The sequence below is a fragment of the Cavia porcellus genome, unplaced genomic scaffold (assembly GCF_034190915.1).
Source record: "Cavia porcellus strain 051 isolate PalLab524CR breed Dunkin Hartley unplaced genomic scaffold, mCavPor4.1 scaffold_8, whole genome shotgun sequence".
NCBI lineage: Eukaryota > Metazoa > Chordata > Mammalia > Rodentia > Caviidae > Cavia > Cavia porcellus.
The window spans coordinates 5250649-5302368 of record NW_026947491.1 but is presented as its reverse complement, the minus strand read 5'-3'; the positions used below and the strand labels follow the sequence as shown (position 1 = coordinate 5302368).

The 51720-nt window shown below is 48.8% G+C and overlaps 1 protein-coding gene across 4 annotated transcripts; it reads right to left on the bottom strand.

The window, feature by feature from the left end:
- Positions 1 to 9371: 9371 nt before the first annotated feature.
- Positions 9372 to 43437, bottom strand: LOC100716329 (TATA box-binding protein-associated factor RNA polymerase I subunit B-like). 4 transcript variants are annotated; one of them, XM_063254140.1, is made up of 15 exons: positions 43269 to 43437; positions 41545 to 41643; positions 40776 to 40863; positions 38209 to 38306; positions 37713 to 37805; positions 36808 to 36961; positions 35462 to 35618; positions 30862 to 30961; positions 18017 to 18164; positions 14976 to 15153; positions 14423 to 14469; positions 13164 to 13254; positions 10889 to 10959; positions 10013 to 10322; positions 9372 to 9778 (listed from the first exon to the last, which is right to left on the bottom strand). In XM_063254140.1, exons 1-15 carry the CDS (start codon positions 43422 to 43424, stop codon positions 9580 to 9582), a joined length of 1989 nt encoding a protein of 662 aa, XP_063110210.1. In that variant the 5' UTR covers positions 43425 to 43437; the 3' UTR covers positions 9372 to 9579. The 4 variants fall into 4 exon arrangements, with proteins under 4 accessions (XP_063110210.1, XP_013001013.2, XP_063110211.1 ...); XM_013145559.3 differs by having other exon boundaries at positions 10013 to 10235; XM_063254141.1 differs by lacking the exon at positions 37713 to 37805.
- Between the last annotated feature and the right edge of the window lie 8283 nt (positions 43438 to 51720).

Sequence of the window (51720 nt, the reverse complement as noted above, 5' to 3'; positions counted from 1 at the left end):
GCTCCCGGGGCGCGCTCCCGCGCGGTCCGTCCTAACCCATCGCCCCAACTCCAGCCTCCTCTTGCTACTCCTGATCTTTCAAACAGGACGGGAAGCCCGGCGGCGTCCTCGGCCCCGGACCGGCCGAGCGTGGCGGACGATGCCAGGGCCCCGCGAGTCCCCTTCGCCCGTGGCCGTCGCCCGGGTCGCGGCTCCCGCGGCGCGGGATGCCAGCCACGCGCGCCGGGCGACCGTGAGCTGCGGGCCCCGCCGGGCGGCGGCGGTAGCCGGCGAGGCTGCCCGGGCCCCGGGCGCGCATAGCGGCCGCACGGGCCGATCGCGGCGCCGCGCGGCCCGGCCGGCGCCTCACTCACTTGTCGTACTCCTGTGTCATCGCGCCCGCTCGCTCGCCGCTGCCGGGCCGCAGAACTGGACTTTCGGGTTGGGACAGTACACCCGACCGGGGGGAGGAGGCGGCGGCCGCGGCGCTGGCGGGTCCGGAGCGGCGGCCCCGACGGGTTGGGTTCGCTCTTCTCGCTCTGAGCCGGCTCCGCGCGGGCTGTGCGCACTGGGCGCCGGGCGCGGCCGCTCATTGGCCAGCGGTGAGTCGGTCAAGGGCGGAGTCTCGGAGGGTCGCGCCTTCTGATTGGACGGGAAGCGGGACGCGGGGGCGGGGCCCATGGGGGTCGAGAAGCGCCGGCTGGGGGTTCCACGCGCTCAGCGTAGCGGCGTTCGGGAGTGGTGCGCTTGGGACAGTGTGGCTGTAGGGACCCTCCTGACCAGTGCGGGAGCCCCGCAGCCCTGGCGCGCATCTGCCGCCCCGCGTGTGCATGCGGAGTCCCGCCGCACTCGTGAGCGCAGGAGCTGCGGGTTCGTGCACTCGCCTGGCACAGGCTCCCGTACCCATCTGGGGGTCGCGACGCCCCGACTTCCAGGCCGCCTTCATCCCCAGCCTGGGGCTAGTCCCGCTGACCTCTTGTCCTGTCACTGTCTGCTCCATTTACTGTCACCTCCCCACCCCAAGCCCGGACCCAACAGGAGAGGCGCCTGAGTGCCAGCTAGGGTCCCTGATGAGCTAAGCTGGCCAAATTGGCAGCCGCGAGGTGCGGAGAAACGACGGTTTCCGGGGAGCCTGGTGGAGTGGGGCTTTAAGCCGGGGTGAGGCCTGGGCATCTAGGCATGGCCGGTTGGGCCCAGAACAGGAGGGGGCTCGGTGGAGGGAATCGGTCCCTGAAGGCTTTGAGAGGACTTAGGGTTGCACCCTGAGAAGGGGGTGTGGTGTGAATGGGCAGCTATGGATCTCTCTTGATTTAAAATAAGCGCCCCACCCCACCCCACCTCCGCAGCCTGTCCCGCATTTGTTATTATTTGATTTTTTTTTTTTTTTTGTCTTTTTCGTTTTTATCGGTACCAGGGATCGAACTCACGACTGCCTGCTTCCAAGGCAGGCGCTTATGCCGCTGAGCTAAATCCCCAGCCCCTATTATTTGATTTTTTGATGATGGCCATTCCTTTTGGGGCGAGATGGAATCTTGGCACAAGGATAAACTTGAGGGATTTGCAGGAAAATAGATGCACTTTGAGATCCCCAGATTAAGGGAAGTAAACCAGGCTCATACGCTTCAATAGGACATGGCTTCTCTTCTATGAAAAACCCAAAGGATAAAAAGCAAAATAAAAGGTAACCGGAAGTAGAGAAATTAGGGTGATTTTTGTTTCCTTTTGTCTTTTGGATCTTTCTCAAATGAGTAAGGGATGGAAAGAATAAAGAAAGGAAAAAAAGGAAACAGCGTTTGTGACTGGAAAGAAGACCAAGAGTTGCAAGGGGTGGGAGGAGAGGGGTAGGACAGAAAAAAAGAATTATTTTTGAGTTATGCACACACCTCCTCCTCACAATGAAGGTGATCATTTTGCAAACATGGAGTTTTAAATCACAGATTTAAAAAATAAAATAATCTGGGGCTAGGGATGTAGCTCAGGGCAGAGCGCTTTATGCACAGCACAAGGTCTGGGTTTGATCCTCAGCTTTGAAAACGGATAGACATGGGGGCTGGAGGTTTAGCTCAGCGGCATAAGCACCTGCCTTGCAAGCAGGCAGTCCTGAGTTCGATCCCCGGTACCGATAAAAAGGAAAAAGACAAAAAAAAAAAAAAAAAAGGAAAAAAGAAAACGCATAGACAAAATTCACCTGGCCATTGAGCAGTCGGGACCAAACAGGTGGCCTCTGAGGTAACAGGAGCATAAGCTCCGGATGGCCCAGTGGAGGTGGTCAGGGAAGCGGGGAATCCTGGTAGATTGCTAATTCACAAGCAGTGGGATGTGGTGAAACTGCCTGTGGTGTCTGAGTGCCCAGTGGGACTCCAAGGCTTTCAGTTGAGCAGCTGGAAGCAGTGAGTCGCCCTTTGCTGGGAGGGGTGCGGGCGACTTGGGGAGAGTGGGAGGCTTTTTGATGAGAGACAGAGGAGATGGGTCCCCTAGGTGGTTAGCTGTGAGACTGGGTCTCTGGGAGAAGTCTGGGCTGGAGCTGGACTTGGGCCAGGCTCTCTCCAGGCTACAAAGGAGGGGAGAGGGGGGGACCGGCCTGGAGCCTGGCGCCGAAACAGTGGACACTGAGAAGCAGGGGAACCCGCGGTGGAGACAGGAAGCAGAGACATGGGTCAGGAGAACCCAGAAGCATGGGAGTCAAGGCCAGTGCGCAGCGATCCACTGGCCTGTGCTGGAGACCAGGCATATGAAGGTTGCCCTGTCCAAGTCAGCTCCACCTGCCCCTTGTCCCCAGCACTATTGTTCCTGTTCCCAGGTCTGGAACCCAGGTGGCAACCATAGCTCCACTTGTCCCAACCCCTCCTGTCCTTGTCCTGCAGCCCTGGAGACAACACGGGAGCCTTGCAGCCTGCTCTTTCTTCTGATGCAGTAATTTCCTGTTTCAATTATGCTTTCAAAGTGAACTAATTTAGCCAGGCCTGGTGGGGCACGTGCCTGTCATACTAGCACTGAGGGAGGCTGAGGCAGGAGGATCATAAGTTTCACCCTACCCTGAGAACTCTGTGAAATGAGTGAGACCCTGTCTCAGAATTAAAAATAAAAAAGGGCTAGGGACAAAGCTCAGCAGAATGCTCCAGGGTTCCTGCTCCAGTGCTGCATAAAATCAAAGTAAAATATAGATTCCATGTTGCTCCATATACTCCCACAAAGCCCAGATACCTCAGGGGCTCGGTGCCCCTTCTAACCTGCCTTCAGTTTTTAAACTATGACAGAGTAGTGTTGATAGTTTTTGCTCTAATTTTTGATTCAGGGTCTCACTAGACGGCCCAAGCTGGCCTCTAACTCCTGGGCTCAGGAGATCCTCCTGCCTCAGCCTTTCAGTCTCTGGGACTCTGGCACACAGTGCTGTGTCCAGGCTGGTAGTATTTTGAAAGAAGAATTTTTGAAAGTGGCTAAGTAGCTTCCTAAGGCACAGGCTCTGCAGTAGGAAGCTAACTTGAGGCCCTTCTCATGATGAAGATGACAAGGTCCTCAGGGACCTGATCAGGGCAGGTGGCAGATCAAGTCATAGTCCGGGCTCCCTCACAGGCCTCTTCAAACATCAAGACCATCTCAAGAGAGCCCCTCTCTGCAGGTCTTGGTAGAGGAAATGGTGGTAGAGGCCAGCTGGTCCCTGCAGTGCCCATGCTTGGAGACCACTGTTGTGACAGCCTGAGTCCCAGATCCTCAGGAGCATCCAGGTCCTTCTCCATCTGCCCCGATGTCTATCCCATGAGAAGCCCCAGCACCCTGTGCCCCTGTCCTAGCATCCCCTGGATGTGTTCTGAATTCCACGTCCACTCCATCCGGCTGTCCTGGTCTGTATTTCTTCAAATGTCAAGGCCACCAGGAATGCTGGTGCGCACCTGTCATCCCAGGACTTGGGCTGAGGCAGGAGACTGCTGCACATTTGTCAGCCCAGGCTACATAATGAGCAGACCTGAACTGCACAGTGAAACCATCTCAAAAACTGTAAGATGATCACAGCAGAGCAGCCACTGTCCTGACACCCAGCCTCTGTCCCACCCAGGCCACCACGGCAATTATGTCACTGCTTTTGCAGAGGGCCAAGAAAGTCCCCATTCTGGAGCAATGGAGCAGGGGAGGAAGCAGTGCAGGGCTCTGCCCTCCCCTCCATCCCTGTCACTCAGGAGAGGCACTGAGCCTCTGAGCCCCAGGCTCCTCCTCTGTGGACTTCAGGGCAATAATACTGATGACCAAGCTTGTTGTGGTGGTCACACCTGTGATACTGGCATTCTGTTTTCCTTTTTGAGACAGGGTCTCCCTCTGTAGTCCAGGCTGGCTTTGAACTCACTATGTAGTGCAAGCTGGTCTCAAACTTTCAGTGATTCTCCTGCTTCAGCCTCCTGAGTGCTAAGCAGGGGATGACAGGTGCACACCCCCCACCTGGCTCATATGTCGAATTCCTAGTGTCCTCAGTCCCACTGTGGTGAACGTGCTTGCTGGGGAAGGCTTTGCCCTGTTCTGAGCCATCCTGCCCCTGCTGGGGATCTGGCAGGTCTCATTAGCTACCTGGGCTTTGATCCAGATGCGATCCAAGCAGCCAGGGGGCCCCGGATGGATGGCAGCAGGGAGGCTGCTGACGCTGGGCGTTGCCGACTGCTGGCACCTGGAAGGACCTAGATACCTGGCGTTCCTGTCTGATGGCTTCACCGCCATCCTCAGTCATTCTAGTAAGGGCCCTGTGGTTGCAACACAGCGCCCAGGAAACCTCAGGCCTAGGTGCTCTGTCTTGAGCCTCCCTGAGCCTTGATGCTGTGACTAAAAGGGTCAGGCATAGCCACCAGACACTGCCAGCCAAGGAGCACACCTGAGACAGGCTCATTGGCCCACATCCCCCACTGAACGCAGGCCCAGGCCACTGGTGGTCAGAGGTCTCTGGTATTCAGTGGGAAGAGCTCAGCTCACTTGCTAAGCGGACCCATGTAAAGAGGGGCTGTCACATACCCAAAGGGGACATGTCATTAACCTAGATTTTTCCAGCAATTTCCTGAAGCTCACATTTCCTTTACTTGAAACTCCGGTGTGTTGTGAACCTGGGAATCCATCCCAGAGCCTTTACACTGAGCTACATCCCCAGCCCTTCTTATTTTTTATTTGGAGTCCTTACTAAGTTGCAGAGTTACCCAAGGAGCTGGAATTTGTATCCTCCTGCCTCAGCCTCCCAGAACTCTGGGAGGATCGGCTTGCCCCTCCCTGCCCAACTACTCAAATATTTCTGCACTTTTTTTTTTCTCTGTCTTTTCTCAATCATGATATGATCAATTCCACTACTTGAGATTTTGAGTTACTCCTTTGGGGATAATTAGAAAAAAGAAGACCAAGGGTTGGGAAGGGAAAAAGGGAAAAATCCAGAGAATCTGGTGATAAGCAGCGGCAGGGCGGGGGGTGGGATCTCGGTGCCCCGGGTGGTTCCCAGGAGCAGGCGGGCAGGCGTGAGCTGCATCTGCAGCATGCGACAACCTCAACCTCGGGGAGCTCCCTGGATGTTACTTACCTGGATCCCCTTTAATCCTTCCCATCAAAGCTCCTTAAAGCCTTGTAAAACCCAGGCTTACTCTGCTCTGGGGCCAGCTCAGGGTCAGAGGGCAGGAGAGGAAGGCAGAGTAGAGCTTGGAAGGTTTCGGAGGAGCCAGGGAGGCGAGTGCCACACCAACACCCTCGTTTCCTTTGCTGACTCATTTTGTGGTACTGGGGATTGAATGCCCCGGGCCTTCACACTGAACTGCAGCCCCAGTCTCTTTTTAAACTTTTTTTTTTTTTGTCTTTTTCATTTTTATCGGTACCGGGGATCCAACTCACGACTGCCTGCTTGCAAGGCAGTGTTTATGCCGCTGAGCTAAATCCCCAGCCCCCTCTTTTTAAACTTTTGAGCAGGGTCTTGCTAAATAGTGCAGGCTGGGTGCTAACCTGTGGTCCTCCTGCCTCAGTCTTGCAGAGTTCTGAGATTACAGGTATGCAAAGCTGTGCACTTGGCCAGGCTAAAACTCATTTTTACAAACGAGAGGTAGGAATGTCCCAGATGTGCGCTTTTCTGGATTTCTCAAAAGCACTCTGATCCCTTAACCACAGTCTTCTGGCCCCCAGGCCAGGGTGTGCACGTCTGTCTGCCATCCCGTGGCTCCATCCAGACGCTGGTGTCCTGAGCAGATGTCACGTCTGATGGAGGAGGGGCTCTGAAAGGAGATGTGGGTGCTGCACATAGAAAGACACAGAGGGATGTCCCAGCACCGCCTCAGGGGACGAGCTGCCATGGCTTGCCTGAGACAGGGATGGTGGTGGTGTAGGAGCCGCACTCCAATGACCTCCCAGGCCCAGCTACTGGGCCCGTAGACAACCAGGAGCCATCAGAGGACGTGCGGCCCCAGAGTGTTATTAAAGCTATTTTTGGAAAATAACTGGCTGAGGAATGATAACTGCCTGGAGAGGAGAATGGTGTTGCAATCCCGGGGAGAGAGGTGAGAGGGCTTGAGCTGGGCAGTCACTATGTGGGCGGGAGGCGCCTGCTGAAGTGTCCAGGCAAAGACTGATGAGGGGTTGGGGTGGTGGTGGTGAGGGGGTTGGAGATTTATAGATGGGGTGATCAGGAGAAGGGTGAGGTCATCAAGGGGAGAGGCAGGGAATGCAGAAAAGGTCTGCTGCAGACGAGGGGATTGGTGAGAATTTTCTCTTGTCACAAATGCTAGTGGGGGCAGCCCAGGGTACTGAGACTTCCAGTTGCTGGCACCTGAGAGAGACAGTCTCAAAGGGCAGTGCTGTGATTTGCAGATGGGCTCTGTGGCTTCCCGGTGACCCTCGATGATCATTGGCCCCTCCAGGTCTCAGCGTCCTCCGCTGTGAAATGCACTGGCCACACTGCAGGGCCACCCAGGGGATGGCGTGAGGGGGTGGAGGATGGTGCCTCAGGCCACAGGCACCAGACTGGCGCTGGGCCTGAATCCGACCTTCACACTGAGCCTATCCCTTCCCTTTTTGTGATTTTTTGGTTTTGTTTTGAGACGGGGTCTTGCTAAGTCACTCAGGCTGCGCTTCAGCTTACAACTCTCCTGACTCAGCTTCCCAGAGCACTGCGGTTATAGGCGAGCTTCCGCCTACATTTATTATTTTTATTTTTTTAATCCTTCATGTATGCATTACATTTACTATTTATTATTTGGTGGTGCTGCGGACTGAACCTGGGGTCAAGCACGTGGCAGGCAATCGCTTTGCCACCTGCTGCAAAAATGAGCCCTAGTTTTCCTTCTGTCTAAAAAGAACTTCGATTTGATTCAAGGTGCCATCCAGAAGGCAGAGCCCTGCCCTGTGAGGCCTGCGTGGCAGCACTGCTAAGGGTGAGTGCTGTGTCTTCTGGCGTCTGTCTTCCTCATCTGCAGACCTGCTGACCGCTCCTTGGGTACAGGGATCTCCCAGAAGTCTTGGGGGCGCCCTGGGTGTGGAGCTAGGCCACAGGACCTGCACAGGTGGGCTGCACCGAATGTCAAAAGTAGGCTGTGCTGAGCCGGTCGTGGTGGCTCACACCTGTAATCCCTGCACCCTGGAAGGCTGAGGCAGGAGGATCACAAATTCAAGCCCAGCCTGCGCAATTTAGCCACACACTGTGGAGAGGGGAGGGGAGGGGAGGGGAGGGGAGGGGAGGGGAGGGGGGAGGGGGGGAGGAATGGAGAGGAATGGAAAAGAAAAGGAAAGAAGGGATAGGGACCAGGAGCTAAAAGAAAAAAGGAAGAAAAAAGGAAGAAGGAAAGAAAAGAACACACTGCAGATGCAGGAGTTGAAACCACCAGCGCTCAGGTCGCCTGGGAAGTGGCAGGTGTGGTGACGTCATGGGGCAGAGCCTTGCCCGCAGCCCTTGGGTGACACAGAGCTGGCTCGATGCAGACACCCAGGGGTCGGGGGCCGAGGGGCCAGGCGATCCTGTATGGCCGTGAATCCCACTGTGGGCCCCCAGCCTGGCAGATACCTTTCGTGGAGACTTTTTTTTGGTCCCCCCACCCAAAGGAGGGCTGTCACAGGGCTAAAAGGAGGAGGGTGTTTTTCTCCTTAACCACCCCTCCCCACAGTATTGCAGCCTGAACCCAGGCCCTTTGCATTGAGCTACATCCCAGGGCTTAACCTTGTGATTTTCCTGCCTCAGCCTCCCAAGATCACAGGGCGTGTATAAAAATATACACACATTGTTCGATGGAAAGAAACAGAAATTTAGGAAGTTGCTGCTGCTTACCTGATGTCACCCCACTCCCTTCCTTCCAGATGGTTCACATGTCCATCCGGGGAGAGGATGGAGACCCGAGGTCACTTGGGGCAGGTCTGGGTCGGGCCTCTGCCACTGAACTGAATCTCAGAAGGTAATTAATAAGGATGCAGGTGGGGAAAAAGGTCACCGCATTAAGTGGTATTCAACTTTGGGATTCCTCCTGGAGCCTGCATCACCCCGTCCAACCCAAACAGCCATAAAAACCAGATTAATTGTTTAGAAGGGCAAAAGGCCAAGTGAGCTGAAATAGCAGGTTCTCCATTTATGAAGTCAACAAAACCATCTTTGTGTGCGCTTCCTGGAGCACCGCGTTCACCGCAGTGGCTCTGTGCGTGACCCCGCTGCAGGGGCCCCGGATGGGCTGGGCACAGGGCGCCCCTCATGCACGTGCTCAGCTTGCAATCGAACAGGCCTGCTAGGTCCAAAACTGCCAGTTGCTTAGGCAATATAGAATCACACACAGTTAACCTCCTGCAGTACAGACACTCCATGGACTGTGCTACAGCCACTTTCCATACAGACATGCATATACATATATACTTTTTTTTTGGTGTTTCAGACAGTGGCTCACTACACAGCCCAGGCTGGCTTTGAACTTGCAGCAACCCTCCTGCCTCAGCCTCCTCATCTCCTCGAAGTGATGGGTCTTTCTGTGCAAAGGCTGGGTGGATTTAACACTGCTCTTTTCTTCTAGGTGGCTCTCTCAGGTAACAAAGGCACCTTACCAGTGAGCTCACTGCCTCTGGTTGCCAGATGCCAGGAGGCAGGTCCTGGAGCTGCCCTCCTCCACTCTGGCTTTAGAAGCGTCTGCAGCTGGCTGTGGTGGCGCATTCCTAGAATCCCAGTCCTTGGGAGGCTGAGGCAGGAGGATTGCTACTTTACAGAGTGAGATCTGTTTCAAAAACAACAAAAAACCAAAGTCAACACCAAAATCACAATGAATGCAGCTGAGTATGGTGCAGTCTGTCTGTGATTTCAGCATTCACGAGGCTAAGGCAGAAGGCTTGCCACAAATTCAAGGCCAGCCTGAATTACCCAGTGAGACCCTGTCTCAAAACACCAAAACCGAAATCCAAATAAATACAGCAAATAAAAATTTCTGGATTTACATAATTTATTGTTTTAACTTTTTCAAAGAACATACATCACTTAAAAAAATAAATGCAAAGTTTGCTCATTTTGTAATACACATATTTACAAGCTTGTTCCATCTCTACATGTGGTAAAATTATATTTTCCACAATTCCACATTACTGTCACTTGCAAAATATTTTTCCAACAAAGTCTCCATTTTCGTTGGTCCACTATCTTCTTCCTTTCCTGGATCTTGGGTTCTTTTTGGCTTCATTGTATTTCTTTTTAAAAAGCTTTTTTTCAATTAGGCTCACTTCGTCGTGGAGGAGGGCAGCCTTTACTCGCAGCAGGAAGGCGAAGAGGTTTAGTAGAAACTGATAGCTCAGGGAGAAATTGGACTCTTCGTAGGTGGTCACGTGTTTGCAGTAGCTGGGAGAGAAGGGCAGGGAGTGGGTTACCTTCCTGCCGTAACTCAGAAATGTGCTGGGCGTGGTGTGGAGGGCACATCTGTGGTCCTAGCACTCGGGAGGCCAAGGCGGGAGGATCACTGCTAGTTCAAGGCCAGTATGGGTCACATGGAGAGACCCTAACTCAAACCCAAACCCACCACAGATCGAAACGACTGCCCTCGACTATAGCCCTGAGCTCTGAAGCATCACCTACCTTCTGCAGAATTTCTGGGTGCTCAGCCAGTATAAGGAGTTCTTGGTCACCAGTGCCTGGCCTTTTTTTAGCAGGACACCCCCAAGACTGTGGCTGTGGAAACAGGGCCGGCCGGGGTCGCCTTCGGCCCAGCTGAGCTGGAAACTCGCAGCGCTTTTCTTCATCACGGTTGGGGCTGGATCCAGCAGGGTGCTGAACTGCTTCTGCAGATTAACCACCACTTCTGGAGATGCAAGGAAAAGGGAGGTGTGACGCACGCACACAAGCAGTGCCACGTTACACGCCAGTCTGGTGCGCCGGCTTCCTGGTTCTGAGAGAACATTTCACAGCAGAGAATGAGGGTGGCACTGGGCAAGACAGAAACTGGATAAAGGGCAAAGAACCACGTAAGAAAACACCATTACAAATGGCAAATTTGAGGTATAGTTTATCCAGATTTAAAGAGAGCTGAGAATGGTATGCATGTCTGTCATGCCAGCACTCTGAGAGGCTGAGGCAGGAGGATCACAGGTTTGAGACCACCTTGGGCAACTTCATAAGATCGTGTCTCGAAATAAAATAATCTTTAAGAAAAGGCTCATAGTGAAAGCCCTGAACTTGACCTCCAGAACTGAAAAAAAGTGCAATCTGGAGTGAGAGTCTCGCAACAGTTCACATAGCCGAGGTCTGGCATCTTAGATTGTGCTGCTGTGAACTATGCAGTGGCTAAGGGCACAGAGCCTGAGAACTCTCGCAGCGGCCGAGGTTCTCTGGGGAACTCTCCATCTCGGACGTTTCCAGGAAGCATGCACTTGCCCTGGGCCCTCAAGTGTCAAGCCATCTTCGTGGCAGCTCCACAGCATCCCCACCACCCGGTTATCTGGAAGCCCGACTCACCCCTCCTCTTGTAGGCCACAGGCTTGTCAATGTGGGAGTGGTAGAGTGGCTTTTCGCTCTTCCACATGTACCTGTGCAAGGCAGAGGACAGCTGGGGTGGGAGGCTAGGAGCTCCTGGCACACTCAACACAGTGCCAGAGGCGGGGTCCAGCCCCGGCACAGTGGACGGTGCGAGTGTGCTGATCATACAGAACTGAGTAAAGGGCGGCGGGGCGTGCTGGTGCCCCCACCCCAGTGTTCAGGAAGCTGAGGCAGGAGGAGCTCCCTCCACAGCACCTCCCTGTGGCTTCTGCTCAAAGTGAAGTAGCTAGAGTGACAGCTGTCCTTTGCTGCCTCTGCCCTCACCGAGGGCCAAGTCCTGGCACCTCCGGTTGGGTTCCTGCTGGACACGGCTGGCTGGGGACAGTTGCTGGCATGGGGAGGGTGGGATGGGACACTGGACTAACCGGGCCTGCAGGGTCCCCTACAGGGCAGAGACTAAGAGTTGCTGCAATCCTTCGGGTTGCCGGTGAGCAGCCCTGCAGGCCTGAAGGGAGACACACAGACCACAGTGTCCTGGCCTAGTGCCACTGCAGGCTGCCTCCTGGATGCTGTGGTCTGCAAATATGGTGACAATGATGGTGTTCTTTTTTTAAGGAGGAAGAAGATTTTTTGAGATGGTCTTGGTGTGTTGCTCAGGCTGGCCCTGAATTCACTATGTAGCCCAAGCTGACCTCAAACTCACAGGAATTCTCCTGCCTCAGCCTCCCAAGTGCAGTGCCCATGTCTGGCCATAGAGCTGACCTGTATCTCATTCCCACGCCTTCTGAGCTCCACAGGTGTCTCAGAACCTGTGGGCACAACTACAGCTGCCTTTGTGCCCCCAGGGCCTCTTTTGATTTTGAGATGCTGTGACGACAGGAAAGAGTGCTGAGTTGGAGAACCCGGCCCTGCCACTTCCCAGGGAAAGCTGAGTGCCAAACAAAGGTTTGAGAAGGCAGAGGCAGGCCAGTCTCCTCTGGGCCCCCATGTGGGCAGGGAGTGGCAGCTTGCAGAGACTCATGTCAGTGTGTGGTCACAAGTGGATGAAGATACAACCAGGTGCAGAGCTGCACGAGGAATAATAATAACAGTAATATAATTACTAATATTATTCCCTACAGCCTAGATAACCATTGAACAAACGAACCTATCTGTGGATTTTCCAGAAAAGCTGACAGGGAATCGGAAGTCAAAAATATTTACCTCTGGTAACCTACAATGAATAGTAGTAATAGTAGTGCTCCTTTTTAATGCTTGGAAAGAAAATATGCGTAATAGTAGACATTTAGTAATCTTATGATGGCCAGTGACTGCTGTAGTCAATTTAGAATTGGGATTTTTCTTAAGGATTTGAAAAATAATCAAGTCAGTATCATCAGGACTATGAGAGACAGAGAAAGATGGAGGGAGAGAAAGGTCCCCCCACGAGACAAGGTCTGGCTATGCAGTTCAGGCTGGCCTCGGACTCACTATGTGGCCCAGGTCCTCCTGCCTCAGCCTCCTGAGTGCTGGGAGTCCATTTGGTCTCCACGCCCTGACCTTGTGCACCCACACATGCTTCTCTGTCCCTGCAAGTGACTGGAAGGGAAGTAGAGCCACACTGAGGGGTGCCCTCAGTCTCTGCTTGGCTCTCAGGGGCTGCCCCATACTCGGGCTATCTCGTGGCCCTTGGGAGCTGCTGTGGCTCCAGCAGGGGTGAACAAGGCCATACTCAGTGGCCCGATGATCTTTTGTGGACGAGAGCTCCCCATGCTTGGGTGAGCAGTGCAGAGTGGATGGCCCTCGTATGACCTTGATGTGCGCATGACTTTGGGGGACAGGGCTATGCTTCCTGCATGGCTGCACTGTTCTGTATCCGCAGGTGGAATGCCTGGGCTTTGGGCTCGTTTCACCACTCATGGAACACACTGCACTGTGAGTTTTCCCCTTGCAGGTTAGGCTGGCCTGGAATTGGTGGGCTATCGCTCTACCTCGTCCAGCCTATGTGGTGCCCTGGGTTCTAGATCCAGCACCCACAGGGAAAAGCTCACCTGAGGGTGAACTTGTCTGAGACTAAAAGTCCCAGCACTGATGAGTCTGTGCTGATGGAACTTCTGCTCTGGGAGGCTGAGGCAGGAAGGTCACCAGTTCAAGCCCTGCCCGGGCAGCTTAGTGAGACCTTGTCTCAGAAATAAAAAACAAGAGGGGCTGGGGGTGCAGCTCAGGGGTGGGTGCCCTGGTGGTCCCTAACGTCTCTGAAGCAGCGACAACGTACTTGGCGCGTGCGTCCTCCCACTTCCGCCTCTGCTCCTCCAGTGTCCTCTTCATGACGTGGTACCACTTCCTGAAACTGAACCATGGCTTCCCTGCAAGAAACAGGCCACGAAGACATGGGGGAACCGAACTGTGCAACAGTGAGACAGTGAGACAGGGCTTCTGGGACCTTGGTCCAGGCGGAGTGGAACATTTCCACAATGGCGCCTGAGGTCGTCACCTCCCCGGTCTGCCTCTCCAGACAACAATGACAGGGTCTGCTGCCGCAGTGCCACTGGGCCGCCACCTTTCCCCAAACCCAGCGCCACATGCCGGCCCACGCAGACCGAGGGATAGTGAGTGACACCCATGTGAAGCCGGCTTAGCTGGCACTGGGTGTTCGGACCCTGTCCCGCCCTGCCAGGCTCCCCCATAGCTGTGCGGAGCTCGGGAAGGCAGCATGACAAGGCCTGCAGGGACCAAGGGGACGGTTCCCCAATGAAGACGTCTCTTTCGACTCTGCACAGAGGTGTCACCTGCACCATCTGGCCTGGGGGCCCATTCAGTGCCCAGGTGTGACCTCTCAGCAGCCGGGAATGTCAGAGAGAGGGTGGCAGACGACAGTGCAGGGACCACGGCCCAGCCTGCGGGGGGCACAGCATCCCAAGGTCTAAAGGGAGAGGTCAAGTATCAGTCCGCTCGGCCTGTGATCGGGCCTTGGGGAAGCAGCCAGAACTGCTGTGGGCCCCAATACACCTGGATGCTCAGAGCAGCGGTCAGAGGCCAATCATTGCCTTGCACAGGCTCTGGGAAGACAAAGCGACCGCTCCTCAGCCTCCTGCGCTAATTAGAACAGGAGGACAGTGGGTCTGAGTTTAAGAACTCAAGTATCAACCAGGTGTGGTGGTGCATACCCATCATCCCAGCACTGGGAAGGCTGAGGCAGGAGGATCGCTACTATTCACCACTTCACTGAGAAGAAAAGGCAGAGGGACCAGCATGAGCCAAGACTGAGGCTCAGGACATCGTGGTGGCCTTGGCCAGCGGGCAGAATGGGCACTCGGAGTGGCCACGCACTCTGCACGGCAGGAGCCGCTGGTAGTCTGGCAGCTGCCACCTGGTAGGGGGTAAGCTGAAATGTATCCTTGGACAGGTGTGGCATGTGCATGCAGACGTGTGCCTGTGTGTGGATGTATTATTCCAGTTCCCGCCCTGTGTTTACTGCATCTTTGATACATCATTTATGATCACTCTGAGTTTGACACACAGAAAAGTCAGTACCTGTTTTGTTCTTTTCATTGTTGACTTCAGCGAGATCAGACAAAGACCTAGGGATAACAATAATCGAATTGATTTATTTAGAAATCACACATGTGATGGTACATTTTGTTTTTTTATTTATCTATTTTTTTGAGACAGAGTCTCCATTTGTGGTCTAGGCTGGCCTTGAACCTGTGGCCACGCTCCTGCCTCCGCCTCTGGAGTGCTGGATTACAGGTGTGCACCACCTGGTACAGCTAAGAGTTACATTTGGAATTCTTTGGATAGAAAAGTATCAAATAGTATTTGAAACATTGAATTTTCCTGGAGAAACAATCACTGAGGCTAGGAGGAAACACTAGGAAAACCACTCTGGCCAGCCACCCCTGTCCTCCCAGCACTAGGGGGGCTGAGGCAGGAGGACTGCTGTGAGCTGGGGGTCACTCTGGGTTACACGGTGAGTTCAAGGCTGGCCTGAATGGCACAGTGAGATCCTGCCTCAAAACAAACAAAAAGCAGACGTGTGCTCAGAACGGATCAAGTGTCACTTGCCATCCAATGGAAATACTCTCACCACTCTACGCTGTCGTCCAGTAGGAAGAGCAGCTTTAAGACCACCACGATGAGAGCCACAGCCAGCACGTCATACTTCACAGTTGTGGCAGCTTTCGCGATGGGGTCAAAGGTCAGGGAGTCCACCTCTCCCCAGCCGGTCATCTCTGTCACCTGGCGGATTAATCCGTGCATTTCATCTGTTGAAGAGCAAAATGGTCAAATGTGAAGTGCTTTTTTTCCTTCGGAATTAAATTCTTTGGCAAACTACAGCACAGCAACATGTGTACCCACAAGACGTGAGGCCACACGAGAGAGACAGGAGAGATACACACACGAAGGGCACACACCTGAAACCCCAGCTGCTCAGAAAGCTGAGGCAGGACAACCCCAAATTCAAGGCCAGCCTGGGCAACCCAGTGAGAGTGTCTCAAAAATTTAAAGTGGGGCATGGGGGATATAGCTCTGCAAGCCTTGGGTACAATCTTTAGTTCTGGGAAATAAGACATGATGCTCTGCTAAGGCCGTAGAACCTGAAGAAATGTAAAGGCCAAGTCTCACCAAGGCCGCCATCACTGTCTGCAGTGGCCCCTGGTTCGAAATAGCCACTTTTTTTTCTTTTGAGACAGGGTTTCACTATCTTACTATGGAGCCCAGGCTGGCCTGGAACTAGCAGCGATCCTCCTGCCTCAGCCTCCTGAGTGCTGGGATTACAGGCATGCACTACCACACCTGGCTGCAACAGCCACTTTCATGTTTCAGGATATCTACTTCTAATTTCATGTAGTTATAGTCACGTTGTTGCTGTTGTTCTTGGTACTAGGAATTGAACATAGGACCTTGCGCTCGCAGGCAGGCATTGTACCGCTGGGTTATATCCCTGGCTCAGTCATGTTATTTTGTAATCTGGCTTGTTTCACTTTTTTTCATAACACAAGTTTTCAATCCTTTTATTAACTTCATAAACAGTATCTTAAGAGCTACACAGTATAGGTGGGCATGGTGGTTCACAACTATAATCCTATCACTGTGGGAAGCTGAGGCAGGATTGTAAATTTGAGGCCATCATGGGCAAATCAACGAGCCCTTAACTCAAAATAAAAAAATAAACTGGGCATGGTGGCACATGTTTGTGATTCTAGCACTCGGGAGGCTGAGGCAGGAGGATCACCTTGAGTTTGAGGGCTGGTTGAGCTACACAGCAAGACTCTGCCTTAAAAAAAGAAAGAAAAAAAAAACCAACAAAAAATAAAAGAAGGAAAAAAGAAGACAGAAGTAAATAAAGCAAATACAGAAAAATAAAAAGGGCCTGGGGATGTGGCTCATTGTGAGGCCCTGGATTCAATCCTCAGTCTCCCCCTCCCCCACAGAGATAAATAAAAAACAATGCAGGGCAGTAATTCTAATCTATCACCCCATGAAAATACAGAAAAAGGTCTCCAAATTCTGAAATCTTTTTTTTTTTTTCCTCCCACAAGTCCAACTGCATAATTCTGAAATTTTTTTTTTTTCGTCTTTTTCCTTTTTATCGGTACCGGGGATTGAACTCACAACTGCCTGCTTGCAAGGCAGGCTCTTATGCCACTAAGCTAAAGCCCCAGCCCCAATTCTGAAATCTTGATTCAGTAGTGGCTTCAGAAATCTCAGCACGGATATACACTCCTAAGCTTTATAAAGTATACATTTAAAACTTTCACTTATTTTTGTTACTGTTTGTAAAAACCTTCTGCTCATATTTGTACATATATCGCCACATTTGCTCTTTACTTTTATAGTTATTGTATACTTTTGCATATTACTTTTTCACATCTGTATTCCTACTTAAAATATATTCAAGGGAAGCATGGAGGTATAGGCTTGGAGTCCCAGCTACTGCAGACGCTGAGGCAGGAGGATCGCTTGGGCCCAAGAGTTCCTGTGTAGCATACCAAGCCCCTGCCTCACAAAATAATAATGAAAAATACGATAAGCTACTTTTTTGATGCCGCTTCAGTCGCGATGTCATCACAGCATGTTTGTATTTTCCCTTAAGAATAAGACTCCGCCAGTCTCACATTTCCAGTCTAGCAAGAAACTCGGGCAGATGCCAGCAGCATGACTGTCCTGCCACACCGGGGTGGGCAGAGGGATGGGCGGAGTGAGGCTTCCCCACAGCCTGGCTCGCTGAGGGCGCACCAGGAAGGGAGGAGGTTTCCATCTCTTTTCCTTTGGGGACTGCAAGTGGCAGGGTCTCAAGGGCCAAGAGCCGGAGGGTCACTTCTGGGATTCACTCAAACCAGGATTGGTCACACAGTCGCCATACTTCACACACTGCTACTCTTTACCAAGCTAGGTGTTAGCAACACTGCGATGCTGCTGCTCTGCGCACGCTCTGCAAATGTGCTGAAAAAAACCAACCTTCCCTCAAGCAGAAATCTCCTATGCCAAGGTAGAACTCTATTCCTCAGCAATGTCCCTGGAAGTGTTTCTCCCTATGTAGCCCAGGCTGGCCTTGAACTCATGGAGATCCTCCTGCCCCCGCCTCCTGGGTGCTGGGATGGCAGGCGCGTGCCAGTATACCTGGCATTTGGGCACTGTAATGGCCTCAATTTTTTTTTTCCTTTTGGTTTTTTTTTTTTTTTTTTTTTTTTTTTTTTTTGTCTTTTTCCTTTTTATTGGTACCGGGGATCAAACTCACGACTACCTGCTTGCAAGGCAGGCGCTTATGCCGCTGAGCTAAATCCCCAGCCCCCTTTTGGTCTTTTTGAGACAGGGTCTCACTATGCAGTTCAGGCTGGCCTTGAGCTCACTTTGTAACTCAGGCTGGTCTTGAACTCGAAATGATCCCTTTGCCTCAGCCTCCAGAGTGCTGGGATTACAGGTGTGAGCCACCACACCCCGAAATGGCCTCAATTTTGAAAGGCCTGAATCCTTTTCAGAAAGGATTTTGAAATGGGGAAAAAAAATAAGAAAAGAGAAAGGCAGCTTCATGGTGTATGCAGCGTTTCTGGGGGCGCTGGCGGCCTGGAACAGGGAAAAGCTCCTGTACCCTGCTGCCCTGCACCAAGCCGCCTGCACACTCACCAGGGAGGTTGGCTTCCATCAGGTATTTCACACACAGGATGTTGGGGTGCAGGAAGCAGTCCTTAGTGATGTCCGGAAAACGGGGCAAATCTAAGAACGTGGCGATTTCAACAGTGTATTTATAGATTTCCTCATAGTCCGGCCAAGACTGAAATCAAAAGAGGAGAATGGAGTAGTTTTGATTTTAACATCATATGTTACTGAATAATCTTTGGAATGTGGAGGAATATGGAGAAGGAAATACCCATAAATCTTTACTATGCTAACTCAGCAATATTTTTCTTTTTTTAGGAGGCAGGATCTCACTATGTAGCCTAAGTCAGCTTTGAGCTTGGAGTGATCTTCCTGCCTCAGCCTCCTGAGTGCTGGGATTACAGGCTGCACCACCACACCTGGCTTGATTTGTTGATTTTATTTTTTATTTTTATTTTTTTTTGTCTTTTTCATTTTTATCGGTACCAGGGACCGAACTCACGACTGCCTGCTTGCAAGGCAGGTGCTTATGTCGCTGAGCTAAATCCCCAGCCCTAGATTTGTTGATTTTAAAAAGCTATAATACTAAATCAAAAAAAGGCACTAAAATTGCTTGTCTCTGAAAGTCCTGCTGGCTATAGCCATGATGAGGATGAAAGCGTCATTCTTGCTCTAAGAAGCCAGATGAGGAATTGAGCTGAGACCTGAGAGTCACAGTGACGTCTACATGGCTGACTCACCCAGCCTGCTCACCTCCTCCTCCTGCACCTTTCTGCAATCTTCAAACACACGCTCACAAGCGCAGCCCTCTGGGATGCAACATTTGCGTGCTTCTACATGAGATTAGATTGCACTCCACGTCTAGTAGCTGAAAATCCATACCCAATTTCCCACAAAACTCCTTCACAGAAGATTCTCATGTAAGTTCAGAAAAATCTGTTTTTTTCCTCATAAATATTAATAAATTCTGTCCAGTACCTTAAGCCTGCCTCTGCTGTGTTTTGCCCACGTGACTTCTATTTCTGCAACTTCTGAACATTCCTCATGTCTGTGCTGTGTGTAATCAGCTGCTTTGCCCACCCACTCGCATGAAATGATTAAGTGGAAGGTCCGCTCCACCCAGGCACTCTGGGAAGTGGGGGGAGACCAAGATGAATGACACAGAACCCTCGAGGAGCTCACGGTCCAGAGGGAGGTAAGTGTGCAAAGCAGCTGGTGTGTGACAGAGGACACTGTCAGGAGCCATGAGTGAAGTACAAGGCTGGCCCTTGGGCTCTCAGGAGAGCTGTCACGGGAGGACCTGTCAGCGCCTGATCCTGACCACAGCGCTCTGCGAATCTGTTGTAGGATGTAAGTCCTCCTAGCGCTGCTGGTAAGAGCCCCCTGCAGGAAGCTTCCAAAATGTGCAGCAAGGACAGGAGAGATACACACAGGCTGACACACAAGATGTGACTGCAAAATAAACAGAACTGTGTGTTTAAATTTAAAAAAGGTATTGCAGTAAGACACATCACCAGGATTCCCCTCAAACTCCTCCTCTGTTCCAATATACTCATCCCATCATCCTTGCTGTTTCCTGCAGCAACCCTGGAGTCCTCTTTCCTGAGGGTCTCTAGCTGTGCTGTCCTGGATAGATTCAAAACACCCCCCTTTCCCAGTCATTGTGACTTTGGGGAACAGCTAGAAGTTGCACAGTGCCAGATTCAGTGACTGAGGTGGATGAGAAGATAATGTCTTGTTTTTCCGAGCTGCCTTCTGTTGGACGGCACTGAGCAGCACCATTCACTGCAGGTTTGATCCCACCTGGTAGAGACCCTCAGGAAAGAGGACTCCAGAGCTGCTTCGGAAAGTGGCGAGGACAATGGGACGAGTGTGTGCAAAGTAAGGGGAGGATGCTGATGGGGATTCATGGCAGTGTTTTTCACTGTAACACATTCATGAAGAAGCTTGTAAACACTCATCATACTTGGGATCACAAACAGTGTGAATTCTCAAAACAGTGTTCCAAGCCCAATGTGAAAAAAAAAATACCTCCACTTGGATAAAGTAGGAAGCTCGCAGCCTGGCCCTGCTCTTGTCCTGTCAGAAGTCAGGACTGGACCACCCTAGGGTGAGGCAGCATAGGGCACAACAGCTGCCCAGCGGGAGGCACCACAGTGTTTCTGGGTCCTGAACCTTCACCACACTGTGTACCTTTATGAGATGAAGATTTCCCCAGATATCTGTTTTACCTCAATAAAAAGCCTATAATCCCAGCAGTCTGGGAGGCTGAGGCAGGAGGATCACTAGGTTGAATTCAGCCTAGATAATTTAGCAACTTAGTGAAAAGCCAGGTATGGTGGTGCACGCCTGTAACCCCAGCACTTGGGCTGAGGCAGGAAGATGGCTTTGAGTTTGAGACCAGCTTGGGTCACAAAGAGAGTGAGCCGAAGGCCAGCCTGAATTGCACAGCAAGGTGGCAAGTCCCTGTCTCAAAAGGACAAAAAAAAAAAAAAAAAAAAAAAAAAAGCAACTCAGTGAGACATTGTCTCAAAATGAAAACTTTTGTTTTGTTTTTTGGTGAGGGGACTTGCTGGGAACGTAGCTTACTGCAAAGGCCCTGAGTTTGATCCCCAGTACCAACCCCTCTCCAAGAAAAAGTAAAAGTTAAAAGGGAGAGGAGTGAGGGAAGAAAGGAAAGACAACACCAGATAAGTACAAAGGAGCTGCTTTGATGTCACCTTTAGCAAAGAAATAACCTAGTTGGGAAATAGAGTTGGAAAGACTTTGAGAAATAGGCAAGTGCTGTAGTCAGGGCTTACAAGGGAGAAGACTTAATATAGGACACATAATTTGTAGTATTATTTTATGATATTCACCAGAGTCAAATGCAGCAGAGGGCAAGTGATCTGTCCACACGCTAGAGATCCAAAGAATCCAGCTGCGGGCCTGGATCCTACAGCAATGGCCCCCACGAGTCCAGAGGAAGACCTGGAGCCCACGACATGTCTCCTGCAAGTCTGTTCACCGGTCTGCCCTGGCGAAGGTTCCGGGGTCAGTGGCGGAAGCTAGAAAGTCTGCACCAGTGGGATGAAGGATCTGTGCCAGCAGGCTGAGAGGTCTGCACTGGAGCCAGGAAACGACACTCGAGGTAAGGACCAGAGCTCCCCAGAAAAGAACCACAGCTGTCCTCAGGGACAAGGACCTGAGCTCCTTTGATGATAGAACAGCAGAGTTCCTATCAGGAAAGCCAGCCAGACAAGCTTCTCCAGAAGAATCAGTAACACCACCTTTCCTTCCAGTTCTCTGTCTGCTGTTGGCAGCCATCCTCAGGAGGCCCTCCACACCCGGCACCACACTGCCTCAGGGCAGCTGATGATAAGTCAACCCACCACAGGATGTAAATTGACAAAACCTGACAGGACCACTGGCCCTTAAAAATCTCCATGACAGCCCAACTCACCCAAGCAGCCTCATCTGTCTTGTGTGGAGGGCCGAACCCAGTGTCTGCCTGTGGTAAACATGCTCTCTGCGGAGCTCTCTCCCCAGTACTAGTCAGTCCCTTTTAATAAATCTAATCATTGGTTTAAGGAAAAACCCACTGTGTTTCACTCAAAATAAGACCTGGCCAGCAAAAAACAGCCTTAAAAACTAGAGATCAAAAATGCCAGGCCCTGTTGGGTGTCAGTGACTCTTGCTTGGAATCCTAGCACTCCGCAGGCTGAGACAAGAGGATCGCTGGAAATTTGAGGAGTTCAAGGCCTCCTTTGTGCATAGACCCTGAGTGGGACTGCTGAGCAAATGGCATTTCTGCTTCTGATTTCTTTTCTACCTGTTTTCCATGTGGCCACAGCTCAGTCTTGGATACTATCCACCGTCCACTCCTACCTCTGCCCCCAGACCTGGGCTGCCACCCTCGTGTGCAACACTGGATCACTTAGGCCACGATGCAATTGGGAGCCAGAGCGAGGCTTCCACTGTGAATCTGCTGACGGGCCACCCGCAGAGACCGTAGAGCGGCTCTGGCTTTCTCTGGGGTGGCTCTGGCCTTCTCTGGGGTGACTGTGCTGCGAAGCAGCAGAACACTTCCTGGGGTCTTTAAGGCACAGGCGCCCGACCTGGGAAAGGCTGCAGCAGGCTGATGGAGGCGAGGCGGGGCACTCGCACCCAGCACAGATACACCTGCATCCGGGTGAGATAGGGATGCCTCCTCTTCCATCCGCTCAGCTTCTGGGCAGGTGAATGCGCCCTCCCTCCTCCAGGTTCACAGGGGCACGACTGCTCTGAGGCAGTGAATGAGTCACCAGCACCAAGCCACTCAGTGGGTTTGGCCAAACCAGCATGACATCTTTTCTTCTCGGTCATTCAGAGAGAAGATTCAGAGTTGTTGATCAACATTTGGAAGGGTGTGGAGGTGCTGTTCCCATCACTTCTCCCTGAGGATGAGGAAGTGACCCCGTCCCAGGATAGGGGGTGGATTCCAGAGCCTTCCCATGGCATCCCTCTCCAGCACTGGTTCACTTTTTATTTTGAGACAGGGTCTTACTAACTTGCTAAGTTGCCCAGGCTGGGTTCTAACAAGTGACCCTCCTGCCTCAGCCACCCGGAGTGCCAGGATTACAGGCATGTACACCATGCCCAGCATAAAAGGACTAACTCTTGAGAGGATTTAGAAACATGGCCAAGGACTGTGGCTGCATAATACATATGCTACATGGTATCTATTTAGAAATTTGTCTGAAGGTGTGAAATATACAAAATAGGGCCGGGGATATAGCTCAAAGGCATGGTACCTGCCCGGCAAGTGTGAGGTCCTGAGTTTGATTCCTAGTGTATTAAAAAGAAAACCCGAAATATATAAAATAAAGAAAGTCACGGCCAAAAACCAGAGCAAGCCTCATGTCTCTGAGTCCCTGGCAGAACAAACTGTCCAGAGTGCGGACAAATACGTGCAGGCCCAGACCCTGCCTCCTTAGGGCTCTGGCTGCCTGGTAGACAAAGTGTCCCTGAAGACCCCAGATTTTCTGCTTATTCAGCCAGACAAACCGACAGTTTCTAGTGGAGGTAAACAGAGCTTCAGCCTTGTCTTCTGTGCTAATGGGTGAAACCGATGCAGCAGAAGAGGTAGAGACAGCAGGAGGAGGAGGAGCAGGAGAGGCCTTGTGCTGGGCTGGGAACTGGGCTTCGGCAGAGGGATGATGCAGATGCCCAGCTCAGCAGCTCCAGGCCCTGCCTGTGACTCTATCCCAGGTCAGGGCAGAGGGGGGCGGAATGAAACTCCCAGGCGGGTGGTGTGGAAAGCAAAACAAGGCGCTCTACGCCTCTGCTTCCGCCACCACTGCCCCAGCTCAGGAGCACAGTCAGGTCCGCAGCTGCCGGGATCCTTTAAACACACACAGAACAGCTTCCTGGGAGGAGCAGCCCACACGGCTGGGACAGGCTGCAGGGGCCCCCAGCTCTCTTGGGCTTGGGGCTGGTACAGAGGTGTGCACCCCTGGCCCAGATGCCACAGGTACACTCTCGTGACAGCACTGGGCCCGGCGGCCCACGCACGCAAGCTCCGAATTATCTCCCAGCCATCGCCTTGCACAATTGCACCTTTTGTCATCACTGATGGAGGCTCTGCAGTGGAGAAGCCAAGAAGCAGCAGAGTGCCCTGAGACCAGCCCTCAGCTGGCCAGGGAGGAAAAGGCTCCCTTTGTTCCAGAGAGCCCTTTCCATTTCACAGTTTCAACACACTACACAAGCGTGAATGAACGCTTTTGTGACCCAGAGCCAGGCAGGCACACAATGAAGAAAAGCCGCTGTCAAGTAAATAAACTGGCGGATGCTGGGCCTCCTAAAGGGCCTGGGGGCGGGGAGGGCAATTCTCTGGGACACCCGGGACTTCAACCGAGACACGCGTCCACTTTGCTCCCCGGGAAGCTGGTGCGAGCTTAGCATGTTCTTAAGAAGACGACCACAGGCTGCGGACAGTTGTCCTGGCATGCAGGAAACTCCGAGTGCTTGGGAAAGCATTTTAATTGAGTTTCACAAATATCCCAGTGAGTTCACTTTCCCCCAGAAGCAATGCTCCGAGACAGGCAGAGCCAAGCTGTAGTTTCTGTTACACAACGCGGGCTCCCGTGATAAGGCGGATGACACCGCCCCAGCCGGCCAGGCCCAACTTCCTGCTGCACTACTGAAGAAACAGCGCAGGGCCCTTCCCTCCTGATTGTCACTCAGGAGCTAAGACTGGACTAAGAGGCTAAGGCTCCGAGCACCTGTTAATCCTACTGGAACACACGACTCCCTGTGACAGAGGGCAAGGAGCGAGGCGTGGAGTTGTCCTGAGGAAGGGTGAAGCACTGTGCTACTTAGGGAGGGCTGGAAAACGAATCCCACACGTAGTATGACTCAGAAAATAATTCACCTCGGACTTTCTGGCTGCTGGGATTATCTTAATGGCTACAAATTTACCACACAATAACGAAAAAGCACTTTTTGCATTTGAAGTCTCACCTTGGGGAAGCTGGCGGTGGTCATGCTATGTCACAGGGAACACGTTTTTGGTGAACACACACACACACACACACACACACACACACACACACACAGGGAAGGGGTGCTGGTCCATGCGGACCTGCCAACTGGACGCCAGACAGTCATTTGCTCTGGCCCCAGAATTAGAGCTGGGAAAAACCTTCTAGAGACTTCCTTAAGATCTGTGGGGCCTGGTGGGGTATGCCTGTCATCCCAGCACTTGGGAAGCTGAGGCAGGAGAATCCCCAGGAGTTTGGGACCTGTGTAGGGTACATACAGAGTTCAAGCCTAGCCTGGATGACACAGGGAAACTGTCTTCAAAAGAAATGCCTGTCTTCTACTCTGCTGCTTGCCATGCAACTGCTCCAAAGACACAGAATCACACTGAAGGGAATCTGAAGATGGTGTTCAGCAGAGCGGAGAATCCCGAAACCATCTACTGAGTCCCAGGAGGGTAACATGGCTACTGTGACATCTGAGTCCCTTTGTCACTACTGGGTTTTCTGGGCAAGTGCAAAATTCATTTCTTATCTCCTCCCAGGAATAGAGGGGAATCCCGGGTTGAGCCTGCTGGACACTGGGGTGGACAGGGCCAGGAGCAAACAAGACCACACAGAACCATTCAGGATTGTGGCTCTGCTTAGCAGAGAATGATTGCAGGCCTCAGAGATTATAACACAGAATCACCAGTTAGGTCCCAGTTCTCCATTACAGTTTTCTCCTATTTCTCTCAGAAAATCATCGACAGTATCTTTTGGCTGCCTTAAACTGTTTGAAAAATATACATGTGTCGAATTGTAACCATGGAAGTCTGATCAAGAGAGAGGAGAAATGAGGTCTGAGATCATTGTACAGTAAGATCACTATGGTTGATAACAATGTATTGCATATTTCAAAACAGCTAAGGGAGCAAATGTCAAATGTCTTGCCATAAAAAGGACAGGTAAAATAAAGTGACAGTTGTGCTAAATAGCTTGACTTCACTGTCTTACACAATATGCATATATTAACACATCACAGGCTAGGCATGGTGGTCATCCTGTCATCCTCACACTTGGGAGGCTGAGGCAGGGGAATCACCTCAAGTTCGAGGCCAGCCTGGGTTATACAGTGAGATCCTGTCTCAAAAGACAAAATGAAACAAGACACAGACATCACAGTGTACCCTAAACAAGCATACAACTGTGACTTGTCAAAAATATTACTGAGGAAGAAAAAGTAGATGACAGAGGGACTATTACTAGGGCAAGTATTTCGTACAAACAAAACCGTGTGACTCCAAAAACTCGATTCACCTGAGCAAAGAATTAAGCAGACATCAGAGGAGCACCAATGGTCATGAATTGAGACTTAAGAATTTAGGCATTTAAAGGAGTGGTTTACCTAAACCCAAGAAGCACCCAAGATGGACTCTATTCCCCATTGTTTGAAAAGTCACTATTCAGAAGGTTTCCTTCCGTTTCTGCCCTGGAAGATGAACAGCTGTGGGAATGAACCTCCCACCATAAACCCAGAAACCTGGGAAAGACAGAGAGAAGAGTATCAGGCACCGGACAACCCAGGACACAGGACTGCAGTCCCAGAGCACTGCAGAGGTGGCCCTGAGTTGCCTGCAGCCAGTTCCCAAACTGCAGGGCAGAAGCAGGCGGGGGGTGGGGGGAGCAAGCTGCTCTGTGGCAGGGCCCAGCGACAGGTCAATGGTGCGCTCCTGGTGGCCGAGGCAACTGGCATGTGCGGGCAGAGTCCTCTCAAGTCTGCGCTGAGAACTGATCTGGACACATGCCGCAGAAACCCGAGGCGGGGAAATCACTGGAAAGCAGCAGAGCTGATGATGCGCAGCCTCATGGAAGCCAGGGCCAGCACTGAGGAGGGACGGGTGGCCTGCAGGTGGCCAGGTCAGCCCTGGGATGGAGGCTCTGCGGTCTCCTGGCAAAGCTCAGCAGCAAGTGCCTACAGGGCCCAGCTGACCTGACCCAGCTGAAAAAACACTCCATCGCCAAGGAACATTCACAACCCCTGTATCCACTCAAAAAATCTCAGTGTTAAAGATGCAGGAAAATGATCCATAGCCAAGAGAAAAGCCAATCAATAGAAAGAGACCCAGAAATGACTGTGACAATGACAGTAAACATCCCTGATATACTGAAGGGTATAAAAGAAAACACTAGCATAACAAGAAGAGAAATGGAAGAAAGAATATTAAAATGGAAGGTCTAGCTGGGCGTGGCAGCACACAGTGCTAATCCCAGCTATGTGGGAGGCTGGAGCAGGAGGATCTCAAATCCAAGGACGGCCTACACAGTGTAACAAAATCCTGGCTCAAAAGAAAAAATGCAAAGGGCTGGAGATGTAGCTTAGCACTTCCTGAGTTTAATCTCCTGTACCACAAGACAAAATAAAACAAAACAGAAAGGAAATTTCTACACATGAAAAACACTGAACATCTAAGACAGACTAAAAGCTCAAGAAGTATTGATCAGTGATTCTGAAGCCACATCAATAGAAACTGAAAATGAAACCTACTAAGCAAGCCAGGGGTGAAGGACACAAAAGCCTTCGTGGGTCTGCACAAGGTCTAGCTGTCTAGTATGTGACTAGTGTGCTGAGAGAAAGAAAGGGAAGGACAGAAAGATGTTTGGAAACATACTGGAAGACAATTTCCCAAATCTGATGAAAACTACAGCTAAGCTAGGTAAAACCTAGTCAAAAGGACAGGGCACCTGAAAATCTAACTCATACCAACAACCAGAAAGGAGCAGAATATCTTAAAAGTGGCTAGAGGGAAGGGAGGCAAAGATGGGTGCAGCAGACCACCCTCAACTGCCAGGCAGCCCGTATCCCCACTTCTGTGGAGGTGGTGCCCTTTTCCCAGGTGAGGCTGTCATGGCACAGGCTGGCTCTGGGCACCTCCACGCCAGAGTCCAGCTCGAGAGTGGGCTGGACACTGTCCCCACAGTCAGAAAGCCTGCCAAATGTCTCCTGCCAGCCCAACAGCCAGTAGACAGCAGTCCCGCCCTCACAGAGCCACAAGATGCTGCCATAGCCCTGGACACCCACAGCTGAGGCCATGATGCTGCCACAGGTGCCAGCAGTGAGGGTACCGCTGAAGGAACTTTGGGACCACACCGCCACAGTCATCCTGATCCAAAGCCCACATGCCCAATATCCACCCCCAGAGGACTCTCCATACAGGGAAAGCCTCCAAAAAACTGGAAGAGATGACCGGAATGCACAGAAACCAGTACAGGGACACAAGAAACAGGACATTGCACGGGACACAGGAAGTCTCCAGGAATGGACTTAAGAAATTTCCCGATGACGTGCCTGAAAAAGAATTCACAGTCATGATCTCAAACAACCTCAGCGAGATACAGGAGAACAGAAAAATATCTCAATGGCAATGGGAAAGCAACTCATGAGCTGAAAAAGAAATTCAACACAGGGAGATACAGAGAGAACCAGAAACCTGCAGTTGGGAAACTCCATCAATGATATAAAAATAGAGTTGAGTGCCAAAGCAGGAGACGAAATACACAGAAGGAAGAACTTGTGAACTGGAAGACAGGTCTTTTGAATTAACCAGAAGGAAGAAAGGAAAAAGACTGAAAAGAACAAAAAAAGCTTCTTAAGAGACACCATGAGGAAAGAAGGCTCTCACTCTGGGAGTCTCATGGCAGAGCCAGAGTCACAGCAGAGGAAACCCATTCAAAGGCAAAAACTGTCAAAACAGACAAGCTCAGTATAAACTGAGAAGAGAGCCGGGGTGGGGGGGTGGTGCACGCCTGTAATCCCAGTGTTTGGGGGGCTGAGGGAGGAGGATCCTTGTCAGTTCAAGGCCAGCCTGGGCTGCATAAGCAAGTCCAAGGCAGTCTGGACTACACAACCAGACCCTACCTCAAAAACAGAAACAAAAACAAAAACAAAAGGATTGATTCAGCCAGAAGATATAGATTTTTTTTTGTCTTTTTCTTTTTTATTGGTACTGGGGATCGAACTCACGACCACACACTTGCAAGGCAGGTGCTTATGCTGCTGAGCTAAATCCCCAGCCCCTAAAGATATAGATTTTAAACATACACATACCTACACACACACACACACACACACACACACACACACACACACACACACAATATCAAAGTGTGCTTCACGCAGTGTCACAGTGTGATAACAATGCCTGAGTACCACAAAATACAAAGTGGCCGGGCATTTAGCTCAGTGGCATAAGTGCCTGCCTGGGAAGTGTGAGGTCATGAGTTCCATCCCTGGTACTAAAAAAAAAAAAAAGCAAACATTACTGGCCTGGAGGGCCAGGCTGGAGCCTGAGTTAAATCCCACTTGGCAGAGCTCTGGGAGAAAAAAGGGGTGGGGCAGAAAGCAGGGAGGAAAGCTAGGGGAATGGGGGAGGGTGCTGGGTGAGCCAAGGGGAGGCTGGTAACTACCTCCAGCCGCTGACTCTGGAGCGCGGGTCTCTGGAGGAGAAGTGAACCGATGTGAAGCCATGCAGCCTTGTCTACTGGGGCCGGGGACCAGATGGCTCTTCCCAGAGGACCGCTTAGCAGGGTGCAGCTGCCTGCTCTGAAGGCACGGGCTTTCAGTCACCTACTCAAGCCCTCCTGAGCACCGGCCCCAGGGTGCCTCAGAGCAGGGATGCTCACGCACACTGCGACAGACATAAGCAGGGCTGGGGGCCTCAGAAGCACCGAAGCTTGGTTATTCTGATTTTGCCGACGCTCAGCAACTGTCATCTCACTCCGCTGAGTGGAGACTCAAACCCACACTGCCTACTGGGCCTTCCCTACCTCGGCTGCTGGAGGTTTCGTGACTGGTCTGGAGCGCTCTGCTCTGCTTCCTGTTCCCGCTGCTTCACCCGGTCCCTAACCCTAACCCTCTCAACCCCAAGGCCTGATATGGCCAGCAAGGCTCCATGCCGGGGAGGAGCAGCAGGCCAGAGGATGCCTGCGGCTCAGACCCCTCTCCAGAGAACAGTGATGACCATGCAGGGTGGGTTCCTCATGAGTAACAACTGAGGTCTAAAGCACCGAAGCCTGGAACCGTTCCCACCTGAGTCTGGTTAGGACACTGAGCTGAAGGTCCTGACCAGTCTCCATGTCACCCTGAGCAGAAGCAGAATGCTGCCGCTATTTAACAGCCTGAGACCTAAATGTCACAGGAGACACAGACCGACTTATCTGCATTTGCAGCATCCATTTCCTTCTAGCTGACGCTTCCAAATGACTGCTGGACAGGACCCAGTGTGACAAGCCCTCGCTGCACCGAGGCCAGTGAAGGGTTTTGAAGAACAAGGCAGACAGACCAGAAGGTGACACGATGGGTATGAAGCCTAAATCAGTGTCACTCTGGCCTAGACACCAGGTGTTCAGCCTGGACAGGTTACCTCGCCTTCCAAAGCGCCGGCTCTTGTATAAAACTGGAGTCATGCTCAAGCTTTGGGTGTCACGCAGGACTTCAGTAAGGGCTCTATGTGACCCTGGACCATACACAGTTCTCTAATGTGAGGGAAGAGATGCCGGAACTGTGTGTGTTTCACTTGCTGTCTCCAACACATTCGAGCCCAACAGGCTGGGGAGGAATCCCAGCTGACAACCGGGACATCAGGGGCTCTCTGAACAGGGCCTAGTTTTCCGAAGGCCAGGAAAGGCTGATTGGTCAGAGCTGGCATTTTTGGTCTCTAATTTTTTCTTTTCTTTTTTGTCTTTTTGAGACAGGGTTTCACTGTGCAGTTCAGGTTGGCCTTGAATCTGAAGCAATCCTTCTGCTTCAGCCTCCTGAGTGCTGGAAGCTACCATACCTGACTGTTATTGGTCTCTAATTTTCAAGGACGATTATTTTCCAGCTCAGTCTTATTTTGGGGGAAAGAGGGAACACAGACAAGACTTAGACTTGTGTCTCCCCAAACAGGAGAAAACGTTTTCTCCCCTCCAAAGCAACATGGTATGCAAATAACAAAAAGCACATCTTTTTCAAAGAAGTCACATAAAGAAAATTTTTAAAAACCATAATTCTACTCTTCATTAAATTATAACTAACACTGCATGTCTTGCTAGAACAAAAACTAGACATTTACAAAAAACACCAAGCAGTAACTCAGGCAGAGAATATGAATTCCACACAGCTGTGATTTTTTTGTTTTGTTTTGAGACAGGGTCTCACTATGTAATAAAGGCTGGCTTTGAACTCACTCTGTAGCCCAGGCTGGCCTTGAACTTGCAGTGATCCTCCTGTCTCAGCCTCTTAAATGCTGGGGTTACAGGCAAGTGCCACCATACGCAGCTACAACAGTGTCTTATTAGTGACTTATTAAGAAAGCTATAAAGTTAAAAAAAAAAAAAAAAAAAGGAGAAATTCACCTCTATAGCAAAGATTCCTTTGTCACGTCCATACAATTTCATCTCTTCTGGGAAATTCTGAAAAGCCTTTATGTAAGGAATATGATCCTCTTCGACAAATCTGTATTTTTAAAAAAGAAAAGGCTTCAATCAGAGTTCTGTATTGATTTTGCAAACTCTGAAAAATCTTACTTCAGAGGGAAAATTTTTAAAAAACTTTGTTTTTTAAAAAAAGGGTGTTGAAGGGAGGATAGGGAGATAGAGAAAAAATGAATCAAAGTATGTCATGTTCAGTACAAACTGACTGTATAAATCAATCATTATGAATAGCTAAAATGTACCAATAAACTTAAGTTTAAAAAAACCAAAGGGAAAGAATTAGTTAAGCAAACTCTCTCTCTTTTTTTTTTTGGTACCAGGGTCAAACTTGAGACTTTATGCTTACCAGACAGGTGCTTATGCTGCTGAGCCAAATCCCCGGCCCTAGTTGAGCAAATTCTGTACTCACTCCTCACCCCCCGTGTGTGGGATTGACCCAAGGTTTTCTGCATTCTAGGCAGGCATTACCACTGACCTACATCTCCAGTCCTTTTCACTTTGTGAGACAGGGCCTTGCCAAATTGCCCAGGCTGGCCTTGACCTTGGAATTCTCCTGCCTCAGCCTCACAAGTGGCTGGAATCATGTGAGTACCGCTATGCCCGGCAAACAGCACATCTTTAAAGTGTGTGTATTACCACACATGAATGCTGCTTCAATCTAAGAAACACCTCAACTTGTAATTTTCCCTACAAAGAGCTGGCTGTGCCATGCTGGCAATCTCCCTCTCCTGACGCTCTCCTCCGGGCAGTGTTGCCATGTGCCCTCGATCGTACCCAGCCTGCTCCTGCTTTAGGGTTTGGCACTAGTGGTCTGTCTGCCTGGAATGCCAGGACTTCTCAGTCTCAAGGGCTGCCTCTTTCATTCAAAGTGAGCTCGACTTCTCCCTCTCCCCTCCAAAGCAACGTGGTATGCAAATAACAAAAAGCACATCTTTTTCAAAGAAGTTATGTAAGGAAAATTTTTAAAAATCATAATTCTACTCTTCATTAAATTATAAATAACATTGCATGTATTGCTAGAACAAAAACTAGACATTTACAAAAAACACCAAGCAGTAACTCAGGCAATCCAAAACAGCCACCTTGCTGGGCGTGGGGACCCATCCCATAATCCTAGCACCTGGAAAGCCGAAGCGGGGAAGACTGCTGTGAGTTTAAGGCCAACCTGGGCTAGAGAGAGACCTTATCTTAAAAAAAAAAAACCCAAATTAAGTAATTAAAAAAAAATAAAGTGGCCCTTTAATCACGCTATTTCACGACACCCTAGGTCCCCTGCGAACTGCACTTCCTGTCTGAGCACTTTCTGGTTTGCATATGGACCCATTTATTCCTGCTCTGGCCTAGGACTTCCTGATGGCCAGGACTCGACCCACACCTGCACCTCACAGGTCACAGTGCAGGGAGGCTTGGGGGATACTTGGGGACAGATAAGTGCTGGCTGGTTTTCTTTACAATCATTATTGCTAGGGAGGCAGGGACCTTTCCAGGATGCTTGAAGGGGTTTATGAATCCATCTTAAAGACTGCGGCCACTGCAGAAAGTTTAAACAGCAGAGTAAGGCAGGGCGGACATGATTGTCCTCAGGCCTGGGGGACTCTGACCAGGCTCCAATTCCCTCCTTTAGATACTTATTTTTCTAAGTTTAGCCGTAGTTCTGAGACTTCAGGTCCCTATGAATCCCCTGGCGGCTCATAGAGATGCCACTCCTCCTCCAGGTTCCGGCTTGGTGGGTCTAGACCGGGTCTGACACCAGCTTTCCTGCCTGGCCCCTGCTGAAGCTGCTGGTCAGGAAACCACGCCCAGAGGACCGATGGCTTCGAATTCTTTCTGGCAGAAAAACAAAAAACGGGGATGAATGGTTCTGGTCTCTTTTCCTCTTCTGCCAAGCCCTAAACTCTGTTCCTAAATACATACTTCATGGAGCACAAGAAACGCCCCACTAGCAAATCCCATCTCCTAGAAAGCAGTTTTCAATTCTGGGTGTGGGGGCAGGGGTGAAGGGAGGAGAGGACTGTCCTCCCCGTACCCTGTCTCCATAGATGCTCCCCTAAGAGTACACCTCCTAGATCTCCACAGACGCCCAGGACAGCCGCAAGGTCCTTAGGGTCACCCTGGGCAGGACGGCCAGCCCTTTTACCCAGCTCCAAGGACATGAGGAGACGGATATGGTTTTAAAGATCTCTCTGGTTATCAGCAGGAAAATGGGCAGGAACCACACAAGATTGCAGACACTGAGCTTGGCTGGGAAACTGTGAAGCAACATGGGTGAGGACAGAGATGTCTCAGATGCAGGAAGGGATGATTCTGAGGGTTGTTCTGGAAGGAGAGCTGACAGCACGTAATGACCAACTGTGCATGGGGGAGGAAGAAATGGAGATGTCCTGGGCTCCAGACAAGATGGAGCAGGGTACAGTGTGCACCAAGCCAGCCAGCACTGTAGGAGAAGCACGGCAGGGGGACAGATAGGACAGACAGGGCCACTTGGCAGCCCTGAGATCTCCAGATAGCACAAGGATGTCCAAGGAGTGTGTCCTGCAGGCAGGCAGCTGTAAGATAAATATTCGGGGCTAGCCCTGGGCCAACAAGTCTGGGCTGGAGACAGAAGCCAGAGTTGCTAGCGAGGATGGTAATTAGGGCCTGTGTGAGGGTGATATCACCTGATGCACACACAGTGCAGGCGGAAGCTTGAGTCAGAGGCAGGACCCCCCCCAAATCACGGGCTCTGTGGGCCGAGTTAATCATACTTGGGAAAGGCCTGCTTATAGGCTGATGTGGCCGAATTCAAAGGCACAACCTTCATTTACTGGAAGCCTTTCATTTAATAAAAGAGCCGGGTGTCAATAATGAACAATGATGATGATGATGATGGCAACGGTGGACTTAATAGCAATCGTGACCAGAAGGGGTTCTTTTTAATTTGAGACAGGGTCTTGCTATATTTTTTTTGTCTTTTTCCTTTTTATCGGTACCAGGGATCGAACTCACAACTGCCTGCTCACAAGACAGGCCGCTTATGCCGCTGAGCTAAATCCCCAGCCCCCCTTGCTATATTTTGATTGGCCTTAAACTCACTGTGTAGCCTAGCGTGGCCTCAAACTCACAGGGTAATCCTCCTGCCTCAGCCTCCCGGATTACTGGCATGGATCATAGGCAAGCACCACCATGCCTGGCCGAGGACCAGGTTCTTATGATGCAGTTTTGCTGAGAGTCCTACAACCCTGTGAGGTGGCTATGACTTTTACCAGCCAGGAAATGGAAGCAGAGGGAAACTAAATAACTTTAAGGTGATTTAACAGAGAAATGGCAGAGGGAGGAATCTGGCTCCAAATCTTTGTGGGCACTAAACCCAGTCCAGTTCCTCAGAGCACAGGAGGGAAGAGTCATACTTTCATGATTTTGCTGTATTGGTCCAGTGAGAAAGTCTTACACACCACGCTGTGGTTATGCAACTCGTGAGCTATAAAATCCTGTAGACTATTTTGAAAAATCAAAATGCGTGCTGCCTCTTATAGCAGCTCCTCTTCATGGTTTTATTTACAACTTTCATAACACAGATAACCTGTATTTTAGCTCTTTCAACAGGAAAGCATGCTTTGTCAACTACTGGTAACTATTTTGCTAATTTTTTTTTTTGTCTTTTTGAGAAAGGGTCTCACTATGTAGTTCAGGTGGGCCTTGAACTCACTCTGTACCCCAGGCTGGCCTCCAACTTACAGCGATCCTCCTGCCTCAGCCTCCCAAATGCTGGGATTACAGGTGTGAGCCACCTGTCCTTAATTTTGCTAATCTTAAATTCATCTTTTCCTAAAAAATATTTAACACTCGCAGGTGGGGCTGCACACCTGCGACCTCTGCACTCGGGAGGCCACGGCATAAAGACTGCTACAAGTTCAAGGTTGGCATGGGCTACACAGTGAGTTCAAGGTCTGCCTGAACTGCATTGTGAGACCCTGTCTCAAAAATGAAACAAATACATAAGCAAACAAAAAAATTCAATACTTCTGATCAGGTGCTTTTATGTCACTTTCACTTTCACATGAGATAATTCATTGCCCTACATCTCATGTGAAGTAAATACTATTATTTCTAACAAAAAAGTAAGAAAAATGAGAAGATAAATAGCTAAGGGGGAATTAAGCTTCAGAATACAACTCAGTTTCTCCAACCTTTCAGCTACTTTCACATATTAAGCCCCCTTATGAAATTAACAATATCCAAAAACAGGTTGAGCCAGGAATGTGCTTGCCTGGCAAGTGTGAGGTCATAAGTTCAATCCCTGGTGAAGACGAAGAGGATGATGAAGACAAAGAAGAAGAATCAAAAACAGGGTCAGATGTGGTGGTGCCTCCCTAAAATCCCAGTATGCGGGAGGCTGAGGCAGGAGGATCCCTGAGATTTTGAGGCCAGCCTTGGCCTCCCTAGTGAGTTCAGGGCAGCCTGAACTACAGAGCAGATCCTGTCTCAAAAAAGCAACAAACAAAATACCCAAAGGTGTCATTGCTGCACAGGAAGTTGGGCTCACCTCAGCAGATCTGAGAGAGTCACTGCTTCTCTCTGCCACAGTAAGGACAAGTAGCAGAGGGCGAGTGTCCTGGGTACCGTCATCTTCACGACACCTTTCTCCTTCCGCTCCGAGTACTCCACGCCATCCAGGGACCCGGAACAGACAGAGGCTGCTTCTATAGAACAGAGCGAGACCTTGAGAGACAAGATGCAAACAACTATGCTGCACAACAAAAGGGCACCACCGGAACAACTCTGCCACTTCACACATCTGAAGATTAAGCTACAACTCATCTTGGCCCCCTGAGCGCTTCGCCAGGGCACAGCCTGACCGGCGCCTGTGTGAGGGGCGTGGGATGGAGTCCAAGAGAGAGATTTCAGGTTTTTAGCAGTGAACATGAACATTTTAATCTTATCAGGGTTTATTTTTGTTTGTTTGTTTGAGATAGGGTCTCGCTATGTAGTGCAGGCTGGTCTTAAACTCAGGGGTAGCCCAGGCTGTCCTCCAACTCCCAGTGCTTCTCCTGCCTCAGCCTCCTGAGTGCTGGGATGACAGCTGTGCATCACCATACCTGACCTCCTTATTTATTTTAAATTAAGGAATTGAACCAGAAAGCAGTTGCACAAATAAATAACATTTACTCAGCTTGCTTCAGTCTGTGTTTAGAAACTGGGTATATTATCTTCACCGCTCATCTATTTTAGGGAAGGACAGCTACAATGTTTTTTGCTGTAACTTTCTTTAACAAGTCTGAGCCCACACATAGGCAATTTTTTTGGAGCTAGCCTCCTCTCTGGACTCTTTAAAGATTTCTTTATTTCCCTATAAAGACTACACAAAAGACAATGTGAGTCAGGTATGTATGCTTGTAATCTCAGCATTCAGAGGCTGAGGCAGGAGGATTGCTTCAAGTTTGAGGCCAACCTGGGCTACAAAGTGAATGCAAGGCCAGCTTGAACCATACAGTGAAACCCTGTCTCAGAAAAGACAAAAAGAAGAAGAAGAAGAAGAAGAAGAAGAAGAAGAAGAGGAGGAGGAGGAGGAGGACGACGACGACGAGGAGGAGGAGGAAGAGGAGGAGGAGGAGGACAAATGATGTACCTTTCTGATTTTTTTGAGGCAGGGTCTCACTTTGCAGCCCAGGCTGGCCTTGAACCCAGTGATCCTCCTGCTTCAGCCTCCCAAGTGCTGGGATGACAGGCCCACGTCACCACACCCGGCTGACGATGTGCTTTTTTGAATGTGAAGACTTCACTCAGGCCTCCCAGGCCCTAGCCTCTCCTCACCAGGCCCCGAGGGGTGCACTGAGTGACTGCTAGCCAAGCCGGGCTTTAATACCCCAGCACCCCGCTTCTCATCTTTACCTGAGTGCAGTGTTCTCAGGGCAGCAAAGGGCTTTGGCCCTGGGGCGTCGGATTGTGACTCTGCTCCACTGTCGAGGCCAGATGTCCAGTTTATGTCGCTGAGCAGCTCGGGCCCACTCACCCCATCTGAATGACAGACGTTTCCTTCCAACATCTGTTTGCAAAATACTGCCAGTAAAATTGCTGCACAGGGCTTAACATGGTCCCTGTCGGGGTGGTGGGGCGACTCCTGCTCATGACAAACACAGTGAGAAGAAATACTGCAGAGGACGGCAAGCGCCCGTCAGGCCCTGCGTCTGAGGCCCTGCACTTCTGGGAGAAGGCACCATGCGCACCGCTGGCTCCTGCCTGCCTTTGGACCTGGCTAACACCAATCACTTGCATGAACTTTCCCTTCTCCAGATCTTTCCTCCCGCAATCGCGCTGTCTTTCTGACCCACTGGCCAATGATTTCCTGTGTGCCTGAGCTCTGGCAGCACTCGAGGTTTACAGCAGGTGCCCAGCAGGTTCACCAACTACCCTCCTTGCATCACCACCTCTGTGTACTCTAAAGGGTACACGGGGTGAGCACCTCTGCAAAGCCGGGGTCTCCTGGGCTGCTACAGCCTCCAGAGACTGATTGCAGTCAGAAGCCGAGATCCCAGCCTTGAGGGCCTAGAATCCGACCTTACTACAGGGACAGAAAACTTGCATGAGGAGCTTGTGAGAGAAGGAAGCTGGGAAGGCAGGGAATAGGTTCAAATGTGATGTCCTCTGTCCAGCACCCCGGCAGGTACTGACACACATCCAGCACCCAGCACCCTGAGGAGGCAGAGCTGGGAGCCCACAGCAGTCCTGAGCTCCTCGGTCTCCATCTCCACACTCATTACATATCTTGCAACCCGGCTTTTCAGACCTGTGCCTACCTCAGTCTTCCTTCTGCTGTAGACTGGGTTTGCACAATATGCCTGCTTACTCTTCTGCAGGTAACGCTTCCAAAAATTGTGTAACACTTCATCCTGAGGTGGAAGGGGGGTGATTCCGGTGATTCTGGTGTGTGCGAGCATGAGCGTGCGTGCACACACATGCGCGCGCACACACACACACACACACACAGCTGTGTCTGGATGGCAGACTCTCCTGTACCATCTGTAAGGCCTTTCACCTAAGTGCACTTGTACCCGCTTGTCCTTAAAAAGCTTCTCGTCACAGTGCCAGGTGGAGGGACAACATCCATAAACCCTCTTCCACCTTAGATCCCGGAGAAGAAGACATTAAAGATTCCCGAGCTGAGTCTTTTCCTTCTATATAGCAAGCAAATCAGAGGCCACAGGAAGAGAAGAGCTCACGTCTACACTCCTAGCATTATACGGCTCCCCAGCCTCACTCCCCAACAGCACCTCTACACCCCAACAGGCTCACCTTTAATTCTGGGGTCACTCCGAGGGCCTTCAGGGCTTCTGCTTGTTGACACAGTATATGCTGAAAGCCTTCGCACACGTACCAATCCCAGCCTTTCTCTAAGTGACAACGAGCCAAGTTTTAGACATTTGTGTCAAATCAGCTACCACACTACCATGTAATTCCAGTCTGTTTATGCACTGTGATTTGGATCCTCTGTATAAATCTGAAGAGTTTCTATGCTTATACTTCTTGTGTCCCCTCTAGCCAATTAGCAGACAAATGCTAACCACCTAAGCAGTTTGTACAATTTATCCGATTTTTAACATTTTACCTATAATTTTTCTGAAATATTCATTTAAGGGGCAAAAGAAAAGAAGAGCCGTCATGTTAAAAACACAAGTGAAATAAGTTGTAAAAATATGCATTTTGGCCAGGTGTGGTGGCACACGCCTATAATCCCAGCACTCAGGAGTGTGAGGTAAGAGGATCACTTCAAGTTCAAGGCCGCCTGGGCTACAAAATGAGCTCAACGCCAGCCTGAACTACATAGCAAAACTCTGTCTCAGAAAAAAGTAACTTTTACTGAACAATGCCTTGCAGAAGTATTAAGCAGCCACTGCTCCCCTGTTTTGCTATTCAACTCATACGGGAACAAGGCATGGTTGGCAAATGAGTGAATAAATGTCAGTGAGTGATGTGACCGGGGGTTCCAGGGGCACAGAAAAGGGCAGTGGACTCCATGGAGCTGGATTCTCCCCCAGTCCGGGTCACAGTGAGAAGCTGCGAGCAAGGGAAACGACACTGATTTCTGCCCAGGTGCAGGAGCCTGGAAGTTATCCCCTGGCATCCTCCAAAAGCCCTAAGAGACTGGTTACACAGCAAGCCGCTGCCCCTTACATAGAGCTAACAGTAAATGACTCCTGCAACTGGCCAGAAAGAACAGCAGAGTTGGGCGGACCTGGGGGTCTCATCCCTCATTGCTAGACGAATACCATCACTCTGAACAGCAGGCAATCAAGGCTTTTCATACATGGTTTTTGGGGTCTGCTGCTGCCCCCAGCTCCCTCCTGCCTGTACTCACAGAAGACCCCAACTCCTGTCCTGCACTGAGATGTCTCAAGGTCTTCAGCACCATTGATGGAGCTGATTCCCATGTGGAAAGGATCCAGGCTGCGAAAGGCGGAGTCTATGATCCCAACCATCCAGAAATCAAGCCAGTGTAAACACATACACACATGGACACTCATGCACATGGTTCCTGTGTACTATTCTAGCAGTCCACATATGGATAAAGCTGTACTCCAAATTCTGAATTCCTATTTTATATAACAAGTAGTATTGCTGTTATCATCATATAGATCTAGAAACCAAGGATGCACATACTAAAGCACCTCAAGAGTTTTGGGGGTCATTCTTGATCTAAATCATAACATTCCTTAAGAATTTTAAGTATAAACTATACATTTTAAGGCTAGGCATGGTGCCGCACACCTGGAGTCCCAGCATTGGGCTAAGGCTATTGAGGCTCAGGCAAGAGGATCACCACACATTCGAGGCCAGCAGGGAGTACACAGTGATTTCAAGGCCAGCCTGAGCTAGTGAGACCCTGTCTCAAAATAAACAAACAAACAAACAAGCAAACAAATCCCAAAGAAATAAACTATACACTTTAATTATGTCAATCCATCAAGCCTGAATTCCTCAGGTTTTATTCTGAAAAAACTTAATGAACATTAATCAGGTCTTAGCCCAATAAAAAGTTATTATTAAAGCTTAAATAGGAACAGAGTTAGTATTTAGGTATTCTTTGTTCTTTATCTAAAAATGTCAATGTATGTCTCATAAATACATACTTGTATAGAAATGTACATATGTGTGTGTGTGTCCTCAGAGTCACCTCACATAGAGGAATCACCATTATCATTTCCTGGATTCACACTTCAGAATCTGGTCCTAGGGAGTTAGTCACAAAGTAGCAAATATCTCCAAGACTTTACCTGAGCCCCTTCTCGGTCACACTTAATTACAGGCGCTCACTGGATTAATGACATGATTGCCTCTCCAGGCACACCCATGGCGATTTTAAGAGAGAATAATCTTCCCTGTTTTAAAAGGTGTGTCACAGTTCAGTGTGAGACATGGGACTTGGAAAACTGATACCATGCTTCACTGGCCTTACCTAACATCTTACTGCTGAATCATTTCAAAACGGAAGCGTTTTCCTTTAAAAGCACAGAAAACTTTACCCATAATCAATAGCTACAAAGGACAGGAGACTATGCCAGGGCATAAAAAGAACAAATGCTCCTTTGGTTTTATCAGCATCTGCATCATAGCTGCTCCACTGGAAATTCGAGTCACTGACAAAAACAGCAAGGTAAGAAAGAAAAGGACACATGTAGATACATTCATGTGCAATCTACCATCCCGAGCTACCAACTTTAACTCTGTTTTGGATAAACCATACCTGCTTTAAAATCTGGCATTTTCTCTAGAATCGACGTAAAATTCCATTTTCTGTCCCCAAGTCATCACAGTGAAAGACATTAATAAAGACATTCAACGCTTATGAACAAAGAGCTCACCCAACTTGCTTCTCCTTTTGAGGCCCCTGCTGATGGATTTTATCTTGGTGTTAGGAATAACATCAGTGTTGGTAACTTCCTTAGATCTCTGTAGGAAACCAAAGTAGATGTTAAGGTAGCTTTCCATCCCCCTAAGTAATGTTTCCAAAGACGCTCTGGTCAGTGTGAAGAACTGAAGTGGGCGAGCTAAAACTAAGGCTGGTAGCATCTCGGGAAGATGTTAAACCTCCCATTCTGGTGCATCTTTGGTTGCCTTTTTTTTTTTAGTACTGTGCCTTTTTTTTTTAGTACTGGGGATTGAACTCATGACCTTGTGCTTGCCAGGCAGGAACTTATGCCGCTGAGCTAAATCCCCAGCCCTTTTGGTTGCTTTTTATTCAGAATCTCTCAGTTCCTAAAATAGTACCTAAACAAAGTAATCATCACTAAGTATCTGCTAAACGAATAAACTTTTAAGGCTTTCGCACACCAACCCAAAAGTCAAACTGACTCAATTTTGTGTCTATGCAAAACACACTTCAGTATTAAAACGATGCATGTTTACTATAACTGCTGCTGTCTGACCTACGTGCAATTTAGTTTTGATCTCCTTTCCCATGTCTGAATGTTACTCTAAAACTGAAATTAGAAAAGTATCACTATTTTTAACGTGACTTACATAAGTTTGGGATGATTAAATAGGATAATTCATACCAAAGCCTTCAATTCTGATTGTTCATTCTCAATCTGACTTGCAAATTCCTAACTTAAACATCACCCCATTACTTACTTCTGTAACATTGTGGCAGGAAGTACAGTAATATTTGCCTTCATCAGTGAGACCCCAAGAGACAGCAGCACACTGAGCGCAGCGTTCTTTTAACTCTTTCTATAGAAAAAGATAGCAAAAGTGTTTTCATTAAACCATAATCCTAATGCCTGCAGTTCTTAGTTCTATGTGAAAAGTTCCTGGGAATTTTATACTATACATAAAAAAATCCCAAGAAAACCAAGCAGAGACATATTTATCTGCAAACAAGAAACATCCAGTCTCTTGTGCAGTGTGAAACTGAATTAAGCTATTAGAGAAAATGTACCAAATATGCAAAGTATGAGAGGAGAACAGAGAGATGAAAAATGATAAGGGTAAATAAAGATGAGAATATAAAACTCCTTGTAAGTGTAAGGAAAAAAAAGACAAGAAGTATACAGACTTTATTTTTATTTCTTTAGGTTTTTTGAGGCAGGATCTTGTTATGTGGCCCAGGCTGGCCTTGAACTTGGGGTAATCCTCTTTTCTCAGCCTCCTGAGTGCTGGGATTACAGGTGTGCATCACCACACTTTAAAATTAAATGGCCATCATGAACTTCTGGTAGGACGACCAAAAACATATATGCTTCCTCCAATGAAATTAATTTTTAAAAATTAATTATATTGGTACACTTTTGACATATACAATAATCACAATCATCATAGGGAATTTGTACCTGTATGTAACATATCTTATCCCCACCATTCCTCCTCATCCCCTCTCCCTTTACACAACTTTATTTCCATTTTTACTGTTTTCCTTCCATTTTTTTAAGGAACTAGTTTTTATTAAGATTATTTCAAGCTCATTTATTTATTCAGAAGTAAAAAGTGTGTCAGCTGGGTGTGTAGTATGCATTTTACTAGGTTCTGGAGATTCAAAGGTGAACAAAACAGACATGGGATCCACTCACAGCATAAATGCTACGTAATTATTAATTGCTTGGTCTTTTTCTTTGTTTATCTTTTTGAGACAGAGTCTCACTATGTATTCTAGGCTAACCTGGAACTCACTGTGTGGCCCAGGCTGGCCTCTAATAGAGTCCTCTCCTCCTGCTTCAGCCTCCAAGTGCTGCGATTACAGGTGTGTGCCGCCATGCCCTGCTAATTATTAATTTCATATTTAGTATTTAGACATTAGTCGTTTACTACTGAATTAACCTGTACCAAGCAGCTCCTACCAGCTTTCCATACCCGTCTTGTTCTACACACACAGAGGCCTAATTATCCGACTTCCATGTCTCTGGTTTGACTTCCTGTTCCCACTTAATTACCGAACACTCAGTCTCATCGAAGAAGGTCGCATTTTACGCCGCACGTCAAATGGCCTGTCAGATTTATTCTGATAATTTTGTAAAATTTCGAATGACCCCTTACTGATAACGCTAATGTTAACGTGGACATCTCAGGTTCTCCCCAAGCCCAAGTTTAGGAATCTCCGCGCAAGAGGCGGCCAAGATTCCCAGAGAGACGCAGGGATGCCCTGGGGCCATCTGGGTTCATGCCCGGGTCCCCCACATCAAAGGTTGCTTGTGTCGTGGGTGGTCCCGCGGAGAAGGGCGAGCCACGTGGGTGGCCACCCACTAACCCACAGCTCCGCCCTCCGTCACGGCAAGCTCGCCGAGCCAGAAACTCCAGCGTCCTTCCCCGAGCCGCTCTCCTCCCGCCGCTGGCCGCCCCCAGCCCGCCAGCGTCCTTCTTACCGCGTCCTCCAGCTCCATCCCACAGGCACCAAGAGGACGCCCCGGTCCGTTACCCGGGTAGCGGAAGTCGCTTCCGGGAGAGCCGGAGGAGACCTCCCGCCGGAAACTGCAACCCTGGAATTTGGGTTCCGGACTCCTGCGGCTGCAGGGACCCATCCGCTTGCTCCCTAGCAAGACTGCGCAGGTCCTGCATACCTACTCCGACCCCTTTAGGGCTGCTTTCTTGGTCTTGGTAACTAAAAGCGACCCAATCCACCACTGGGCGGTGTCCAGGGCGGAGCGATTCCTATGCAGTGTTCCTGTGGTGGCTCACTGGAAGACCCACGTGCTCAGCCACTGGAGAGGCCGTGGAGCGCCGGCTCCCCACTGCGGAGTCGGACCTCGGTCAGGTCGCTCTGCACAGGTTTTTTCCTTGGTACTGGGGATTGAGCCCAAGGCCTTTGCACTGAGCTACATCCTCATGTTTCAATTTTATTTTGAAACCGAGCTCCCTAAGTCATTAACACACCCACCCTCGCTCTGTGCTGGGTTCACACTTGTGATCCCCCTGCCTCAGTCTCCCAGATTACTGGCATTATGGATGGGGGCGTGCACTACCCCGTCCTGCTTGTTACTGAATTTTTTTTTTTTTTTCTTACTAAATTCTTAAAGGCGAGACCTAGAGGTTTTAGGAAACAGCACAGGTTGGATTAAAATTAGGTTTCTAATCAGTATTTTCCTGTGTATTGTGCCCTGATTTCCCCCTCTATAAAAAGTAAATACTACTTGTCCTTTCTTGTTAAGCTTTGTGGAATGAGGCTCAATAAAGTTAGCCGTTGACAAACTACAGAATAGGTTTTGTTGTTGTCACTTGTTTTGTTTTGTTGGTTTTTTGCCAGCTACTCCTTGGATACAAGACCAATACCTGAAATACACAAAGACATTAAAAAAAAGAGACCTTCCCCCCCAAAAAAAGACTTGATCAAAAATGGGCAATTGAATAGACGTTTCTCAGAAGTACAATAGCCAATAAATATATGAAATAATATTCAACATCATAGGTCATTAGGGAAACGCAAATTAAAACAACACTGAGATTCCATCTTAGTCCAGAAACAATGGCTCTTATCAAGAAATAAAATAATAACAAATGGCGGTGAGGCTACGGGAGAGAAGAAGCCCTTCCACACTGTGGGTGGGAGTTTAAACCAGGGCAATCACTGTGGAAATCAGTATGTAGATGGCTCAAAAACAAACAACCCTGAAACTAGAAATTCCCTTCAACCCAGTTATTCTCCTTTTAGGTTTCTTTCTGAAAGAGGTAAAGACATGGTATACAGTTATCTGTGCACACCCATGTTTATAACAGCACAATTAATAATAGTTAAATCTTGGTGGCAGCCTGTTTGCCCGTAAGTAGATGAATGGATAAAGAAAATGTGGAGTTTACACACAATGGAGTACTATTCTGCCATAAAGAAGGATAAATTTGAGTCATTGGTAGAAAAGGGGACGCATTTTGAGACCATGATGTTCAGTGATGTAAGTCAGATAGTCAAGCACAAATATCACAAGATTTCTATTATATGAAGAAACCAAAGTATAAAAAATTTGAATAAAAGAAAAGATAGGTCATAGGAAATAGAGAAATAGATCCTCTGTAAGTGGGAAGGGGAACCAAAATGGAAGAGGGAGGAAGGGAAGGTAAAAGAAAGTAAAAAAAATTAAGATTTTTTTCTGTGCATACAAACAGCCCAGGATGAATGCGATCACTATGTACTGCAGATGTGTGCTAATATACATGAAGATAAATCTAGCTCTAGTTTCATTGCTGGACACACATACTGTTTGTTTTCTTTGTTAAAGAGGAAGTGGTTTTAGTCCTGGAGATTCAACAGGGAATGGAATAAAATGCACAACTCTGCCTTTGAAGGGATTCAACTGGATAACAACAGCAAGGGATGATAAATCAGGAGAATATATGGTGTGTTAAATGGTGCTGAATGCCAAGGGAAAAATGTGGGAGAAAAGGAGGGAGAAGAGGTGCTTCAAATTGAAGCAGGCAGTCAAGAAAGGTCTTACCGTGGCGCATGCCTGTCATCCCAGAGCTAGGTTGGGGCAGGAGGATCGACACAGGTTTGAGGCCAGCCTGGGCTATGTAGTGAGTTCTAGGCCAGCTTGGATCACATAGTGAGACCCAGTCTGTTATGGTTGGTATCTGGATGTCCCCCAAAGCCTCATGCAGTAATGAGGACAGGCTTCTAGAATTTGTGATCACTTCATGGTCTAATGCTGGGATTGGGGGTGTGAGTGCTGCACCTGCTCTAGGGTGGGTGTGGTCTATACACCATACAAGGGAGGGAAGGCTTCTCACACTTTCCTCTCTTTCTGCTCTTGTTGCTTTTGCTGTTTTCTGCCATCATGAACTGTTGCCCTCAGCCATGCCACCCTCTCTTATAGCCTGCAGATTATGGACTGAAATCTCCACAAACTGTGAGCTAAATAAACCTTTTCTTCCTTTATTTTGGGATGTCAGGTATTTTGTCTCAGCAACAAGAGAAAAAAACTAACATACTTTTCAAACAACAAACAGACAAACAAACAAGAAAGGTCTCACTGAGCATGGATCTTTGACATGGGCATATACTGCAAGAAGTCTGGGAAAATTTAAACTTAATGGGAAGAAAGAAAAAGCTGAGGTAAATTAATAAAAGGGAAAATAAACATTCAGTAGACAAACTCCACAAAATATTCGCCCTTTTAAAAATGAATTCAATAAATTTGGAAAGATTAATTTCAAAAAGCACCATTAAAACAATAGTAGAAAAATAAAAGTGGCATCACTTTAAATATCACAGAGCATATGAGAATATTATAAACCATGCTATGCCAATGAATTTGAAAATTTGGAAGAACTGGACATATTCCTAGAAAAACACAATTATCCAAAGACATTTAAGGAGAAATAAAAAAAATCTAAACAATTCCATAGCTATTCACAAAACTGGGGGCTGAGGCTATAGCTCAGTGGTAAGGCACTTGCCTAGCATGTATAAGGCCCTGAGTTCAATTGTCAGTACACACACATACACACACACACACACACACACACACACACATGATTTTCCCCACTGTAGGGGGCACGTGCCTGTAATCTTAGCACTAAAGAGGCTGAGGCAACAGGATTACTGTGAGTTCAAGACCAGCCTGAACTGCATCATAAGACTCTGTCTCAGGACAGAGTGAGAGAGAGAGAGAGAGAGAGAGAGAGAGAGAGAGAGAGAGAGAGAGAAATTGATTACATAAATTTAAAAAATTCTGAAAAGAAAATTTCAGTTTTGCCTATGGTGGTAGCAAACAACTACAATCCCAGGCAGGGGAGGCTGAGGTAGGAGGATCATTGCTTAAATTCAGGAGATGGAAAGCAACTCTCAAAAAATTTTTTTCAAATCCATTTTATTTAAGGATAAAAACAAAGAAAAGAAGCAGGAGGAAGAAGAGAAACTTCAACAAAATTTCAAAACACATCAATCAGGGAAAATGTTTTAAATTAAATTTTTAAAAACGTGGGGCTGGGGATTTAGCTCAGTGGCATAAGCACCTGCCTTGCAAGCAGGCAGTCGTGAGTTCAATCACCAGTACCAATAAAATAGAAAAAGACAAAAAAAATAAAAAAAAAAACAAAACGTTTAAAGATCTAGGGTGTAGTGACCCTGGTTTTGATCTATAGTACCAAAAAAAAAAAAAAAAAAAAAAAAAGAGGAAGAAGAAGGAGGAGGAGAAGAATAAAAAGAAAGCAAAAAGCAAGACTTCTTTTTCTTACACAGACTCTTCCAAATAATGAAAAGAGAGAGTACTAACCAATATATCTCATGAGGTGAACACAACTTTGACATCAAAGTCTGACAAGCACACTTCAGGAAAAGCTGTGGCTTCCTTCATGAAGTCTGTCCTGCTTCCTCCAGCGTGAGCGTTTCACTCCACCCAAACTTGCTCTGCAGAGCCACTTTCTCCCTCACTCTTTATTTTTTCAAATAAACTTGGCCAGTGCTAAAAAAGAGAAACAAAAGTCAAAATTAAAGACTCATCTCTCTCAGAAACACAAATGCAAACCAGGCGTGCTGGCGCTGTAATCCCAGCACTGGGGAGGCTGAAGAGATCAGTGCTAGTCTGAGGCCAGCCTAGGCTGCAAAGTACTTTCAAGACCAGCCTGAAATGCACAGTGAGACCTTGTCCCAGAAAGAAAGAAGGAGGAAGGGAGGGAGGAAAGGAGAGAGAGAGAGAGAGAGAGAGAGAGAGAGAGAGAGAGACTGCTCAGCAGCGTAAGTGCCCACCTGGCAATGTGAGGTCCTGAGTTTGATCCCCATACTAAAACTAAATATATAAATAAGTAGAAATGTACATCTTTTGTTTTATTCAGAATATTTAAGTCAGAGGCTGGGGATTTAGCTCAGCGGCATAAGCGCCTGCATTGCAAGCAGGCAGTCGTGGGTTCAATCCCTGGTACCGATAAAAAGGAAAAAGACAAAAAAAAAAAAAAAAGAATATTTAAGTGGAATGTTTGGTGTTTTTTTTTTTAATTGGTACCAGGGATTGAACTCAGGACTGCCTGCTTGCAAGGCAGGTGCTTATGCCGCTGAGCTAAATCCCCAGCCCCTAAGTGGAATGTTTCAATAAGGTAATGCTACATCACAACCATGCTTGATTTATTCCAGGAATGCAAGGTTAGTTTAACATTTAAAAGATAAATGCAGAGTCATCTAGTGTGATGCAAGGAGAGAACTAAAGACCAACAGAACTGAGTAGAAACCTCAGAAATTGACTCATAGATGTAGATAAGATAAACTAATTTTCAATAAAATGCTACTAAAATTCAGTGGTGAAAGGATGCTTTTTCAATAAATGGCTCTGAATTAAGTGATCACCAATACAAAAAATTTAACTCTTTTTTGTTACAAAAGTTAATTCAAGTAGAGTATAGTCTTACACATAATAGGTCGAACCACAAAGATAGAAAAAGAATAGGTAAATACCTGTATGCCTTGGTGTGGAATAGATCTTATAAAGAAGACATGAAAAATGCTAATTCAAAAGAGAAGATCATTAAATTGGACTTCATTACAATAAAGAACTTCAGTTTATCAAAAGGCATTACGAGGTAAATTAGATGGAGAGAAGGTATCTACCCTATTAGGTGAGATTTAAAAATCTGAGTAATGTTTATTACAAGGGCCAGGGATTTAGCTCAGCAGCCCAAGTGCTTACCTGGCAAATGTGAGATCATGAGTTCAATCCCCAGATCTAAAAAAATTTTTAAAAATTTATTGCAGTAAAAGATACATAACCATTGAGCTGGGCATGGTGGCTCATGCCTGTAATCCCAGCACTCGGGAGGCTGAGGCAGGATGATTGTTGTGAGCCGGAGACCAGCTGGGCTACAAAGTGAGCTCAAGGCCAGCCTGAACTGCATAGCGAGACCCTGTCTCACAAAGACAAAAATAAATAAATAAATAGAGATAAATAACCATTAATTCCCTTCAAAACACTTCCATTATTTCTAATACACTCATCCCACCATCCTTGCCCCTTTCTGCAGCAGCTCTGGAGTCTTCTTTCCTGAGGGTCTTTAGCTGCACTGTCCTGGCTGCCTCCTTGTCCTTTAAAATGTTTCTCTTTTATGGTCATTTTGATTTTAAGAGCGAATTGGAAATCGCACAGGGCCACACTGGATGACTAAGGAGGATGAGGACACAGCATCGTGTATTATAAGCCTGCCTTTCTGCTGGGCGGTGCTCAGCAGCAGCATTCACTGTATTTGAGTGTGTATTTTTGAAACAGGGCTTCGCTGTGCAGTTCAGACTGACCTTGAACTCACCCTGTAGCCCAGGCTGGCCTCAAACTTGTAGCAATCCTCCTGCCTCAGCCTCCCTAGTGTTGGGGTTACAAGTATGCACTACCACGCCTGGTTTTCACTGTATTTTTTTTTTTTAAACTCACTTTCTAGACAGTGAGGAAAGAGGAGTTTAGAACTATTACAGAAAGTAGCAAGGACCATGGGATGAGTGTGTTTAAAGTGAGGAGGAAGATTTTGAGGGAATTCAAGGCAATGTGCCTTTTTCTGTAATATACTGTTAAATATTTAAACATTCACTATTTTTAGTCACCTCATACATATGTTAACAAAAGACATATCACAAATGAAGATTTCCTGCATATTGATAAAAAATAAAATTTAATTAAAATAGATAAAAGATTTGAGCAGATATTTCACAAAAGATATCGCTATAAGTTTAATAAATACAAGAAAAGGTGTCCAACAGCACTACTCATCATAAAAATGCAAATTCAAACTACAGTAAGGTGCCACTACACACTCACAGAATAGCTAACATTATAAAGGTTGATGATGTAGAGATTTGGTGCCAGGCATGAACACTCAGGAGGCTGAGGCAGGAGGATCACTGTGAGTTCAGACCAAGCCTGGTCTCCATAATGTGCTCCAGGCCAGCCTGGACTATCTAGCAAGACCCTGTCCTAAAAAAATAAATACAAGAGGCTGAGGCAGGAGGATCGCTGTGAGTTGATATAGCCCAAACTGGGCTACATAAGTGAGTTCAAGGCCAGCCTGAAGTGCATAGTGAGACCCAGTCTCAAAAAATACATCGATAAATAAATAGAAACAAACAAATAAAAAAAGCTTTCTTTGTAAATGCAAATACTAACACAAGTATGTGTAAACAGGAGAGGAAATTGTAATGGAGTCAGGCAACGCAATATGGCACTGAAAAAGAATGCACAAGGAAAGATGGTGGGTGGAAATGCAGATGGGCGGGTTGATTTCTAGACATACTCGAAGAGGTGTAAGCAAAGTCAGGTACAGGCCACTCTGGCGGGAGTTTTTACTGCAAACAGAAAGAAAGAGAGTCTACCTCAGGCAGGCGATGCAGGGTTTCTCTCTTGCTTTGCTCAGGATGTTTGCAAGCTGACGGGAAAGCAGCCCCACCTCCACCCCAGGAGAAAAATAAATACACAGAAAAGAGGCCGGCAGAGCCTCCACGGCAGGGTCCATCCACGTGCAGGTGCTGGGCAGTGGGGACAGGACAAGTCCACAGTCTCTTCTGGGTGCATCGAGGGGAAAGGAAGGGAGTCATCAGCTGAGAGTGGAGAGGCACAGGGGAAAGTTCTTGTGGAAATGGGACTGCCAAGTCAGAAATCTAAGGGGCGGGAGCTTCAGGGGCCCATTTGATGTGTGAGCTCATAAATATGAAGATAAGGCTTGGGGTTTTGGGGCCATAAAAAGTAAGATAAAGTCAGCCAGATGTGCAGGCTTCTGCTGCTCCCTTTACCCCAAGAGAAATAGGCTCCAGCGGGACCTGCCAGGCCTGTGCCATGCGGGCCACTTCCCTGGCACAAAGGCAGCCGCTTCCCTTCCTCTGTAAGCAGTACACAGGAAGGGAGGCTGGTAACTTCTTCTGACAGCTCTTGGAATGGTTTTTTTCCACAAGACACCTGACAGGCCTCCCAGCCTTCCTCAGGGACACAGCACCCTGCTGGGACTTCACTGGCTCCTTTCCAACACAGCAGATGGCCTGGCCGGGCTTTTGTGCTTGTGAAATCTGCGACACCCATAACATCCTGTGGTGGGCAGGTCCTCCCACTCCAGCTCCGCTGCTGCTGCCTGCTGGCTGGCCAGCAGTGGACGAATGTTCCCTGCAGCCCTGTGGCGCCGTCTCTGAGTTCTTAGGTTGTTCTACTCCAAGCAGGCACTGCACTGTGGGTTACACAGACACCACTTAACCACAAAGTAGTGCTTTTATCAAAGAAGTGATTTACTGCCTAGGACACAAGCTCCCGGGAACTCTTCCCGCTGGTGGCTCCTTGCCAGGAGTACTTTCTGTCTCCTGTTATTGAAACAGAATCCAGCAATTAGCAGCGGCGGAGACACATTAGCAACAGGAATGTTTTGGCTTTTTGTTTTAGGCTCTGTCTTGCTATGCAGTTCAGGCTGGCCTCAAACTCACTGTGTAGCTCAGGCTGGCCTTGGACTCAGCAGTGATCCTCCTGCCTCAGCCTCTGAGTGCTGGGACAAAGCTATGCGTCACCAACCCAACAGGGGGAGCTCCTGGGAGGGGATGACAGTTTGATGGGTGGGGGTTGGAGGAACAGCAGGAGGAGTGACAACAGTGGGGGAGTGACCCCAACTCTCAAGGGAGAAGCTAAGACCTGGGCAGCAGTGTGGAGGGGGTTAGAAATGCAAACCGCGGCTGCCTTGTGTGCACTGAGGCACAGGAAATGTTGCTCAGGTAGGAGAGGGACAAGAGCACCCTTAAGGGACAGAGCTGCTGAGGAGACCACTCGAGGTACTGTGTCCAGTCATGTGGCCAGCTCCTGGGAATGGGGCAGCCAAGCTGGGGCCGCGGCAGCTGAAGGTAAACAGAGGTCTTGCTGTGAGTGGGAAGAGCAGATTCGGGCC

Excerpts from the sequence above, each read along its gene's own strand:
- LOC100716329 (XM_063254140.1), bottom strand. The coding sequence starts at position 43,424 with ATGGGTCCCTGCAGCCGCAGGAGTCCGGAACCCAAATTCCAGGGTTGC. Across the intron at positions 30,962-35,461 it reads ACTCTCTCAGATCTGCTGAG|ATTTGTCGAAGAGGATCATA; the intron begins GTGAGCCCAACT and ends TTAAAAATACAG. Across the intron at positions 10,323-10,888 it reads TGTGGCCTACAAGAGGAGGG|AACCAGGAAGCCGGCGCACC; the intron begins GTGAGTCGGGCT and ends ATGTTCTCTCAG.